This window comes from Oreochromis aureus, linkage group 4, assembly GCF_013358895.1.
Source record: "Oreochromis aureus strain Israel breed Guangdong linkage group 4, ZZ_aureus, whole genome shotgun sequence".
Taxonomy (NCBI): domain Eukaryota; kingdom Metazoa; phylum Chordata; class Actinopteri; order Cichliformes; family Cichlidae; genus Oreochromis; species Oreochromis aureus.
This window is the reverse complement of record NC_052945.1, coordinates 30,734,436-30,806,524: the sequence shown is the minus strand read 5'-3', so window position 1 is coordinate 30,806,524 and position 72,089 is coordinate 30,734,436. Positions and strand designations below refer to the sequence as shown.

The 72,089-nt window shown below is 38.9% G+C and overlaps 2 protein-coding genes, 1 long non-coding RNA gene and 1 pseudogene across 8 annotated transcripts; all 4 read left to right on the top strand.

Moving 5' to 3' along the window:
* Positions 1–13,524, top strand: part of LOC116324337 — an 18,094-nt pseudogene extending 4,570 nt beyond the window's left edge.
* A 5,500-nt stretch (positions 13,525–19,024) lies between these two features.
* Positions 19,025–40,978, top strand: LOC120439938 (integumentary mucin A.1-like). Of its 6 annotated transcripts, XR_005612858.1 has the most exons (13): positions 19,032–19,117; positions 34,189–34,254; positions 34,565–34,624; positions 34,942–35,001; positions 35,105–35,188; positions 35,309–35,402; positions 35,659–35,688; positions 35,923–35,955; positions 37,876–38,322; positions 39,733–39,911; positions 40,158–40,175; positions 40,441–40,458; positions 40,807–40,904. XR_005612858.1 is itself a non-coding variant. In XM_039611346.1 (12 exons), the coding sequence occupies exons 2-12, from the start codon at positions 34,213–34,215 to the stop codon at positions 40,935–40,937; spliced, it is 1,017 nt and encodes a 338-aa protein (XP_039467280.1). In that variant the 5' UTR covers positions 19,032–19,117; positions 34,189–34,212; the 3' UTR covers positions 40,938–40,952. The 6 variants fall into 6 exon arrangements, 5 of the variants coding, with proteins under 5 accessions (XP_039467284.1, XP_039467280.1, XP_039467283.1 ...); XM_039611346.1 differs by lacking the exon at positions 39,733–39,911 and having other exon boundaries at positions 40,807–40,952; XM_039611347.1 differs by lacking the exons at positions 19,032–19,117; positions 39,733–39,911 and adding an exon at positions 21,810–21,887 and having other exon boundaries at positions 40,807–40,952.
* Positions 40,979–42,461: 1,483 nt separating this feature from the next.
* LOC120440095 lies at positions 42,462–46,513 on the top strand. The gene is made up of 3 exons (XR_005612963.1): positions 42,462–42,548; positions 42,775–42,822; positions 44,484–46,513. It is a non-coding gene; the product is annotated as an uncharacterized LOC120440095 (long non-coding RNA).
* A 1,314-nt stretch (positions 46,514–47,827) lies between these two features.
* Positions 47,828–58,068, top strand: LOC116324339 (integumentary mucin C.1-like). The gene is made up of 8 exons (XM_039611591.1): positions 47,828–47,885; positions 50,876–51,268; positions 53,099–53,116; positions 53,382–53,399; positions 53,748–53,845; positions 55,451–55,492; positions 55,719–55,766; positions 57,415–58,068. Exons 1-8 carry the CDS (start codon positions 47,828–47,830, stop codon positions 57,436–57,438), a joined length of 699 nt encoding a protein of 232 aa, XP_039467525.1. The 3' UTR covers positions 57,439–58,068.
* The last annotated feature ends 14,021 nt before the right edge of the window (positions 58,069–72,089 follow it).

Below are 72,089 nucleotides of genomic sequence, written 5' to 3'. Positions count from 1 at the left end.
TTTCATAACTGCCACAGTTTCAGTGCAGATCAAACAGACACACGTCCCCTTTAATTCTTTGAAGAAATATTCACTCTCTCACCGTGTCTGAAATTTTCGGCACTCACTTTCTACCTTTCGCTTCTTTGGTTCTGCCATGTTTGGTAACTTGGGGTAAATTTCTTCTGTGATTGTCATTTTTGGTGGAGCAACTGCCTTGATCAACAGTAGCTCCCCCTGGTGTTAAAACTAAGAAGTGCAATACACTCAAGCAAAAGTTGAAGTGCGGGCCATATTCTATTCTATTTATAAAATTACTTGAGGGCCAATTAAAAATGGACCGCAGGCCGCGGTTGGCCCGCGGGCCGGACTTTGGACACCCCTGCCTTAAACCTTGGTTGATTGTGACCTACACCTTGGCTCATGTGATTAGGTAGACGATCATTAGGGGGTCCATTGTCCCCCTCGGGGGTGGGGGGACTCTCCACCATTTGACCCTAGAACTGAAGAAGCTTCTCGGATGAGGTGAAACATCTTAAAGCAAGTTAAAGAAGTCCAGACCCTGTTCTTTCCAAGCTGGATGACTGAGGACCTTCACAGACATAAGCCTTTGGTCGTTTCCTGAGGATGGCTACATTTAGGCTACGTTCACACTGCAGGTCTTAATGCTCAATTCCGATTTTTTTGTCTGCTTGTTCACACTACAAATAAAATGCGACAGCAAATGCGCTCCAGTGTGAACGCTCAAAGCGGCCCGCATGCGCAAAAGATGATGTCACACACAACGCGCTCTGTTTAGACCCAGAGCAAACAGTATTGTTTGACTGATGGCCCTTAATATAAAGACTTCGGACTTTACGTTTCACAGTTTTTGCTTTAAGTTATTTTGTTATTTACATAATAATGTAGATAACCTAATAATTATCCTTATTGCTGTTTTAGAGGAGCGGTGCTTCAAAGGAGAGTTGCAGATTTCTGTCAGAATCTGCAAATTATACAGTACAAATAAAATGTTCACGTTTCTCCAACGTTGTCTTCCCAACAGTTTCACTAACATCTACACTGGATGGCCAGGAAGCGTTCGCGATGTCTTCTCCCGCGCTGATAATTGGCATCTGTCTTGTGTCAGTGACGTAAAAGACTGATTTAATGCGACATGACCGTTCAAACAGCAGTCGCTTTCTAAAACATCGGATATGTATCGGATTCAGTACCACATACGAAAGTGACCCAGATCGGATTTGAAAATATCGGATTTGTGCCGTTCACACTGTCCTACCATGATCGGATATGGGTCGCATAGGGTCAAAAAAATCGGATTTGATGCGCTTTCGCCTGCAGTGTGAACGTAGCCTTAGATGTAGCCATCCTCAGATGTCCCTATTCAGACTGATATTCAGTCTGCTTGGTTTAATTGTCCAAACATATTAAACAGGACGAAAGTGAACGAGTTTCAACTGTTTCAAAAATCATGAATACCTTTTTATATGTAAACAGATTGCATTGATTTGAATGGACGTGCACTTCTTTAGCAGAATTCTTGTTGGACAAAACAAATTTGAAGTGAGACATAAACAGCAAAGACTCTGATGTCAGGTGGACAGAAGAAAGAGAAAGCGAGTGATCAATCCCGTATACATCCAAGTATCATCCAAGTAGATCTGAAAAGTGAAGCCAATGTTGGAAGTGCCGTAAACCTGGCTTTTTTTCTAACCACCAGCGTTGTGCTGCTCACCTTCTAATGAAAATGATCCTCAACCTCCTCATACAGGATCCAAGTAACACTATCCTGTCAATACCGATATAAATACGATATAGCCTATTTTATAATCAGTACAATTTTTTTTGTTTATTCTGTTATACCTGTATTCAAAAAATACACTGCACCCAAACTATTTCATAGTTCAGCAAAACTGATCATTGTAATAAACTTAAACCTGCACCATCCTCCCTATTCTGGTATTTTAAAGAGTACTTAGCGGAAATATTAGGCAAACTTAAGTAATAGGGTTGCCAACTCCCAGCAACTCCCCCCACCCTCCACCTGATAATGCTTAATCGACTTCAATTTAAACATGCATTAAATTAAAGTCGATTATTGATTTCTATTGATTTTTTTTATACATTTTTTTTCTCTCCTTTTTCTTCGTGCTTACAAGTTCACAAAATGCCAACTGTAGTAATTGTTCACAATTGAATCTGTATAAGCATGTTGTGTTTAATTTTAAAAGCAAAAATAAAATATAAAGTAAATTTTAAAAAAAAATGCACATCAATAATTTTTCTACAATAATTAAATAGATTCAACATCTTTCTTTCTTCAACAGAATTGACTGCACAGATGGTACCTTCCCAAAGGAAAAAGTACTATAGCTCACTAGGTCATAAATTTGACTTAATATTTACTATATACAATGATGGATTTCTATACATTTTACATCAGATGAAAACTTTGGTTGTAAGATTCAGATAATTATTTATTAAAATTAGATTAGAAAGAAAAGTATGTCTTTGTGCCTCCTTTTCCCTGTTAATGCCCTATCGGCCCCCCTGGCATAACTTTGCTAGATCCGCCCCTTCACAGTTACCAGCCGTCACCTACGTAGAAAAGGATCCTGGTGTAGAAAGTAATATTAAATAAATTCTAACAAAAGCTTATCAAGCTTAAACGTGCTGCTGTTGTTCAGCCGCTGGTTTCCTCTTTCTGGTGCAAAGTGGGCCAAAAACAAACAAGAGAGACGGACTTGTGACAGAAAAGCCGATCAGCTGATCATTGATCAGTTTCATGATTAAAGTAGCAACAGGAGAGGGAGGGAGAGGCAGTCGCTCCATATATCGGTTGTTAAGCTTAACGTGGGAATGCTTTACAAACATTCAGATATGAACTTGTACACTTTCTTTACTTCTCTGGGATACCTTTCTCCAAGATGAAATGCTGGTTTGGTAGCGAGGCTCCAAATGCTCAACCAGACCGCCGACAGTTCTCGCACGCCACAGCCGCTCTATCACGTGACGCATACCAGAGGTGGGACCAAGTCAACTTTTTGCAAGTCTCAAGTAAGTCCCAAGTCTTTATCCTCAAGTCACAAGTCAAGTCTCAAGTAAAGTCAAGCAAGTCAGAGTCAAGTCGCAAGTCAAGACAGACAACTTTCAAGTCAAGTCCCAAGTCCGAAACTTTGAATTTCAAGTCCTTTCAAGTCTTTTTTTTAACCCTCTGGGGTCCCGGGTATAATTGGCCGTTCTTGACTACTTTTGATTTTACTTCTATATTTCACTTTTAAAATATGTTTTTCTTGCCTTGTTTGGTATCATTATTTACAGCACAACCTCAAATATCTGAAATTTTGTCATGAAACGCTGTGTAGCAGGCAGGAGATGAGGACTCAAAGTGCAGACTCACAGACTCAGGGGATGAACTCAAAATCACAGCTTTATTGGCTGGACGCAGAGAAACGAGCATACAAAGTAAACTAAGCTAAACTGGGAAACAATGAACTAAAACTCACAGGGAGACACCGGGAGATCCACACAGCAAGAGGGTTGAAGAGACATTAACGACGCGACAGTGAGCACAGGAAAACACAGGGCTTAAATACGCTGAGGGATGAGAGACAGGAGGGAAACACACCTGGGGAAAATCACAACTGATGAGGCAGGGGAAACGTAAACTGAACATACTCACGTAAGACAAGGACCTTCAGAATAAAGCAGGAAACTAACAGGCACAGGACCAGACAAGACACCATGGACAGACAGAGGGACATACGGGCAGAGAAGACTAAGCACCAGCAAAACTAAACATGAGGGCAAGATAACAAAGCCTAACCAGAAACAATAACCACCATCATCACCATCATCATCGTGCTACAGAATCAGAACATAATTATAATCAAAACCGTATCACAAAGAAACAGCATATAACTAATAATCCCGAGAATAGCCATACACATAAGAATTAATCCCTCACCAAGAATAAGACATATTCATAATCACAATCGCAGCACCAGAGGATAAGGAACAATCCATAATGCAGAAAATAAACCAAAACATAAGAAACTCAAAATGCTGGGTCGAACCGACCCAGGACCGTGACAAATTTGAGTTATTTTTTTCATTTTGGTATACTATATTAGCACAGTTGATCTAAATTCAGACAAAAAATTCAGAATCCGAGTAGAAAAAAGTTATATTTTTTTTACATGTTTAACGAATCATTTTCATAACTTGAAATGCAAATAGAAATTGTACATTTCTGAAAATTATGCACAAGTTTTGCAAACAACAAAGTTATATGGTACTATTTACCTAAAAATGCAGCCAAGGCCTCAGGTGTTTTTTATATAACCATTTAAATCTATTTACAGAACAATCAGGTGTGCTGCATCAAATAAGAAGGCACACAAATTATTTGTGCCAGTCCAAAAATGTAGTTTGTGTTCAGTATAAGACAGAGGAGAACAGCACAGGCCTAAACCCTGCAGGTCTGACAACTGGAGGTGCAACAGTCCAGTTTTCTATGTGGAGACAGCGTTTACACTGGAATCTGCCTTTGACAGCTTTTTTTAGATCAAATATGAAATTCAGCAGTCTAACCTACACACAATACAAAACAATAACTACACAACAAACTAACTACAGCCTCCAAACACGCTAAACGTCACTAATGTCTCACATATGAAAACTCTCTCTCTCTCTTTCTTTCGCTCGCCCGCTTTCCGTCGCATGGTGTCACTCCTAAAACTTCCCTTCTCCTAAACAACCAAATGTCACATGTTGCCTTATCATTTTTTGATTGGCTGACATGGTAAACTCTAACTCAATAGGGAAGGGGTGTTTTTCTTTTTCTTTTCACTACGCAAGTGGAGAGCGTATGCTAGGCTGTCTGTAGAAAACGCCGTTTTTGTCTAGCATCCCTGTTGAGAATAACCTTTGCAAATAAACAACAGCTAATAATATAAGATCAAAGTATTTTATTTGATGTATTGACATAAATGACAGAAGAAAAAGGCCATGTATAGCAGGACTACTCAATTACACACTAAGGTGGGCCAGATTTTCTAACCAAAAAAATTTTTTTCCTGGCTCAGACATGCAAAAGTTAAACACGACCATACACTAATTGCAAATTAAACACAGTGATTTTGAATTGTGATGTGATGGTAAAATAAATATTTGTCAGTCTAAACTGGGTTAAATCTCCGGGGTTAATGATGGGGAGGAGACGGAGAGAGACTGAGTACAGCTACAGAACCCACTTTCGAAACGGACCCTGCTCACCATTCACCGACAATTCTGAGCTAACAAGTTGCATGTTATTCTTGGATGCGCTTGCAGGACCGGATTTAAAATAGCATGACAAACATAGCATACCTGTTAAAGCCAAACAGTATCATCAACGTAGCCGAAGAACATTTGCTAATAAGATGAAGTTAGCTAAGTCAGCTGTCTCATCGTAGCAAAAAAAAAAAAAAAAAAAAAAAAAAAGCACCACCTACCGTTCTTTATGCAACTTCAAATGTCGGACAAAGTTGGAAGTTGTTCCATCTCCGTCTGTGATTCTCTTCTTGCATGTTTTGCATATTGCATTTCGTTTTTTTGACTACTTCGTAGTTTATGTACCCGAAAGAAATTACTCTTGGAAGCATTTTTGGCTCGAGCGTTTTTGTTCTTGTTTTTTTCAAATCTGGTTAATTTGATTGGCTGTGCTACAGCCCACGCTCACATACATACGGAGTGTGTAAGAATGAATGAATGAATAAAGTGAATTAATGGTCCGCACTTTTTATATAATATGTATGTTAAATTTTAGATTTGGGTAAAATATCAAGTCTTTTCAAGTAAACAGGTTCAAGTCCAATTCAAGTCCCAAGTCACTGGTGTAAAAGTCCAAGTCAAGTCACAAGTCTTACAACCTTTTTTCAAGTCAAGTCTAAAGTCATAAAATTAATGACTCGAGTCTGACTCGAGTCCAAGTCATGTGACTCGAGTCCACACCTCTGACGCATACTCCTCCAACGTGCTAAGGTTATGAGCTGAGTTACGCCATGTCACAAGTTTTGTCGGATCAGATTACATTTTTTATTTCTCTCTGATATCCAATCCAGTAATTTAGGTCAGTATCAGACCGATATGATTCTTAATATCGGATCAGTCCATCTCTAGTTATGTCCTCAGGCTCTCGTTTCCAGTTGTATTGCACACAACATGTTTAGTGAGATCCATTCCTTTGCAGATGGCGGCAGCAGCAGAAACATTTAAGAGTTCATATGTTAACGGTTCAAGTGGAACTTTCACAGTGACTATCACAATTGTTTTGTATAGTATGTGAGCAGGCTGTCTCAGCTTTTAGAAATGCAACCATAAAAGACTTAAGAGCAGAACAACAAAATGGAACGTGTCATTGATCAGCTGCTTTAAAGATGCATATCTAACACACAATGAGACTAAGGCTCCCTTTGTTCAGTCAAGAATGCACTGCTGTGAACTGCTTCTTTACCAAAATCAAGAAGAGAAGTCAAAGCATTAAACATTCTTAGCGAGTTTTGTGTGATTTGCTCTCTGTTAGCTGTTCACATCTGCCGCTGCATGTTCACTCCACCTTTTTCTCACTCAATCCCTCATTTAAGGTTCTGTCTGAGCCTTGGCACCTCTCCACCAGCCAGACTCCAGTTCAGCAGATGAATATATTCGACCTGAAGAACCACCCAGATTTCATCTCGCGTGGTGGGGGCTTTGGACCTGTGAGTGGACACATTTACATCTTTTTATGGAACTAAGACAGGGAGACTAGATAATGTACTTCTGGAGGCGTTAACACGAAACCTTGTGTCTTCACTGTCATTGTCACGGTTTGGCAGGGCAAACCGTGGGGGTGTAGGGAAGGAGGACCCAGGCGCGGTGCTCTGTGTATAAACAGTCATGTCAGGTCGCTGACGATGGTTATGGAGTTTCATACATCATCGTGGGTGAAGATATGGTCAACTTCCACGTGTCTTCCAAATACTCCTGCAGTCAGACTGTAAGTAACGTCTCCGTGTCGTGAAGTTCAGAGTCCCAGTGTTATATAACATGCTGTTGTAGGAAAGCTCATTTACACCAGACAATCCTCTGGAGCCTTTTACAACTGGCACACTCTGGCCTATTAGGCACAACATTGGAAGCATTTCCTCCCTTGGTAGGAACAACATAATATTGTTTGCTTTTTGTGATTCGGTTTTCTTCACTTGGTCAGCTTTGCCCTAAATGATGCAACTAAATGATGCAACTAAATGATGCAATGATGAAAGTAGAACTAAGGATCCTTCAGTGTGAACGCAGTGAAACCAAATACAGACCTAGTAAAGTCAGGATGTTTATTCTGGCTCTGTCAATCTTAAAATGTTGGTCGTATACTAACGAGTCTTTAAGAGTGTGTCTAGGCTCAGATGGCTCTTTGGATGAGTCACTACAGTACAATCGAGAAGTTTATTTGTGTAGTAAGACAGGTTACTCTGTAAATACTACCAAAACTGGATCTAACCTATAAAGGCAGGGCCTGCTTCAGACTTTCATTTTAAGTCCTTTAAATTCCTGAAATTTCCTGGTTGAAGCCACCTTGACTTTTGTGCACCTCTCATTTTAACATCACAAATCAGCAAGACCACAAACGGTGAAGGATTTTAAGTGTTTAGGGTGGATTTGTGGTTTTAAATGACACATAAATGTTGTTGAATTTTCCCTGAATTATTTATTAATACAGGCTATAATGTCATGTGGACAAGATATGTGACATAGCCCTTGTTCCACGAAAGGACAGAATGTACTGTTTCACACATTTTCACTTCCATTTTAATCATCTACTCTTCTTAGTAAACACACATTCATCTAAAATAAAAAAATAAAACTTCTGAAAAAATGCCAAAATCAGCCCTTTGATTTATCAGATGATCCTCTTAATTCTAAACCTCAATAGCTAATATTTTTTACATACAAACAGCTAACCTTTGGAGTTGTTTCCAAGTTTGCAGAAAGTTTCGCTTTGTCAGCAGCAAGAAAATAGCTAGAAATCAAAGTAAAGATGAATTGCTTTTTCAGAGAAAAACAACATTGGATTTCCAGTAAAGTATTCGTGTGAGCATCAGAAAGGGGAACAGTCTGCAAATTGATGACATCAGTTTAGCTACAGCATTACTAAGTTGCTGCATGGTTTATTTATCATCACTATAGACAATTTTATACATTTGGAAAAAAACACAGGCAGGACTCAGATCACAGTAGGCCTAAATGTTCCTCCTGGCTCTAAATGGGCCTTAAGGGCTGAGCACATGTGCAAGCACAGCTAATATTAAGTACAGACAATTTGTGTTACCTGAAATTAAGAAAAATGCTAGTTTTGCCTTTTATTCATCAAATTGCAAAAAACAAAAATGTATTTTAGGTTTGCAGCTAAGCTCAAATTAAACACAACTCACAAAAGAATAAAAATACCAGAGTTGCAATTTTTTATTGGCAAGTTTCCTTTGAAAAGTCAAAACTTTTTGACATTTAAATTTTAATTATTTTAGCTCTATAGTTCCTCAAATGAGGCAAATACATCATGACACTGTAATGATGAACTGAACTACATATTATTCAATGGCCCGCAGCAGAGCAGTGCAGGGTATTTACACCTGATAGTCATGCTGATAGACTAATTTGTGCTTTAATTGGTGCTGCCTTCATTGTAACACTTGAGTGTGTTTTTGGAGCTCTATGTGTTTTTAGCCAAAAATTACTCTTTTAAAAAGAGATCGCAGGCCGCTGGTCTAGAGAAATTTGAGTCTGATGGACCATCAGATGATTCTCGCAACGATAACTTATCCAGCCTGCCGACAGGGAAATGAGAAGTGAGAAAAGTTGGGGACAACTATGTAAATAAGCTGACTGTGTATTTACTATGTACATAAGTTTTTGCATTCAAAAGCTAAACACAATTACAGCATGGTGTTTGAAAATACATGATGGTAGATAAAAACTCATTTTGTCCAGAGTGATTGTACTTTTATGTTCAGCAACAGCTCAGGAAGTCCTCAATCCACATGACTTCATGGTTCATTACGGGGGAAATGTCAACTCAGGGAGGACACACACACACACACACACACACACACACACACACACACACACACACACACACACACACAGGAAGAGAGAGTGAGATCATTAATACAAAGGATTGCCGCAGCTTTTGGATTTTAACTCTTTTTTGGGGATTTTATATGAACAGTCATAAATTTCACTCCAAATTTTAACTTTTGCTTCTATTGAGATGTGTTTTTAATTCTACAATACCTTTCCTGTTCAAATCATTTATTCACATAGTAAAGAAGTAGCTAAGGAGCTCGGTAAGTATGAACAAAATTAGTTAAAGCACATTTTCTCTAATAAAGAGGATTTTCATCATCTGCAGTTCATGAAAAAAGGTGCCACATAAAAAAAAAAAACAAATCAGTAGATCCACAAATGATGGATAAAGGCTCTTCTCAGTTATTGAGGTACAGGTACACTTCCTGTACTTATTAACATACAGTTCAAAGGCCTGCATTAGTGTGCATTGGTTAGGACTGTACCAAATGACTCACGTTTTAAACACTGTTTGAATAATCAGCACTAACAGACAGACATTTATGCAGCGCAGGCTATAATAGAATAATAGACATGCTTACCATGTGAAAGGACCGCTCTGTGCAGGTAACGTAGTCTGTGCTTTGTAAGCCCTAGTTTGGGTTTTCATGGCTCCAAGAGAATTAACAATTGAAGAAAGGGATAAAACATGAAACTCAAATTAATCTCCACACCCACGCTCAGTTTCACAAATAAACAAAAAACTTGCACCATCCAAACTCTTCATAGCCACAGGAGAGAAAATTGAAAACTTCCCAGAAATTGAAATAGTAATAATCACGCTAAAGCCGGCTTTTTATGCCATTTTGGAAAAGTCCAGAGCCTTTATACATAGCATATGCCAAGCAGACTCAGTGGGAGATGAATAACATGTAGCCTAGAATTAAACATCTACAATTTAAAGAGACAGACAGGTCAATACCTAACCCCTACCTCACTATTGTCTCTAAACATTTAGACCCCTAAAATACTCAGTTTACATGAACAAGCAAACATGACAGCTGGGTGGGGGCAGTTGAGGATACACAAACACCTCCATAGGTGTCTGGCTTCTCTGGAAATGTCTTTGAGGAAAGGACATTAAAATGTTTGGACTGCGTCTTCCCAGACAGAAAGACTACACATGATTTGAAAACATAGCATCAGACAGGAAAGGGCAGGATCATGTGTTGCTCAAACTGACAATTTGGCTTACAGACGGTAATATAATGGGGGCTAAAACAAATCCGATAAGGTTCTTTCTAACATGGAAAAACCAAATAGGTCTTCCACTCCACAATTAGAAATAATGATCCTCTTATAAGGCTTTATTCTCCATTCACCAAGTTACAAAACAAATCCAACAATTTTACCTTTCAGATCACTGACAGAAAACAAGTAGGCCATCCTATAAGGCTTCTCCATAGTGTTAGGATAAGGCAACATGAAATAATTGGATCTTCCATCTATAAAAGTCATTCCTGTTTGCATGAATTCACACTGAAATACACATTTTATAAAACAGATAAAACATTAAAACCTAAATAAAACATTTTTTTTCTTTCATTCAGTAAATGCAGGTCTGCAGTGGAAGATATGAAAGTAGTTTGAGTTTCAAAACAGAACAAAAAATGACTTGTATTCAAGAAAATGACACAACACTTGTTCCTGTTTTTTCTGTGATTGTTTAGATTTGACTGACTTTATGCAAAGATAAATGTAATAACAGACATTTCAGCGTTTTCTGATAGTTTTTGGAAAGAGAGTTTGGTCCTATTTTAAAGCAGTCTGTTATCTCCTTGAGTTCATGGAGTTGAGCATATTTCAGCCCTACCCCAGATAGCAAGACGACATTGAATTGATGTTGAGTTTTCATCCGATCTGTCGTATATGGTCGGGGTTGAAATGCCAATGTTGTAACAACATTGAAATACTGTGGTAAACCGACGGTCTTACTTGACAATGGCTTAACTGTTTACTAAATGTTTGAGGTGTGAAATGAACCGCAATGGAGTTTGTAAACAAAATATGGGTGTGTGTGTTTGGAGGATGTGTTTGTGCGGGGGTGTTTAGGTGGTGGGGGGTGCGCAAACATTTTTCTTTAAAACAAAGGGGGGCTTGGCAAAAAAAGTTTGGGAACCACTGCGTTAATGGGTCTTTTGGTGGCAAGAGTGTATAGATGGGTCTAATGGTTTTTAAGAAGGGCCCACGTGAATGCCGGAACCCAAGGGTTACATCGAATTTAATGTTTTTTAATGAGATGAATGTCTATAAATATTTTGTTCTTTTCATTTTGAAACTCGCTAAAAATCCCTTGTTCATTCTAAAGAGGGTTTGACTTCTCACTTCTCTGTCCATGTTCTCTTTCTTCCTTCTTCTGTCTCTGTGGTTTTATTTATGTACCCAGTAACACGTTTGTCTGCTTTTTACACTTCCCTTTCACTTCTCAATACTTACGTTTTCTTTCTTTTTTCCTTACCAGGACTCTCACAGGTTTGGAATTCAGATAAGTAAGGCTATGCAGGACATCATGGCTCTTCTCTCAGCTGATCCCAAAACCTCTTCGTCATCCAAAGGCAGAGGCCATCCGCAGACCAAGAAGCTCGAGTAAAATCAAATGTCAGCCGACTATTTCCTTAATGATTCCGAACCCACAATGTTGAAATCACAGTTCAACAAGTGATTAATTGACAAAGTTAAAGTCAGAGGCAAACAACAGAGAGCTTGTTTCATAGATACAGATCTTTCGTCTTCAGACACAACAAAAATGGACAGCAGCCTTTTACAGGCCAACAGATAAACATACCTACTATTGTTCTGTTTTTAAAACCTCCCACTCAGTGACAAAAGACAAGCCTCAACGCTACCGTACCTCAATCATTTGGAAGGCTGCATCAGCACTCTGAAAATCTGTGATCTTCAAGATATATACTTAGAGTGAAAGTGAGACAAATGTCCCTGATAACTGGTGTAAAGCATTAAGACGCCCTTAATCTCACTAAAAGTGAAGAGCGCACTGACACCATTCATTACAATTTGATGTTGGAGGTTAGAGTGCATGTTGAAGGGCTTTGCTAACGTCAGTGGGCAGGAAAAAGGAAGTTCTGGCCAAACTGCACTCATTTATTTCTTTATGTGCCATTTGTTTTGACGGATGGAAATGGTCTAGTCTCCATAAACCCGGTGTAATCGTTTGATCACCTGAACTCCAGACAAGAGCAGTACATCAGCCTGACTTAATAATTAACATTTTAATTTACTTTTTAAAGCTGGAGAGAGAACTTTGGCCACTGTTGTCAGGAATGACTTATGCATCCATAGGAAAGCAGGATGGCATCATCATCACAGCCAGACTGTGGAATCTCCACTAGTGACCAACTGTTCAGCCATACATCGCTTTATATGCAAAGCTGCATTTAAAAATGATTATCATCACATTTTGTTTAAAAAAATGCTATGTTTTTAGTTTATTTGCTATCTTTTGAGCTTTTTCTTCACTCTCTTTGCTGATGCTTAGCCACACTCTGCTAAGGCTTGCTAATACTTGTAGTAAGAGTACTGCATTCAAAGAGTTGCTCAAGTTAAAGTATTATCAGTAAATGTACCTAAACTGTCAAAGCAAGCCTTTATGTTGTGCAGTTGAGTAATTGCTTCTGGTGTTTAATATATGATTAATTGTAAACTGTGGCTCAGACCTCCAGACAACAAGCTTCAAAAGTCTCTTGTCATTTGAAGCTTGTTTGAATTGTTAAATTGAGGTTTGGCTCTCCTCACATTCACAGGCCATCCACTCCAAGAAGCTCGAGTAAAACAGCAAAAACAAGTTGGACAAACATTGCTTATTATCCAAAAACGCAACTTGGGCAATGTAATGTAATTAGAACAAACATTACTGTGATGTATTTGGCCCAGCGGAAAGGTTGTCCTTTCAGTTCTTCTTTCTTTACTGGAAAACTGCTGAGAGCGCCAGAAACGAACTGCAAAACAAGACGCAATAATCGATGAGATAATGCTGTGGATGGCCTAATGGGCATTTCCCCGTGGCTCACAATATCAAGCTGCAGCTTTTAGGTGTGTTCGGTCTGGGATCCAGGGATAACTATCAAGAATGCAGCATATTAAGATGGGAACAGAACAGTGACGTTCTTTTGTGTTGTGTGCTTAGTGCGGTGATTAAAAAGGGGAATCTTGTTTTTGATAAGTTTGTGTAGCAACTGTGCCTGCATTTTAGGCACAGTTGCTACAGGGGTTATGGAAAGGGGGGAATTGGAAGTGTGATGTCCAGATGTTGGCAGCTGGGGATACAGCTGTGTTTTTTTGAATCACTGCATTTGTTTGTATTTTTTTTAAATTATTTACTGTAATCTGTTTCATTCCTCAAGCAGAAGAGGAGGGCCTTCAAATCCAGAGACAAAGAGGAGTTGAAAAGGGTGCAGAGAGAGCTGAGGGGACTGATAAGGAATGGGAAGGACAGCTACAGGCAGAAGATGGAGAACCAGCTTCAGCAAAACAATGTTGGTGAAGTCTGGAGAGGCCTCAGAACCATCTCAGGCCACAAACATCAGAACTCTCTGCCTGGGAGGGATGTGAGGTGGGCGAATGAACTGAATCATTTCTTCAACAGATTTGATTCAGCCATGAGGCAGTCTCCAACATCGGCTGCAGACTCACCCACCCCACTGCTGCTGTTCCACCTCTGACACCTCAGACACTTCACACCTCCTCTATTCACCCTGCTCACTCCTCCCCACCCCAACAACAGCATCCAATACACACTCAACACAAGGCTCCAGCCTGTCTCTCTCAACCACCCAGGTTCGGAGGGAACTGAGGAGGATTAAAGCCAAGAAGGCAGCGGGTCCAGATGGCATCAGCTCGAGGGTCGTCAGGTCCTGCGCGGACCAACTGTGTGGTGTGATGGAGCACCTCTTCAACCTGAGCCTGAGGCTGGGAAGAGTCCCACAGCTCTGGAAAACTTCCTGTGTTGTTCCAGTGCCAAAGACTTCACGCCAAGGACCTCAACAGCTACAGGCCGGTGGCTCTGACATCCCACCTGATGAAGACCCTGGAGCGGCTGGTCCTGGCTCAGCTTCGGCGCCTTGTGAGCTCATCACTGGACCCACTTCAGTTTGCCTACCAGCCTGGCATTGGAGCGGATGATGCCATCATTCACCTCCTACATCGCTCCCTCGCTCACCTGGAGACCGCTGGGAGCACTGTGAGAATCATGTTCTTTGATTTCTCCAGTGCCTTCAACACTATTCTTCCCTCGGTTCTGAAGGACAAGCTGGAGAACTCTGGAGTGGACCATCACCTCACTACCTGGATTTTGGACTACCTCACCGACCGACCACAGTATGTGAGGACTCAGGGCTGTGTGTCGGACAGGGTCGTCTGCAGTACAGGGGCCCCACAGGGAACGGTTCTGGCTCCGTTCCTCTTCACCATCTACACTGCAGACTTCTCCCACAACTCCACCCAGTGCTTCCTGCAGAAGTTCTCTGATGACTCTGCAATAGTCGGCCTCATCACTGATGGGGACGACTAGGAGCACAGAGGACTGACTCAAGACTTTGTGGACTGGTGCCAGCTGAACTACCTCCAGATCAATGCCAGTAAAACCAAGGAGCTGGTGGTAGACTTCCGCAGGCACAAGCAACCTCCACTGCAACCACTGAACATCCAAGGTATGGACATCGAGGCTGTGGACAGCTACAGGTACCTTGGTGTTCATCTGAACAACAAACTGGACTGGACTCATAACTCAGACGCCCTCTACAGGAAAGGGCAGAGCAGGCTGTACCTGCTGCAGAGACTCAGGTCGTTTGGAGTGGAGGGCCCACTCCTGAAGACCTTCTATGACTCTGTGGTGGCCTCAGCCATCTTTTATGGTGTGGTCTGCTGGGGGCAACATCTCTGCTGGGGACAGGAAGAGACTGAACAGGCTGATCCGAAGGGCCAGCTCTGTTCTAGGATGCCCTCTGGACCCAGTGGAGGTGGTGAGTGACAGGAGAATGGTGGCTAAGCTGTCATCCCTGTTGGACAACATCTCCCACCCCATGCATGAGACTGTGACAGCACTGAGCAGCTCCTTCAGTGGGAGACTGCGGCACCCACGGTGTGGGACGGAGAGATTTCGCAGGTCTTTCCTCCCCACTGCTGTCAGACTCTACAATAAAGACTTTTGCAGCTGATCAAACACACAAACCCACACATGTGCAATAAGACTGCTATACATGCAATTCTTCTTCTGACGAAGTTGTGTTTTTGTATTTTCCTACTCAGTTGTATATAGTATTTGTATTTCTATTTTATTCTATTGTATATAGTATTTTATTTTATTTTATTGTATTTTATTGCATTCCAGTGTTTTCTAATTTCTGCTGCATAACTTTGCACTTTTGCTGTAACAAAACAAATTTCCCACCTGTGGGACTAATAAAGGCCATCTTATCTTATCTTATCTTATCTTATCTTATCTTATTTAATTTTGTCACTTGCTCTGGGTAATGACTCGTTTGGGTACTTGGGTTCATATCACTTCCAAAGTTATATCTGTTGTCTGTACATGCCAGACATGAACTGCTTACCAGTTATGGGCAGAGTGAAGGAAGTACGAAGAGCCCACTTGTTGACATGCTTTTATTTTCCAGGGGCAATGAAGTGGTTCCTTCCCACAGAGCCACGTGTGCCTGACACAAGTGTTCACCAAGAAAAAACGGTTCAACACTATTTTTTATTTTATTTTTTTTAATTGGTGCACTTCCTACAGCAAACCTTGCATGTGTGGCATGCCTACTGACTTTTACAAAGTGTAAGACTGTAGTGCAGCTGACATCTGTTAAATGTGCCAGGATGTGTTTACATGTCCAAAGCAAAAGTACGTCTCTTATTATTGACAAAATATTCAGACAGACGTTTGCCGTGTTTCCACTGACTGTATTTCTAACTTCAAAGGCTGTAAAGGTTGTGACTTTAATATTGTAATAAGTTCAAACCACAGTGGCCTCTGCTTCTGTTTAACCAGCTCATATTTCAGACTGCCGTCTGTCAGAGCAGCCTAGATTTCCTCCTCTTTTCATGAAGCTGCATGTCCCTTTTACAGTTTAGTAGAATGCTTGCAATTTAAAGCTACACTGTCTCTACCTCTCTATACTTATGGCAGTCATTCTAATAACTTCATAAATTATTTTCCAAACCAACAGTAGAAAATGAAACCTTAAGGAGACAGCTTGGTGTCATCACTGGTTTCAGTTTCCTTTCTTGTTTTTAAATGCTTTGTGGTTGATTCAATGAATTTACAAAAGGAAAAACAGTTTGTTTTTGCTTTCTAGAAACACTGAAACAAAAATATTTTTAATTTTATAACAGGAAAATAAATAGTTTCCATAAATGTATTTGGGGAAATGGGTAATGTTGGTATTTAGAGATTGCTTTGCTGCTGCAGCTTCTGTTAAATAAAACCAAACCTAAACTTTGACGCCACAACCTGCCTGAAAATCCATCATCCTTGTGCCTCAGATGACTTCGCTGTGCAGCATAGACAGACTTGGTCTTGTTTTAAGAAGTAATGCGTCGCTAGGAAAGAAATGTTTTTGTTGTGGCCAGGCTTCTCACAGTTTGGATGGTGAGCCTGTAAAACAGAAAGCAAAGTCGTAACATTTGGCTTCCTGTTAGGATCAGAATATTTTTGTTTTCTTGTCTTGACTAGTTGGTTTGTGTGTGTGTGTGTGTGTGTGTGTGTGTGTGTGTGTGTGTGTGTGTGTGTGTGTGTGTGTGTGTAAACTGGTAAATGGTCCTGTCTCTACTCGTGTTGTTTCCTCAGTTTCTTGTGTTGCTGGAGTTTGGTTTTTTTTTTTTTTAACGGGCTAAAAAAGCCATTGTCATCTGTTTGCCTTTTCTGCATCTCACACACACACACACACACACACACACACACACACACACACACACACACACACACACACACACACACACACACACACACACACACACACACACACACAGGGGGTGGAACCAAACTTATCAAAGATACATATTTGTTTTCAGTAAGTACCTACAATGTAGAAAGTAGTAAAAATAAAGAAAAGGCATTAAAAGAGAAGGTGTGTCCAAACTTTTGACTGGTGTTGTGTGTGTGTGTGTGTGCATATGTGTGAATTGTGAAGATAAAGGACCGACGCACACAGCGATACCCTTACGTAAATCAAACGTTTTTATTCTGTGCGCTTTTTGCTGTCCAGTTTTCCAGCTGCATTCCCAGCTCAGACCCACACAACACTCTCCTCTCTGGCCTCGGAAACAACCTCAAACGGGGGAGACGCTGGATGGAGGCCAGGCGTGTGGGTCAACCTGCCCTGACACCAAACCTCAAACCCACTCCTCCGTCCCTCACTTGCAACTGAGCAAAAAACCAAATGAGCCGTATCTGGAGTGAATGTAAATGAGTGTGGGCCAGCCTACATAAATTACTTCAAGAAGACATCAAAAAACTTACCAAGGAGGTCACAAAAGGAGGCCAGGGCAAATAATGGGAAGAAACCAACCATCTTTGTACTGATTATCCTGCAGGGAGGTCTCATGGGAGTCACATCACCAAACGATCACAGGGCAACAGCAGGGACACTTTTAAAAAATATTTATTTTTAGCTTTCATTGTTCTCATCATCACATGGGCATTGTACAGTAAATTTGGAGCAGAGTCTACGTTTCAGCTATCAACTATAGATTTATTGTGATTTTTTTGTTTGTTTGTTTGTTTCTTACTGGCACAAATGTTTTCCATACATAAGGCAGGGCAACGCTGCTCCTCCATGGAGGGAAGAGTGCACATTGCTATGAGATAAAGAAAAACTATAAAGGAGTCTTGGGGCCACATTAAGACAAAATATGAATAATTTTTAGAATAAAGTCGAAACTTTGAGATTAAAGTCGTAATTTTATTTCAAAAAGAAATTTGAAACCGTGAAATTTGGCAGCACGGTGGTTAGCACTGTTGCTGCACAGCAAGAAGGTCCTGAGTTTAATTCCACCATCCGGTCGGGGTCTTTCTGTGTGGAGTTTGCATGTTCTCCCCGTGTTTGCGTGGGTTCCCTCCGGGTACTCCGGCTTCCTCCCACCGTCCAAAGACATGCAGCTTGTGGGGATAGGTTACTTGATTAATCCAAATTGCCCATAGGTGTGAGTGAATGTGAGTGCGAATGGTTGTCTGGCTCTGTGTGTTAGCCCTGCGACAGGCTGGTGACCTGTCCTGGGTGTACCCTGCCTCTTGCTGGATAGTGTAGTGGTAAGACTACACACCTTCAGAGCGGCAATCACAAGTTCAATTCCCACCTGGTATCCAGTAAGGTAAGGGTCCTGGCTAGACCCCTCATGCTAAAAACAAAAAGCCCTGGAATGGCGTGGCTATGTCTGCAGCCTGTCCGCAGCTCGGACACAAGAGTTTCACTACATGTTGTGCTCTGTATAATTGTGTATGTGACAAATAAAGTTTGTTTGTTGCCCTATGACAGCTGGAATAGGCTCCAGCAACCCTGAAAAAGGATAAGTGGAAGCGAATGGATGGATAGAAATTTAAAACGTGTGAATAGTTGTTGTTTCAAGACTAACTGCCACAGCTGCTCTGACTTGGTGAAATCATTCTTCAGAGTCTGTTTTAGTGACAAGGACACATGAACACAGTGATAAACACAGATACGTTAAAAAGATAGTGCAGAGAGCTGCATCTGGTCAGAAGGAAAAACACAAACTTGGAAGAGTTGATTTGTATAAAATGTCTAGTCGTGTTTGGGTCGTGATCTTATAGAGATGATGGAGCCAAGTAAGTATTTGGAAGTTCCATAACTTTCCAAAACCGCATCCCAATTAATTGTTAAAAATAAATACATATATGGGTAGTCTATTTAAATAGGTCCCGGGTAGTAGTGTGGAAACTCCGGAGGATGACGACATCTAAGACTATATAAGCTGAAAGTGAAAGTAAAGATGCCAGAATGGATCAGCACCTCCCCAAGGCAAGGTAGGCTGCAGAGAGCATTCTGCATTCTAACTGTGTGTTCAGTGTGTGTCGCTGAAATGTCCGTCTTTAGCTTTTGTGCGAAATCGCTTTTGCATGTCTTAGTTGGACTGTGGTGACAGACGACAGAAATGTGCTTGAGCTGTGGTACAGAGGTGTTGTGAAGCCTGTCAAGTTATCTTGTGCACAGCGTGACGGACCAAAGTAATGTGGACTCAGACATACAATGTGTGCGCTGTGAGCAGAACAGGTTTTTAGTCAGCAGACCATGCCTGTGTTCAAGGTCAGCTGTTTCTCATGTATGTTAACCCGTGGTAACTATCTGTCGATACACACACACACGCACACACACACACACGGGAGCGCGAGGAGCAGGGGAGCAGGAGGGGAAGGGGTAAATCCCGTTGCCGTTCACCGTTAACGATCGAAAACACGTACAAAGGATATCGGTGGGTATCATAACTACCAGCATGATTATCGCTTCCCACGTGACGCACATACGTGGTGAACTTGGTCACCAGCATTCATGCTTCTGCTGCATGTTTCCCGTGTTCGAACAATCAGTTTGGGGTCAGGTCCAAGCGGTTAAATCATTAAAATCCTGGCACCTCAGCCACGTTTGTCCCGCGAGTTTCCCACATACTTTACATTCTAGTTGTTTCAGTGGTCTCCCTGGAGGAATTTGCTGACCGCTTTGAGTCCTCATGTCAAGGCAATGATTAACAATCACTGAGTGATACATTAAATACGAGCAGGGAAAAGTACTTTTCTCTTGTTGCCGAAACTTGGTCATCAGCCAAATTGGTGGCATTGGTGGGAAAACTGGGTGTGATGGAATTTGTCAAACACACGGTATCAACTCATTTTGAGCCAGAAAGAACATTTCTATCACAGTTTAGGTGCAGTCCCTTTGGCAATGAGAGTTGCGGCCGGGAGCTCATAGGAACAGTAATAAAAACATATTCTTAGTGACCAAACAGGATTGGGTTGATTACAGTGTAGCACATAGAACAGGTATAATAACACAGAACAAACAATTGCGTCATTATTTATAATAATATTTAGTTAAAAGCTGATTTTTTTCTCTTTGTGAATGGAAATTTTCTTTAGACAGATATCTCGCATGTCCAGGGTAACGTCCCCTCGACTTTCGTTATGGTGCGGTCTGTGTCACTCACAAACAGCACACTTACAGTTTTTCTTCCTGTTGCAGCCTTGTGGGAACTGACTACTGCTGTTTACAGAGTGCTCTGCTGTAATTAACGTGCTAAGCAGTAGCCGTTTCGTGGTGGGGGCGGCATCGGCAAAAAACAACAAAAAAACAACAACAAAATTGCTCGTACTCATGCTGGCCCGACATCAGCCAGCGCATATTGGGAATGGCAAAGGCACCGATCGGTTTTCTATCGCCCATTTGCTGAGAGTAAGGGCGCCTGCTGCTTGCGGCACAGGGAGGAATGGTAAATGGTAAATGGACTGATTCTTATATAGCGCTTTTTTACTCTCCCGGAGTACTCAACATGCCTCATTCACCCATTCACACGCACTCATACAAGCGCTTCTAAACTCAAGTGCAAAAACTACATTTACACACATTCATACTCCGATGAACGAATCGGAGGGCAACTTGGGGTTAGTATCTTCCCCAAGGATATTTGGCATGTAGACTAGGGAAGCCAAGGATCGAACCCCAACCTTCCGATCAGTAGCTGATCTGCTCTACCACCTGAGAGGGCGGGGTGGCGGGGGATTCACTGGCTGGCTGGAGCAGCATCTAATAACCAACTCGCAAAATAAAACAAAATAAAAGAGCGCGAGAGCCCTCGGTGCGCCTGCTGGCTGCTGAAGTCAAAGTAAACTTTATTGTCATCTCCGCTACATACAGTCCAGACGAGAGAGACGAGACGACGAGGCACCAGTTACAGCAGTGCAAGTAAACAAACAACAAATATGAGAGGAGTAAGAAAATAAATATACACTTTAGGACTCGGGATAAAGGGATCAATAACAATTTAAAAAATTTATAATTTACAGTTTTATGATTTAAAGTCTCACACACAACCCATCAAAAGGGGAGGAAGACCTGCTGCTTCCAAATAGAGCACATTTCATTCATAATGTTGTAAATCCAAGCCCATTATCTATTCATGATTTGAATCCTGGGTTGTGTGAAATCCCAGAAATAAACCCTAGACAAAGCGAGTCTGTGAACTAAGGACACAGAACAGAAACATACACAATTTTTTCTTACAAAAGGGGATTTTTAGATTTCAGTCATTGCTTCTGAAATGTTTGTAAATGCAGTAACCAAGTAAGAAATTTCAAAATAAATTCCAAGTAAATTTTATGTAGGTGTAAATGAGGATTCTTCAGCTGATCTTTGCTTGTTTAAGAACAAAAGTTTATGTGATGATCGAACCCCTCAAACCAAAGTTGGGACTGATCTTTGCCAGTTACTGATCTGATTTACACAACAGAACAAGGAAAAAAAATGTTTAAACTGAGACATTTCACTCATTTTATTTATATAGAAAAAAGAGCTCATTTGAAAATCGATAACAACAGCATGTCTCAAAATCGTCTGGACAGTGTCACGTTTACCACAGTATAACATCTGCTCCTCTTGTAACAACAGGCTGGGAACAGAGGAAGCAGATGCTGGAGATGAATGTTGTCTTGTAGGACACAAGAGTCCTGGAGGATTCCAGCTGCTCAGGAGTCCTGGGTCTGCTTTTATGCATGTTTGGTTTTATGACACTTCAAATGTTTTGAGGTATATATATCTTTCAGCATTTGTTTATGTATAAGGAACCCCATGAGCTTCCACAACAGTGGTTGCTAGTCTTCCGGGGGCCCAAGCCATGAAATACAATCAAATAAAATATATAAATAAAATAAAGTGGATGCCAAATATCCACATAATTTGGCTCTTACATCCACAGTGAGGTTTTACAATTTGGAAAATATGAGCATATAAATATTAATACCTCTGAGACAAAATACACAAATTTCTATTACAAATCACATTTCCCTCTTACAATATTTACAACAATTAAAAGCTGCCTAAATAGGCTTTTAAGTGATTTTTGAAATTATGAATAGAAGCCAATTCTCTAATTGCATTAAACACAACAGAGTTTTTCAAAAAGTTGCTTTTAACTCGAGGAATTACTAAATTGCAGTTTGTTAATAATCAGTATGATTATGTATTTCATCTGGATGCTGCAACTGAGCAGAAAAAAATGTGGTGTGTTTAACAGTATTGCTTTCTTTAAAAATAAAACTAAGCCATAGTATAATTTAGCTTGTACAGGAAGCCAGGAAAATTCATCATGCATTTTATTGATATTTGTATAGTATGAACACCTTAACACTCATCTGGCCGCCTTGTTCTCGACCAACTGAAGTCTGTTCAGATCTGTCTTATTAGCTGCTGACCAAATGATGGAACAGCTATGGAAAGATTTAGCTGTAGGCTGTTGAATAAGCGTAATCTACTTCCAATTAACATAGATTTGGATTTAGATACGTTTAAAATCATGTTGTTTTTACTTATACAGCCAAACACGTTCAGCAAATCTTGCTGTGATACGTCTATGGTGCCATTCAACCCCCACACCCCATCAGAGTGCATCTCTAGGTGATGTGTGGAGTGCAGAAACAACAAAAACAGCCTTTAGTCAAAACCCTGACAGTGAAGACATTTGTAGCACAAAAACACATCGATGCTAAGTAAAACAAACACATTAACATTTAGTGGCGTGTGGTGCTGTGGATCCCAATAATGAATGCCTTGATTTACTCTGTCGTTAATTTGTAAGCAGTGATTTACCAGCACAGAGACAGATGTTAGAGCTGTTCATGAACTAATTAACACTGATGAAGGGGGACATGGATCACTTTATTATACTGAGCACAGGGGTGGTCCTAGCCTTCAGTGAGAGACTGAGATTACCAAAAAGCACCACTGAACAACACAGGAAGTCATTCCTGTGGCCATCTCCCTGTACAGCTCCTCCATCTAACACACTGTAAACACTGCAATAGTTACATCCTCTTTTCTACTCTGTAATGTCATGTAGAATCATGTAGAGACAATTAACTCACTGACGTTGTCTGCAGCTATATCTCCTTTTGCAGAGACATGATTATCCCTTCAAAGGTTGTGCATTTTTTCCCTAATAACAAACCATGGTCTTCCAAAGCTCTTATGAGGCTAATTCATGAAAGGAAAAAAGCTTTTATTGAAGGGAATATCTTGAAAGTTAGAGAAATTAGGAAGGAGATCAGATCACAAATTAAAAAAGCCAAAATAAAATACAAGGATAAGGTAGAGGCGGAGATGGGTAGCAATAACTTAAGGGTTGCCTGGGCAGGCATGAAACACTTGACTGGTCACTGTTACAGTGACTGTAATAAGATAAGTCTCCCTGGTTTTAGTTCAGACTCTCAGTTAGCCAATGAGCTGAATAGATTTTATTTGAGATTTAATGCTAATTATAATTCAAAGAATACACTTGATTTCTTAATAGAGAGCACCAGAGCCCCCCCAGCTTTGTTCTTTGATGAAAGAAGGGTGGGAAATCTTGGGAAATGAATAAGATTAATAAAAGTCCAGGTCCTGATAATATATGTGGCCAGGTGCTTAGAACATCCGCTGAGCAATTATGCAATATTTTTTATTACATCTTTCTTTTATCTCTTCAGCAACAGAAGGTTCCAGAGGTATGGAAAAAATCAATTATTTCTCCAGTTGCTAAGACCACAAAACCTACATCACTAAATGATTTTAGGCCTGTCGCTTTAACATCCTTAGTGATGAAGTCTTTTGAAAAACTTGTCAGGAAGGAGATCCTGCAGCAAGTAGAGAAGCTTATAGACCCACTACAATTTGCATACAGGCCTCGTAGAGGTGTTGATGATGCAGTGGTCACTCTGTTGACCTTCCTTTATCGCCATCTTGATGACGCCAAAGCTCATGCTCGGCTCTTATTTATTGATTTTTCTTCAGCTTTTAATACTATCCAGCCACATCTTTTAGTCGATAAGCTTCTTAACCAGTTTAAACTTGATTTTAATCTCGTTGGTTGGATTTTAGACTTTTTAACTGACAGATCTCAGTGTGTGAGAGTAAAGGGTTGTTTTTCCAAACAGCTGAACTCTTCTACTGGCTCACCACAAGGTTGTTGTCTCTCTCCTCTACTGTATATTTTGTACACTAATGACTGTCGCAGTACACAGGCCAACAGGCATTTCATTAAATATGCAGATGACACAGTCATTGTAAGCCTCCTTCATGGTGAAGAGGATTCCCATGGGCCTGTTGTGGATGAGTTTGTTTCATGGTGTGATCAGTCCTTCTTAATGATTAACACCTTGAAAACCAAGGACATGGTTATTGACTTCAGGAAGACATCCCCCCATCCTGCGCTAACAGTGGTAAATGGTGCAGCCATTGAACTGGTGGACAGTTATAAGTATTTGGGGGTTGTTCTTGATAAGGCTCTGTCCTTTGAGTCACATCTTGCTGCTACAGTGAAAAAGGTTCAACAAAGACTGTACTTTTTAAGGAGGTTGAGAGGTTTTAATGTTTCATCTGAAGTGATGACTCTTTTTTTATAAAAGTTTTATTGAATCTGTTTTAACTTTCTGTATCATTGCTTGGTACGGTAATATGTCCCTGAATAATAAGACCAGACTTAGCAACCTGGTTAAAGTGGCTGGTCAGATTTCAGGGAGGTCTCAGGTCCAGCTTGTGGACTTTTATAACATGCAGGTGCTGAGGAAGGCAACCTCTGTCCTGTTGTGTTCAAATCATCCTCTCTTTAATGATTTTCAACTGCTTCCATCAGGTTGTCGTTATAAAGTGCCTGCAGTGAAGACAAAGAGACATAGACTGTCTTTTGTACCTAGTGCTATTATCATAGTTAATAACACTAAACCATAAGTGCTGTTGCCATTGCACATTGCACTTTTTTGATGAAAAATCTAGGTTGTTTTCTCAGGCTTATATTATATTATATTATTTTAGTGTGTGTATGTGATGTGTTGGTTGTCTGTTTGTTTGTTTGTACGGACATACTGCAAATCAATTTCCCGTTAGGGACAATAAAGTTACCATTGACCATATTCTCGTCAATTTTCTTGATATTTATTTATAATCACCTCTGTTAATCCTTCATATTTATAATTGAGTGATCTGCATATATTAGCGCTATTTCTTAAATGTGTAAAATCTGTAACATGGTGTATTGTTTGGAGTTTAGTCTGTTACTGTTATTATTTTTAGAATTTCTTCTTGGAGCAACTGTAACCCACATCATTTCCTTAGGGATTAATAAAGTATTCTGATTCTGATTCTGATTGTTTCAGGATACATGACCTGCCATTATCCAATGACACATCTGCTTACCTGTAACTTTTGCTTGTTTCTCCTCCTTTTCTTTTCTCTTTTTTCTAAACTGAGCACCTGATGGCTTTGAACGTTTCTTGTCCATCTTTCATTGGTTTTAATTTTGCACTCCAGTATGAACACCCATCCCTCATCCTGAGGATCACCACAACATAACCTAATAGACCTACACCTAGTTCACAGATTCACTTTGTCTTTATTTCTGGGATTTTGCACAACCCAGGATTCAAATCATGAATAGATAATGGGCTTGGAATTACAACATTATAAATGAAGTGGGCTCTGTTTGGAAGCAGCAGGTCTCCCTCCCCTTTCGACGGGTTGTGTGTGAGACTTTTAATCATCAAATTTTTTTTAATATATTTTAATTAGAATTTAATTAATAATTAATATTTTATTAATAATAATTTTATTTAATTATAAATTTTAAATTGTTATTGATCCCTTTACCCCTAGTCCTAAAGTGTATATTTATTTTCTTACTCTTCTGATATTTGTTTGTTTACTTGCACTGCTGTAACTGGAGCCTCGTCGTCTCGTCTCTGTATACTGGACTGTATGTAGCGGAGATGACAATAAAGTTTACTTTGACTTCAGCAGCAAGCAGGTGCACCGAGGGGTGCCGATACCTGTGATGCCACCCTGGGCAACCGCCCATGTCGCCCATATCAAAAAGCGCTACTGATTGAGCAAACTACAAGTAACCACCAGTATGTTTCACATATCTGCTTTTTTTATGTGTATAAAAACAAAGATAAACTATCATTAGAAAGTGTTGTGAAAGCAAGACTCCTGCCGGAGTGCGTCGGCCGCTTGGCAAAGTACTTAGAAGCCAGTCCTGTCATGTGACATAAAACAATGATAATAATAATGTACAGTCATGGCCAAAAGTTTTGAGAACGACACAAATATTAGTTTTCATAAAGTTTGCTGCTAAACTGCTTTTAGATCTTTGTCTCCGTTGTTTCTGTGATGTACTGAAATATAATAACAAGCACTTCATACGTTTCAAAGGCTTTTATCGACAATTACATGACATTTATGCAAAGAGTCAGTATTTGCATTGTTGGCCCTTTTTTTCAGGACCTCTGCAATTCGACTGGGCATGCTCTCAATCAACTTCTGGGCCAAATCCTGACTGACAGCAACCCATTCCTTCATAATCACTTCTTGGAGTTTGTCAGAATTAGTGGGGTTTTTGTTTGTCCACCCGCCTCTTGAAGATTGACCACAAGTTCTCAATGGAATGAAGATATGGGGAGTTTCCAGGCCATGGAGCCAGAATTTCAACGTTTTGTTCCCCGAGCCACTTAGTTATCACTTTCGCCTTATGGAACAGTGCTCCATTGTGCTGGAAAATGCATTGTTCTTCACCAAACTGTTGTTGGTTTGTTGGAAGAAGTTGCTGTTGGAGGGTGTTTTGGTACCATTCTTTATTCATGGCTGTGTTTTTGGGCAAAATTGTGAGTGAGCCCACTCCCTTGGATGAGAAGCAACCCCACACATGAATGGTCTCAGGATGCTTCACTGTTGGCATGACACAGGACTGATGGTAGTGCTCACCTTTTCTTCTCCGGACGAGCCTTTTTCCAGATGCCCCAAACAATCAGAAAGAGGCTTCATCGGAGAATATCACTTTGCCCCAGTCCTCAGTCCATTCACCATACTTTCTGCAGAAGATCAATCAGCCAGTTTACTGATAGCGATGCTGTCCCTGACCTGTATGATTTATTGATGAATTAAAGTCTCGGATGTAGATAACAAGGACAACTATGCTGGAAAGATTCATTTTGTGTGTTTCATTAGCATAAAAATCTTGGATATGAGGTTTGGAAAACCTTTCAGGCAGGTGCGTGGGACTGAGTATAGTCCAAAAGGCTGAGAGTTTAACGCTGTCGCGTGTGTCAGTTGCTTGCTTACAAAGTGGTGTGTGTCTGCCCTAACCCCACAAAAACCAATCAAACAAATTGAAAACCCAGAATAATAAATAATAGAAAGCTTAAAAACAGGCATAAGTCCCATTTTCACTCTAAAGCTATCTTATTTAAAGGAGGACTTGCATGTTTTATGTGGATTTCTACTCTGTTTTGTATCCAAAATGCATCATATGAGAAACTTGACAGTATTCAATCTAATCATCACTGAAAAAGGTTTGTGAGAGTTCTGGATTTTTTTTAAGCTCCTTTAGTATGATCTTTGTAAACCTATAAAACAAAGGCCAGAATCATCTTTTAATGTTTGTTAATGGCCTTGTTGACGAAAATTTTTTACTTAATTTACTTAAGGCTTTGGCTGGTTTCTTTGGCTCTGAATTCAAATTTAAAACCAGCAAGAATTCTGAGCTCAAAAGCTCAAACGAGATCATGACACCACAAGGTTCAATCTTTTAATGACATTTTCTCATCATTTTTATGCAGACGACACTTAGTTACACGTCTTTTAAGCCTTGCCGGCTGGATTGGCTGTCTATCCTTGTCCACTGTTGCCATGTTTTAAACTCCAACAAGGCCGTGATTGTTGATCTTCCTGAATTACATACTAAAATCAATTTAGCACTTGCTTCTGCTTAGTCTACTGTTTGAAATCTTTAATAATATTTGAGTCCTCTTAGGCTCTGACTTGCATTTAAATTCTAAATGTCTTTCATATAAGGAAGGAGTGTAGACTTATTGGATAGTCTGTCCTCGGTCACTGTTCATCGCAAATGACTTTTGATTATCCTTTCAGCAGAAAAGGGCCTTTCATAAGATGCACTGCTGACAGGCGATGCCACAGTTAGAGAGCTTGAACTGTTCGAACAACATGATCTGAAAAACTCCCACACTGTAGGTCAGTGGTAGGAACCATCACTCTTTGCAAGTCTGAGACTTGTCTACTCTGAGGTATTTCAGATGTCAAGTTAGGAATAAGAGTAGAAGTAAGGAGGCAATCTTTAAGTTTTGTTGCTTCCTGAATGGACTGTTTAGAGATGGCATGATACCACTTTTTAATGTCCGAAACGGATATCATAAATTTGGATATCTGCCGATACCGATATAAATCCAATATAGCCTATTTTATAATCAATAAAATGTTGTTGTTTTTTTAATATCTTGCGGCACTTTGTATAAGTTCATACTGAAGTTTAAAAAAAACAAAACAAAACTAAAGCTATTCTGTTATACCTGTATGCAAAAAATACACTGCACCCAAAATATTTCATAGTTCTGCAAAACTGATCACTCTCATAAAGTTAAACCTGCACCATCCTCCCTATTCTGGTATAGGGAGCCACCCCCCACCCTCCACCTCATAATGCTTAATTGACGTAATCAACTTTAATTTAACGCACGTGTAAAAAAAAAAAAAAAAAAAAAAAAAAAGCACAGAAATCAATAATTTTTCTACAATAATTAAATAGATTCAACATCTTTCTTCAACAGAATTGACTGCACAGACGGTATCTTCCCAAAGGAAAAATTACTTTAGCTTACTAGGTCATAAATTTGACTTAATATTTACTATATACAATAATGGACTTTTATACATTTCACATCAGATGAAAACTTTGGTTGTAAGATTCAGATAATTATTTATTAAAAGCTAGACATTTTAAATGAGAATAAGAAAGAAAAGTATGTCTTTGTGCCCCCTTTTCCCTGTTAATGCCCTATCGGCCCCCCTGGCATAACTTTGCTAGACCCGCCCCTGCACAGTTACCAGTCGTCAGCTATGTAGAAAAGGATCCTGGTGTAGAAAGTAATATTAAATAAATTCTTTTTTTTTCTTCTCTCTTTTTCTTTCTCTTTCACTTCTCTTTTCCTCTTTTTTCTCCTCTAGTCGCAGAGCACAAAGGAAAAAAATCTGCACTGTTGGGCTGTCTTAAATTTGTCTTGTCCATACTTTACCGATTATAGATTAAAGTGGAGGAAAAAACAACAAAAATGACTGTGAACATTACATATAGCGCCACATATTTGATTGCTGCATTCACTGTGTAATACCTCAACAATAATTCACAAAAATATAGCATCTACATAATGTGCTGATGAATAAGATAATGTATCCAGTAGCTTGTTCTTCACACACTTTTTTCACTCACTATGTTTATGCACAACTCTGTATTTAAATCATTAGTTATTATTAATTTCTGGCTTTTCCTGTTAAAATGATGTTTTTCCTTCCCACCTTCCCTCAAAGCATTTGCTCATAGAGGGTCATCAGATTGTCAGGATTTTTCTCTGATTTCTCTGTATAATTGTAGGGTCTTTACCTTACAATATAAATCACCCTGAGGGAACTGTTGTTGCAATTTGGCACTATATAAATAAAACTGAACTGAATTTTCACAAAACAATGTAGTTAGGATCTTTAACGTGGTGGTAACTTTTTATATGATCACCAATAAATCATCTATAACTCCAGTCTACTTTTTATATCGTTTTATTTCATCTTGCCACGCTCTGTCTATTTTATTTACAAAAAGCGACATTTCATTATTTTATCTAACAGATAAAGTAAGTAAATAAGTCAAAGGAGTTTGCAAAGAAAGGCGTCTGGACTTCTTTAAGTTGCTTGAAGACGTTTCACCTCTCATCCGAGAAGCTTCTTCAGTTGAAGAAGCTTCTCGGATGACCTGGATGACTGAGAACCTTCACAGACATAAGTAAATAAGTATATTAAATTAAATATTAAATTTATTAAATAAATTCTAACAACAGCTTATCAAGCTTAAATGTGCTGCTGTTGTTCAGCCGCTGGTTTCCTCTTTCTGGTGCAAAGTGGGCCAAAAACAAACAAGAGAAATGGACTCGCAACAGAAAAGCCGATCAGCTGATCATTGATCATGTCACGGCTGGGGCAGCAGTCATGTGGTGTATTGAGAAAAAGGATCCAAAGTGCAGATACTGGCTGGGGTGCGAGTGAGTGTTTATTTACAGAAGTGACAAAGTGGCAAAAACAGGAAGAGCAGAGCAGGGAGTAAACAAACCTAAACTGGGGAAAACTAAAGAACTAACCTGAAACCAAAGACACACGGGAGAAGGAGCAAAGTGCACGGAGAGTGTTGGCAGAGAGACGTGGAATGAATACCAGTTAACACAGAGGAAAGACACAGGTAGGGATGATAAAACACTAAACACCAAAACCAACCCTAAAAACACATACAAAATCAAAATTAACACAAAACACAAGGTGATACAAAAGGAAACACAAAACACTGGGTCAAAATGACCCAGGACCATGACAGATCAGTTTCATGGTTGAAGTAGCAACAGGAGAGGGAGGGAGAGAGAACAGGCAGTCGCTCCATATATCGGTTGTTAAGCTTAATGTGGGAATGCTTTGCAAACATTCAGAGATGAACTTACACACTTGCTTTACTTCTCTGGGATAGCTTTCTCAGAGATGAAATGCCGGTTTGGAAGCACGTAGCGATGCTCCAGATGCTTTCAGTGTGAACTCCAGACCGCCGACAGGTCTCGCACGCCACAGCCGCTCTATCACATGAGGCATCCTGCTCCGACGTGCTAAGGTCATGAGCTGGGTTACGCCATGTCGCAAGTTTTGTGAGGTGCTTTTGTGATATTTAATGGATCAGATTACATTTTTTATTTCTCTCTGATATCCGATCCAGTAATTTAGGTCAGTATCGGACCGATATGTAATATCGGATCGGTCCATCTCTAGTCAGGATGAGATGCCACTGTTTTCACTTCTGCACAATATCTGTCGGCAGATCATCAAAACAATGATAATTGCACTAATGAACTGTTGAATCCTTAGGTGATTCAGCCTTAGACAGATCAACAGTTTTGGACTGAAGCATATCTGATTACATATTAGATCCGCCCAACACTTTTCAAAAGAGTGCAAAGCATGCAACAGACTCCAGGTCCATTTGAACCAGTATTGCCCTACAGCTCTCTGAGCATTGCTATCTGATGAGATATCTCTCAGCACACACCAAATAGCAGCCAACCTATCTGTGATATATGTCCAGAAGACCAATGTGGCACTGCAGTTCACTCGGTCCCCCATTAAACATTTGTAAAGAGAAGAAATTTGGATTTGAAATTTGAATCCGACAGACTTTGGACTGAATCTACTAAGAAAGGGCACTACAGTGAACACAGAAAGCATACTTCCTCACTTCCTTTATCCTTGCTTATACACCAGAATGTGACTCACTCATCACAGATGCTTCAGCCTACTCAGCAGCAGCATCCAGTTTGTCTGTGTCTTGACACCCCCAGGAAACTCATGTATGGCACCATTGTAGAAGTCTATGCTCAGATTTACTGACCTTTAAACTGACTGATTCTTTATATGACTGAGTGAAAACTATATTTTCTGAAGCAGTCAAGACTAAAATTTCTGAGATTGTCTTAATATTTATATATTGTGTTTGTTCGTCTATATTTTCTGTAAATTTTAGCCTGTGTGTACAGATATACTTCAACTATAAGTTAATAACATATAATGAAAAACTTAAAAACACATATTACCAAAAGGTGCTTCTTCAGTAGTCATGGTAAGCAGTGGGACTGATGAGGACGCTGAGTGAATATTAAGTAGGTCAGACTTTTAGAAGTACCCTCATGTCTCTTTGAAAACAAAGAGGTCACTTATCAGTTTGTGTAGTTAGTTTTAAATCATGGGCCTGCTGGAAAATTGCAAAAGAAATGTGGAATGTGCTTTGAGGACACTGCATACTCACAGCCTACTGTCCAATTGTGTGGGGAGTTCACTGATCCACTTCTGGAGTTGGAGATAATGTCTCTCATGTTTATTTCCTGCTTCGCCTCTGTAGTCTCAGATATTTTTGCACATGCGGCTAGATTTTCCTGAGCGTGTATTATATTTATGTGTTATTGTAATTAGTCTGTGGCACTAACTGCAGTTTTAAGATTCTGAGCTCTGACATTAAAAACAGAACTCATTGTCTTTTAACTGGGATTTCTTCCAATTGTAATATCCTCCTGAAAACTGAGGAAAAAGAATCCTCCCACATCAAATCCTCCTTTAACTTTTTGTGATTTCCTCCATTTTCAGAGCAGAAAGAAGCTACCCAAACACCAAAGATATCAACTGAAAGCCCAGGATGTCCTCTGTTTATTACATCAGGATTTAGTAGGCTAGCACAGATAAGTCAAAAGATGTAGACCAAAAACAATCACCCATTACAGAGGACATAAATGAATTGGCTGGTTTTCAGGAGGCTATCCCACAAATCAAATCAAAATAACTTTGAAGGCATCAAAGAAGAAAACACAAAAAAGTCTTTATTCTGGTAATATTCATTCTGTGTGAACGCCGCTCATGCAGCTGTGCTGAATTTGTCTAAATGCGCATACAAAAAAAATTGCATGAACTTCAACAGTGCTGGAAAAAATCCTTTTTGCTAAATTAAATCTGATAAGCACAAGTTTGTTCATTGCATTTTCAAAGCGACATTGCTCAATACTCATTACACATAATTCAAAATATTATTATCATTTTTACATGACACAGCATTTTCTTTTCCAACTTTTATTGAACTTCTGACATTTTAATATGGGGACCACTGGGAATAATCTCAGGGAAGTGTGTCTCCTCCCCTCTCTCGTCTTGGCTGTATCGTCTCTTTGGCTCAGGATTTTACGCCTGTTTCTTCTTCTACCGCTTGCCTCGGTTCAACTTGGACTCCTTCTTTTCCCTCTCACCTCTTCCTGTTACATCATCCATACTCACATCTGTTCAGCCTTCCTGATCCCTCGTCTTTGGATTAATTCAGATTGAACATGTGTTTTATGTCTTGTATGATTAAATGATTATATGATTTAGTTTTGGATGTTAACCACAGGTTTCAGCCTATACTACAGCACAATACAATGTGAAATGATACACATGAACTGATTGTTTCTCTCCCCTTCTTGTAGATAAATGTAAATGCTATTTTTCATGATTTGTGGAGCTGACTACACTTACCTTTAAGCCATTCTCAGAGTGTGACAGTGAGCTCACTGCGCTAAAACAAGAAATGCCTGCAGTGCATAGCTATCCCAGTGTATACTTAAAAGATGTTCTTGCAGAGAACTCAGAGTCACTTGCTGTTCACAAAAAGAGAGAGCAGTTTGGAGAAAAGCTGTGGTGATAACATCATGGGACATATTTAGAGATCATATTCAGTGTTATTGTAGCTACTTGGTCAAAGTGCTAAACTTTAGCTTCTTTTAATAAACAATATTTATCATGTGCAAGACCAGCAGAGATCTGCCCTGCGATGGGATGGTGGGAGAGGGAGAAGGTCTCAGATATTGTTGACCTGCCTGTTGATTGTGTCATCTGAGCTTTTGTCTATTAACTGCTGACATTTTAGTTTCATGAAATCAGCATCCTCAAAGACAACTGGTTTTTATAATGGCCTTCGTATGGCACATCAAATCCTACTTCTTCTCTCAACGACTTTCTAAATGGAAGTCGTTACAACACTGATCTAACCCTAAAGCCTTAACATGTCATCAAGATGTTTAAAATGTGAACATGTGTGCATTTGCAAACCACTGGCCAGGGAAACAAGTTTTATGGGTTTTGTTTTATTATTATTTATTATTTATTATTATTTAAATCTTTTTAAATCTTCTGTGTGTCTATGTGTCCATAATATACCTTTCTCCTGCTTTTTTTTTAAATTTCACTGTAGTTTGCAAAGACCACAGAGGGCATCATGACGTCACACGGCTGTTATCTCTGCCTGTTGCTTTTAAGTGTGAGTGTTCTCTTTGCAGTTTTACTCAAATTGCTTTTATATAAGTGCTGTAAAATGTGCTCTTGGTGATCCGCACATAATAGTTTCAAGAGGAGCTCGAATGTTTTAGATGTAATGTTTTGTTGATTACTGTAACTTCTGATTTTATTAAAAAACTATGATACCTAATTTACTTATTTTTAATTTTTTGTTAGACTGTCCTTCTTAAATTTGGGTCTGCATTAGTGTAGTTTATATAGTATTATACATGTTATGTTCATCATATGGTGGTAATTCTGTCCGTCTAATTAAACAACCTTTTGTCTACCAGGTAATCCTGATCGAGCCATCAGACGCAAACTGTATGGAGCACTTTGAAAAAGGAGGATTGGTAAGAAAAAAAAAGTTCTTTTCCCTAATTATTTAATTTCTTAATAGGCTGATCTCTAATGCTGGGTGACAAGGGTGCTAAGATAAAAGGTAATATGAGGATGATATAAATCAGATTTGGGTGTTGGGATCAGGCTTTTGACAACCTGCAGCCCTCTGACAGCCTCTAACCCCAGCAGATTTGTGTTCTAGAAGCCAGCATATTTGACTCTCTTTGGACATGTTGCTGTTTTAGTTGTGATGATCACTCACTAATAATAAACAAATATATAACTAATGATGTCTTTTGCTTCTTTACCATCTCTCTGTACTTGGAAGACAAAAGCATTAAGTACGCTCCCAGAGAATATTCCTGTCAAAATAATGAACAAGTCCGAGGTAACTTTGTGAAACATTGTTTAAAAACTAGAAAATGTATTTAAATTTATGTTGCAGTGACTTATATTTGGTTAATGGTAAATGTGCCCTTGTTTCATTGCAGGACATCGTTGTATGTAGTTTAATGAAAGACGAAGACTGTAACAACAAAAAAGAAGAAACCTGTTTTCTACGGGAGTGTTTTAAGGTAGAGAATGACATGGCAAGGAAAAAAAATCTCATCTTCTTCAAGTTCTGTTTGTTGTTTTCTACTCCTGGTCAGGTAAAACAAGGATTATATCTGATAAACATGTTGTTTGTCCTGCAGGACTATAAACCGCCATGTAACGAGAAGGCTAAGGACATCAATGTCTCTTTCTACCACTTCATGTGCTTGACAGATATAGCCAAGCGTCTACGAGGTATCACCTCATTTTGATACTTTCAGCTGTGGTTAGTTTAAAGACTTGCTGCCTGAATGTCTTTGTGAGAAGCAACACTGTGACACCGACTGTTGTAACGAGCTTAGAGGTTTTAGAAATTCAGACAAAGTAAAGGAGCAGGTCTTTTTCAAACTGTAAAACATTCTGATGATGTTCTCAAATGTGGATCTCCTACAATAAACCTAAAATTAACTTCTGGTTCTTACTGCTAATGTTTTTCTTCTTTTCACCAAAGATAAACCGCCTGAAGTCTGTGAAGTGTACAGTAAGTACACACACACACACACACACACACCATGAACAGAGACATTCCAAACAGCCAGAATTTGTGTGTGGGTGTGTGTGATGTGTATCCATGCTGCCATTGTGTCTGTCAGTGTGGATGTGTGTACAGGTACTGAAACCTACATCCACATTTTCTCTTGTTTTCTTTTGTTTCGGTGTGCTGATTTTAAAATTCACAACTTTGCTTGTATTTTTCTTTCTTTTTTTTGTTTAGAAAAATTATGTGGGGAAGATTCTGCCACCACAGGTAGGAAACACATTTTATTTATGGTTTTGTCATAGTTTTACTTTTCTCATTGTTTTTAATGGAAAGCACTTTGGTCAAAGTTGATTTTAAAGTGCTCTATAAATAAAGTTGGATTGGATTGAATATTAATGCTGAAAGAGTGCATGTTTGTGTTTTGCTTCTAGCTGATGTTAAATTTTATAAATCACGCTGACTGCTGCACTACTGCTGTTCTCCATCTTAAAATATACTCCAGCTCTTTTTGTGTAATTACTTTTGCATCTTATTTATTTCCCCACTTTCTTGAATCAGGCTTTCACTAAACATTTTTTTGCATTCTCTCTGAACAGACTGCTGTTCTTAGTGCAGCTTTTCAAGTAAATATCACTTTAAAGGTACAGGATAGAAGATTTAGAACCGATATACAGAGAGACGTTTTCTCAAAGGAGCCAGGACAATTTACTTTACAAAAACAAAAAAACGCCCAAATGACCCTCATATGGCCATAAACATTATATTTGACCAAGATTAGTCATTAAAAGCAGAAAAACTAAAACACATCTAAAAGAGGACGTACAGTGCTACTGACTGTTAGGTTGAAATTGCTAAATGTTGTTATTGTGTTACATAAATTTGTAAGTCTTAGTTCAAACTATATGACCAAAGACATTCCTTTGTTTCTGACTCCCTCCACAGCCTGTTGAATGGTGGGGGAGGCTGTAGTGTTTTATTATAGGCACATCCTATGTGAAGGTTCTGTTTTCTTGTTTAGTAAACTTCCTGCCTGTATGACCCTTTTGGTGAGCAGGAGGTCACACAAACGCACCCCCAAACACACACACACACACACACACACACACACACACACACACACACACACACACACACACACACACACACACACACACACGCTCACACACACACACACACACATGCTCGCTCACACACACAGTGTTTTAACCTTTTGTGACCACAGGGGGCTTTACAATGGGTGTTTGTGTAAACTGTGTGTAACAGAATAAAAGGCTGCTGTGGGGTGATGGTTCTTCGAAGTGGTCTGAGACCGAGGGCAGAAGGGCTGCTCTGAGATCCTTCCCTTGCTAGCATGTGAAAAACCGGTTGAACTGTTCGTCTTGCTTCCTTGCTTCGTTAACGGGAATAAGTTTCAAAACCAGCTGGGCCCGTGGAAGCGCAGACCCAACACTGACATTTTACATTTTATTGCAAAAGATGAATATTTCACCTTTTTTTCAGTGCTTGACAGCTGCTGTTGTCTTTGCCCAAAAATTAGATTAAAAGCAGTCAGACTCCATCCAAGGACACACTTGAAGGTATATTCAAGAAAAATGTTTAAAGAAACCTCCAAGGGGTTTTTTTTCGTAGAAAAATTCTGACTTTAAAGAAGCTTTGAGTTTCACACATGGACAAAATACATATTTGATCATATTTACTAAGTATTATCTGTTCAGATTAACATTTCAATGACAATTCAAGTTTTGTAAGTAAGCTTTACTTTGTTTTGCGTATGAGAACACCAAACTGTTGTAAAATAGCTAAATAAACATTTTGTAACAGAAAGTTCTAGTTTTTTAAGGATCTGGTCTCTTCGAGTGGACAACAGTCATTTGTAAAACAGTGTCATGTTTTAAATGTACTGGTCAGTGTGCAGCCCTTCACAGAAGCGTCCTCTCTGTGATCCCTACAGACGAGTATAGAGGCAAATCCCAGGAGATCAGCAGTTTCTGTAGTACTTACACCAGCCTTTTAAATTACCCTTCTATTCAAACTAAATATAAGTAGTGATATTGAATTTTAAATAATTAATTTGGAAACAGTCTGGAATTTTCCCAAAAATGTAATTTTTATGACCGCTAACATAATTAAGACATGAAAAAAATTGCTACAAACTCTTGTGTTTACTCAATCCACCACCATCAACAGCACCGACCATCGAAGCAACACCATCAACAGCACCGACCATCGAAGCAACCCCATCAACACCACTGCCAACAACACCGAACATCGAAGCAACACCATCAACACCACTGCCAACAACACCGAACATCGAAGCAACACCATCAACACCACTGCCAACAACACCGAACATCGAAGCAACACCATCAACACCACTGCCAACAACACCGAACATCGAAGCAACACCATCAACACCACTGCCAACAACACCGAACATCGAAGCAACACCATCAACACCACTGCCAACAGCACCGACCATCGAAGCAACACCATCAACAGCACCAGCCATCGAAGCAACACCGACCATTGAAGCAACAACAAAAAACCCAAGCACAGCATCAACAACAAAAACAACATCGTCAACAACAAGTACAACCGCAGCATCATCCCTGGTGAATTCACAGCAGAAGAGTTGTAAGTTACATTAATAGAACTTTATTTGATATGTCATGGAAAATATATTGTAATAGGTTATTTATTTGAACTAAAATTAAGTTTAACGATGATTCTGAAAAACTTTCCACATGGACGAGTAGAGGGTCTAATCTGATAGGCCAGCCACCTTTGGAGTAAGCTTATTACCACTGCTTGTATTCAGTGTCTCTATCTTTGCGTCACAATCCAAAGCTCATGACTGTAGGTGAGGGTAGGGACTTAGATTCGCTTTTGTGTTCAAGTCCCGGTCCAGGTTCTGGGTGCAAACTACACAGTGTTCGTTAAGGCTATTTTCTTTTTATCAGGCCATGAAAAATAGTCAGTAATCACTGTTGGCCTCTGAGGTTTTATTATAACTATTCATCTGCAGCATGTTTTAAAGCTCCATTTTTGAACGCTCAATATTTTTTGAAACCTTAACGACAGCCCATCAGCTGCCAGTTTGCCAGACGGCAAATATTTGAACGTGTCATAAAAGAATCACTCTGAGGCTAATAATCATTTGAATAGGTATGAAACTGAGGATCAGGAACTTTGCATTATATATTAGCAGTATATTAATGACTAACCTCGTATTGTTGATAGATTATATCAGGTATTCTCCTGACTGAAGTTTGGTCCGTTTTTCTGTTGCGTTCGGGGACTGAAATTTTGTTTTGTTTTTTTCACTTTTATTGTGGGGGAAAAATTGTTCATCCTCCAGCATTACTGTGGTAATGTGTTTATATTATGCTATCTATAGGCTTGCTGGCATATAATGGTGGCTGGCTACAAAGCTAACTTCTGTAACCCTACAAACTTTGCTGCTGTTTATTTTACTGTCTTTGTGTATGTCTGAAGTGATAGCAGAGCTGTACATTTTAATTTTTCAGAAATCCCTCAGTAAGAACATGGTATATCATCTATAGATGGAAACTAGCAGGCTAACTCCCTGCTAACTTCTAACTCTGCTAAACGTCATAAATCCTGTTTTTAATGGATGCCTGGATGTTAAACTTTATTGTTACATCTAGTAGAGCAGCCACACTGATCACTTTATTGAAGATAAAATAAGTTAGACAGATTTAACTCATTTTTAACCCCACAGTATTTGTTTGAGTTTGGGAGCTGAAGAGAGGTTTGGACCTGGAAACATCTAATGATGTGAGATGTTATAGGCGGAAATGATAATTAGTCTCTGGAGTGTTGGCCAGTGAGCACAGCGCCCACTAGAGAACTTCAAGCCACCCTCATGAAGTCTGTTCCTGATTCTGTGGTCAGAGACATTCACACCAGTGACCTGCTGGAGGTCATTTTGTAGCTCTGGCAGTGCTCATCTTGTTCTTCCTGGCACAAAGAAGCAGATACCTGCCCTGCTGATGATTAAGGATCTTCTCTGTCCCTGTCCAGCTCTTCTAGAGTAACAACCTATCTCCTGGATTCTCCTCCATGCTCTTGAGATTGTGCTGGGACACAGCAAACCTGCTGACAATAACACGTATCCTGGATGAGATGGACTGCCTGTGCAACCTCTGTATCCGTATCGCCTCATGCTACCAGCAGCCAAATGCAAAACTAGTGAACAAACAGTAAGAAAAGATGAGAATGGAAAAGTGTCCCCCACATGTAAAACCATTATCTCTCATTGCTGCCCTTGTAGTGCACCTGTCATCAATTTCATTAACACTAAAGCAGATGAAACTGATCAACATCCCCCCTCTGGTACTTACAACTGAGCAGATCAGTGACCTACAAGTTTAACTAACTTGATGCTGTACTCTGATTTAAAAACTGTTCCTTGCAGTTGTACTCATAGTCTTTCCTTTCTCCCATAGGTTCAGAGAAAGGAATATGTAAGTTTTTTGAATATACTTTGGATACTGAAATTAAGAGTTACTTTAATTTGCAGTTGTACTTCTATGGTTTTAGTTAATTTTTATTGTTTATTAATATTTTAGTGTTTATTTGGGTTGATACAATTATATATGTTAACAAGATTGCATTGTCATTATATTTAACATTCTATAACAAGCTATGTACTGAAAGAAACAAACCACAATACTCTTGACACACATTTAGTTTGCAGATTTTCTTATACAGTCTTTCCTTTTTTCATAGCTTCAGAAAAAGAAACGGGTAAGCTTGTGTTATTTGTTTATTTATTTATGCTTTGCATCAGTAAAATGTATATTGACAAGTTTGTTGTAGTACCGACATTCCAAAAGAGCCCAAGTCCTCATTTTCTTTTTCAGGTTCCAAAAACTGATAAAACAAATACAGAATTTAACATAATTGTTTTAAAACAACCATATAGCATGTACGATATTTATTAAATGTGTGAATCTTACAGATTGGCCACACTATAGAAAACAAGACAAAAATTTATAGTTCATGCACTTTAAAAACTTTATTCATGCATAAATATGTGTTATCAAGGGAGTGTTACTTTGAAAATTAATACATGTTCAACCTCTTCTTAAACAGGAAGTGACATCCAAACGATTTCAATAGGAGTTCTTATCACGACGAACATCATTGTCCCCATAGCTGTTTATCTGTACATGCGTTACCAGATTCAACAGGTGAGTGGGAGCTCAGATGTGAATGTTGCTTAATGCAGGGATGTAAGGATGTTCAACTACACATTTAATTTAATTTAATACAATAAAGCAGGACAGCAAATGCTGATAAAAATAAATAAATGTGTAAAATTCCAGATAAAAGAGGATAATTCCATAAATTTACCAACATTTCCTGTTTAAAAAAACCAAAACCAAAAACCCCACTGAAAAACAAAATGATTGAAGACTCTGGTTAGAGTCTTTGCCAGACTGATTCTGGGCCCTGGGCCGTGTGTGTGATACATGTGGCTTAAAGAATACAAGGGTGTAGCAGCATGTACCCAGACATATATGGGCTCACATTGTGGTCATAAATATTTTGTACTTTTAAATCACAATGTGTAGTTGTGGACTGAGTACTTTGTAAACCAAAATATCTGAAAATTTTTATGTTTGTGATAGATGAGAATTTATGAGTTTGTAAAAAATATTTACACAAGTTACAAATATTTTTGTTGAGGTCTGGCTACAGATACAAAGCAAAAAAAAACTATGTGTAAAATTCTGCTCTCAAGGCTGTGCGTGACTTTCAACTTGCAGTTATGAAGTTTGACCCGGTTCCTTTCAGCTAATTGGTCAATGTCATGTCACAAATTTAACAATCCAATCAGATAACAGATGGGTGGGCTTTACTTAGCCTCAGGCCCTTGAAGGGTAAATGCCCTTTCATGTGCCAGTGTTTTCCTTCATCACCACGAAGGAAAACATTTTGTGCCTGTCTGAGTTCAGTAAATTTTTTGTGTCACAGGTTTATGTGTTTATGCAGACTCAGAGCCTTTTCAACTGCTCTGCGGACTTCAGGGGGAAAACAGTGCTGTGGAAACAACAGATTCCTCACTAGTCAGGACAGTTACAAAGCTTTCTTCATTATGAATGAGCGATACATGTTTTATTGAACATTTCAACATAATACAACACAAATTCTTGTAGAGGATATAAAGTCAGAGAGGTACATGTTTTGAAATGACAGCAGCCAGCGCAACAAATGTTGGATCCTTCGCTCTTAGTTAGTGATGAGCGCAGCGCATGCCGCATCCGTTGTGAAAGGGCCTTTATGCTGCACCGTGTGACTCACAGCAAAGGTCCCGGGTCAGCCCTGACTTTGTGTTAACGTAATACTAAAGTAATAATGGTATTTCTGACTGGTATAGCACAACTTTATCTTTCCAACAGCTACCGGAAGTTAAGGGACCTAGCTTGTATGAGCCTCATGGGATATTCATATAGAGATCCTCCAGCTTCAAACTGTATCACCCTTCCAGGACCTGAAGCTCAGTAAAGCTGAGTAAGCCAAACCCATCTGATTTCTGATTGGATTGTTAAATTTGTGGTTGTCATGACAAAGACCAATCGCTGCAAGGAATTCGTACTTGCAAGTTGAAAGTCACACGCAAGCGAGGGAACATGAGAGTTTTACACGATTTTTCTTTTTTTTTTGTATCAGTTTCTGTGAGAACATTAGTATGACAGAGTATGTGTTAAACCTTTTATGTAATAGCACAAATTTGTCACATTGATGAGGAAATGAACGTTGACCCTGACTTCTGTTTCATTTCTGCTTCAGATTCAAACTTGAGGGAAGAAGAAGGAATGACAGAGATACAGGTATTTTTGTAGAATGTGGATGCTAACTCACTGTAACTGAAGCACAGAGGATTAGGATACAACTAAACTTGCAGTTATTTGATAGTCTTACTTAGATATTACATTTCATTAATAAGAACAACAGAAGTGATTTATCTGTTTCTTAACATTTGTGGAGAGTCAACTTTGTGTTAAACCCTGTTCAGGGTGTTTTTGCTTTAACAGTATTGTTTTCTTCTCTTTTTAGCAAAACCCATTTCCCACAGATGTTGAAGAGGGTTCCAATTTATTAATGGTAATTTTTACTGTACTACTACTTTCATAAACGGTGCCTTTAAAAGACTTAATATTTCACACATGTGGTTTCCTTGACTGATGAGACCAGACAAGACCTGAATGGAAACACAGCCTTGACTGATTTGATATTTGTTCCCACTAAGTGTTCTTTTTTTTTTTTTTTTTTTTGTCAGCAGAGGTCCAGCTGTAACTACAAAAATCTATTTTTCCACCAACTGTAGGTTAAAAAACAAAACAAAACTGGGCCTGCTTATGTGCTCGATACTGGACTTCTCTCTGCTGGGAAGAAACGCACAGATCACTGGGTTAATTTTCCTTTGTGAGGAGCTGATTAAAAAAACGATGAAAGTTAGACAAAAGTAGCATTTTCTTTTTTTGTGTGACTAACAATTTCATGTTGAAAAATAATCTACCTGTTTTATTTTGCATTATTGTGAAATTCAGTAATACACCATTCAGAAATGATCACCAGCTGACTTTTGCAAGTTTTTTTTTACTGTGTCTGTTCAAATATGGGTCTCTGCAGGAGTCCCCAAATTTCCACAACATCTTTGTCTACGATGTGAAAAAAGATTTAGGCCACATGACACAACACAGATATTTTGTGTGATGCATGTCTCTTGGACTTTGCATTCATTTTGACTGGCTTTTTTTTTGTGTGTGTAACTTGACTCTCACCTCTGTTTCTATTGTATCTGGTCTTTAAGTGATGACATGTTGAATCCTGCTTCTGGGCCCAAACTACTCTGCATTTAATAAGGCTGTTGATCAGAGATGATCACTAGCTGACTTTTACAAGTTTTTTTTACTAGTGTCTGTTTAAATATCAGACACTTTTTTTTTCCATATTTTCAACTAGCAAGCACGCAGACATTTTTTTTAATGTACCTGTCCCAAATTATAGATCCAGGTTTATTTTGATGGTAAGAAAGGCCACTGAAAATGTCAGTATGTAGTATGTAAAGTATGTGTGATATTTAAAGCTAAAATTCTACAGAATTTGAGACGAATGACTCTCTACCAGTTCAGCCAAGAAGAGGGTTCAAATATCCAGCCATAAGACGGTTCTTGGCTATGGAAAGCACCTGGTTTATGTGGCTAAAGGACATTTACATTAATATTAATAGGGGTGGTTGATCTATATATTGGAGCATGCATGTATAATTCTGACACGGTGTGGATTAGAGAAAGTCCAAAATGAATTCAAACTTGTGCACCAAATACTTGTTTTCATAAAGTTATAAAAGATGTATGCTTTTATAACAGTCCAAAGAAATCACGATGCGAAAAATGACTTTCAACACAGTCATTTTGTTTGACGCATGTCTTTTGGACTTTTTATTTTAAATGTACTTTCACTTACTGACTACCTCTATTTCTATTGTATTGTCTGATACATGGAGGTCTAAGCAAGAAAACTACTCAGGTTTTGGGAAAAGATCACAGTTCAAATACACAGCCCAGGATGCTCCATTTGAAAGCTTACCCAAAGATATGGACTACTCAGTCAGATCTTTGGGACTGATAAGAGCTGACTACAGTCACTCTGCCACAGAAACCTCCATTAAAAATGATCAGCCAGGCGTTTCGCCAGTCAAGCACACAATTGACTTGGTAATGCACAGACTAAATGCTTTTCTCTTTCTCTTTGTCATACAGACACCCGAGAGTTCCATCATCATAAATTCACCTGAAAACACCATAATTTAAAGCCCTTGCCCAAATAGAACACACCATTTGAAGTTCTGAGCTGCTGAGAATCTGGATAAATCTGGATACGAGGATCTGCCTTACAGAGCTTCGTAACAGTCCAGGTGAAGTAAAGGTGGTCTGTGAAGGCCTCTGCGCCCAAAGGTGGATAAGCTTCCAATGTGAAGAAGAGTGAGACCAAACAAGCCGCAGCATGCCTGTTCATGTAACTGCTCTGCAGTCGCACATCAAGATGGTTTTCTGTCCGCCTCATGCAAAAAGTTTTACTGCTGTGCTGGTTATAAGTGACCAAGGTCTTGCCAGAAGAAGTGCGCTGCAGAAAGTCCATTTAACACGAGCAATAACGAGTTGGTTTTGGTCATATTTAGAATAATTTTAAACACAAAGACACACATTATGCATGTAGTCAGTGAACATATATATATGTGTGTGTGTGTTAAAGTGTTCAACTGTGCAAAAAAGAAAAAAAGTTACGTTTTTATGGCTAATGGACTAATTGCCTATGTTCATGTGTGCATATTTGGGAAAAGGTTTGGTGGCTTTTTTTCTTTTCCTTGTATGTATTAAGTATGTGATAAAGCTTCAGCTGAAAAGCTAAAGGTGCCTAAAAAAATTTGAATATTATGTTTTTTTTATTGCACAATGCACATTAAGCTAAGCCACCATAAGAAAATTGAACTTTTACCTTTTTCCAAATTAAAGCAAGCTGTGCGAGCTTTACCTCTAAAATGTGATCTTGTCAGTTGTTCTAGATACAGTCTTCACACATGCATTTGTGTTTGTGTTTCATGGAAGTAGAAATAGAAAATTCCCTACCACAATGCTTTTATTATTTTCATAAATCACTGCAAAAACAAACAGATGTGAAAAAAGCTGTCTTCTCTGCACTTTCTCATTATCATACTGTCACATTATTTCAATCTTATATATGTCTAATTATCCCAAAATAACATCTTGTCTGTCCGTCACATATGAAAGACTGTAGACATGGTTCTGTGTTTTCAGTGTTTGGCTTTTGATGCATTTGTGGAATATATTTTAGTTTTTTTTATGTAAAAAAATATATTTTTATATATTTTTTAAGCCAGCGAGTTTATTTATTGTGTTTGTAATAGAGTCTGAGTAGGAGTATTTTTTTTTTTTTTTTTTTTTGGAATGTGTAGATGTGAGTTTAGACAAGCATCTATGATTCCCATACATACTCCTTGGTGTGGAACAAAAATGTCCAGACTGAAAAGAGAAAAATGTACGCAGATAATGGAGTCATTGGTTGGCACAACTGTTAGAAAAGACCCGGTGAACATATCTGAACACAGGAGCCAGACTTGTAAAGTGTATAAAAAGCTGTATTTTAAACCAACAAATAAATAAGAAATGAATAAAAAACAAAAATCAAATAAAAACATTTATTTAAAACAGTCACATTAAGCAATCATCTACACAGTTTTACCATCTGCATGTCACATTTTCATTTGACTGTACTGGACTCTTTGACAAACTGGTTTTGTCTGTTTGCCACCAGTTCATTTGAAGGTGATGTGTATAGATGTATATATGTCTGACATACAAAATATATATAACTTTGCTCCATTATAATCCCAGTGTTGGATACTGGGAGTACCTGCTTGTGGAAGGAAGATATTGTGGCAGCATTTCATGTTAACAGGAACCTGAGCAACTGAGCTAATGCTGACCTCTGCTTGTCAGTCCTTTTTTTTTGGTATTGTCTGTATTTTGTATAATATGAAACAAATATATACATTTGCCAGATAAAAACATTGTGTTGAATTGCTGAGATAAATATACAGTTTGTTTTCATGGTATTTGTGGAAGAACACTCCAGCAAAATGTTAATGTAAATTAACCTACAATGTATCCCTATCCCAGTGTTCGCAGGTCATCTGGATTTTTCTTTCCAGATGTTTATTTCACAGATGTCTTTTCTGGTGCCTGGTTTTTGTAAATAAATGACCTTTTCTGCTTTAAAAACTTTCCTTTTGTGTTGTACTGGAGGAGAATGGTGAAGCGGTGCAGCGATGCAGCTTTTCAGGAATGGAGACATCGTTACAGTTATTTTTATGGTACAAAACGGCGAGAGCACAATGGCACAGTGGAAACTGTCCGGTACAGAAACAACCACATTATAACTGCTAACAAAACTCCTTGCAAAGGATCTGCATTGACCGCAGGTTAACACAAAGTTAGATAAGAACCCAGAGTAATGATAACACTGAATAACCCCAGCCCCACAGCCAGACCCTGTTGTTTACTGGTGATTTAATGAGCTCGACTCCCATCACATTCTAGAACACAAATAAGGCTTTCATCAAATCAGGGAAGATGCACAGAAAGAAGATCAGGCATCAACTAGGAAGAAGCAGAATAAAAGCAACATCGGCTTTCCTTATGTAGTAGGTTTGTCTGACAATCTCCTGAGTATGTTTTACAAGCATGGCATTCCAGTGCACTTCAAACCCAACGACAGCTGCAGGACAAGGTTCACCCCAAGGACAAGGAGTGGTGAAACTGAACTCAGCTTTCCAGCTTTCCAAAAATGTTATTAATCACAATTCATATTAATTTGGGATTTAAGAAGATGGAAACTTATTTTTCACATAGTGCTAAATACATTAGGACCATTTCCTCAGTTGGGTTTCATTCTTTAGTTATCTGCACTCCGAGCGGATAGAAAGGAAGAAAAAAGAGAAATGTTTTTTGTTTTTATGTGCAGGGAGGAAGAAATGGTTCAGCTTCAGAAGGACGAAACAAGAAAACATGAAGAATCTAAACTTTAAATGAACCAGGAACTAAGACCAGACCAAACACAGCAAAGAAAATGCACATAAACACTAAGCAAGCCAAGAATCATCAGAAGATATAAAAAAAAATTACTTGATAGGATAGGCTATGACACAAAAACACGGGGTAAAAGATCCAAGAGCATGAGAGAATGATACATTATGTTGGTGTGTGGAAGTGTATCCTATAGGTTTATGTTGTTAACTATAATGAGGAGACAGTGCATTCAAGTCAGTTTAGCATTACAGTAATGCACCAAATTACTTTCTTAGTGCAATAATTAACAGAGTAACACGCCTAGACAATATTAAAATTTGCTCAATGATTCAAAATATTTGATGATCTGAAACATGTCACACACACACAACTCTGCAGGTCTACTAGAAGCTACAAGCTACAAGCAGAGGTACCCTCCATGAAGTATCAATATCAAGGCAGCGCGGAGTTTAGTTAGCCAACTATTGGAGCTTCAGAAAGGTGTGATGAATAAAGATATGCCTAAGAAGTACAGCAAGCTGGCCATACTTGAGGCCTTGGAAACTGCCAAGCAGTGTTGGGGAGTAACGGAGAGCATTTACCGGCATTAGACATTTAAAATACAAAATATGTGCCGTTACCATTACCGTTTAAAAAGGTGGTATTCATAATTGCTATGGCGAGTATCCTTCAGTAAAATTAATAAATCACACAGCAATAGTACATTCATGTAGTTGTAAAAAGCTTGATAATATATTAAGTAATCCAAAGTATTTAGAATACGTTACTCTCATTGAGTAATGTAATGGAATACGTTACAAAATACATTTTGGAGCATGTAATCTGTAGTGGAATACATTTTAAAAGTAACCTTCCCAACACTGGTTACGTTGTTATACGAGTTAAATTGGTTTAAAAGTTTTATGTTATGAATAAATTGATTAAAACAAACAGTAACAGTAATTGTCACTGGACTTTTATTTACCTTTACATTATCTTTATCATGTATGAACATAACGCTAACTTTGACCAATTTTAAATGGATATTTATTTAATGAGAATAAAGTAAATAACAATAACAATACGTCAAGAATATTTATAATACATCAACAAAAATCAGCCCTGGGATCCTGCTGGTTTATAAAAAGTGGTCAAGGACTGGGACACTCGGGTTAATCCTGCAGCACAAGGGTCTGGTGTGTTTAGGGGAAAGGTGGAGAACAACATAAACAGTTTTAATAATAATAATAATAATAATAATAATAATAATGATGGATTGCATTTATATAGCGCTTTTCGGGACCCCTCAAAGCGCTTTACAATGCCACTATTCATTCACTCTCACATTCATACCCCGGTGAAGGCAAGCTACAGTTGTAGCCACAGCTGCCCTGGGGCAGACTGACAGTTTTAATAGAGAGGAATTCTTTCATTTATTTTAAGAGATCAAAGCATTATTATGATTATTAAGCTTAAGTAAAATATGCTAATACGCTGTGAAAAGACTTACATTCAGTGTTGGGTAAGTTACTTTAAATTAGTAACTTAGATTACTAGTTATTTCTATCAAAAGTAACTCAGTTACTTCAAGTTACTCGTTACTTTCAAAGTAACTAGTTACTAAGGAAAGTAACTTTGGTTTTACTCAGAATTCTCTTGTTAATGTGTTGCTTCCGTAACTGGATACCCAGCCAGATTGCCAGTCTTCTAGCTTGCTTACTTGCCACAAGTGCACTGTGCCACCTACCAATAGAAAGGAAAAGGTAATGTGCACATTTCCACGAGAGAAATCCCACGCCTGGACTGTCGTTGACCGCTGCCATGATTCTAGCCTACGTCACAGCGTCATGTGCGCTTCTTACATTCAACACGAAAATTGCAGTCGTGGTGTTTTTGATTGTACTCAGAACTCAGAAATTCTGCCTTCCGAGTAGGAAGATGTAGGCAACACCAGACTGCAGATGAGCTGCATACAGAGCTGGACTGGGACAAAAAAATCAGCCCGGGCATTTTGACTAGAGACCGGCCCACCATTATAGGAAAAATCATAAAGCCTTTGAATGAAAACAAATGTTGTGACAGTGATGTACACTGTTTTGATGGTATATATGTATCCATCTATCGATCGTTTGTTGTATGATTGAGATAATTATTTAATAAAAGCTAGATATTTTAAATGAGAATAAGAAAGAAAAGTATTTCTTTGTGCCCCCCTTTCCCTGTTAATGCCCTACCTGGCCCCCTGGCAACACTTTGCTAGACCCGCCCCTGCACAGTTACCAGCTGTCAGCTACTTAGAAAAGGATCCTGGTGTTATTTGTCTCTCAGAAACAGTTCATAACTTCCCTTCAACTCATTCATGTCACCTAAAAGGTAAACCTGTTTCTCCATCACCTGTTCAGCTCTGATGATTCAGTAAGGACATCTCCTGGTTTCAGCTTCATGTTTCCCTCTCACCACATATCCAAACCAATATTATGACCAGCAGCTTTTACAGCTGTGGCTCCAGAAAACATCAGCTGATACTAGAAAGTAATATTAAATAAATTCTAACAACAGCGGATCAAGCTTAAACGTGCTGCTGTTGTTTAACGCGACATCCGCTGGTTTCCTCTTTCTGGCGCAGAGAGAAAAGCTGATCAGCTGATCATTGATCAGTTTCATGATTTAATTAGCGAATTTCTAGCAGACGTAGAACGGGACAAATCGCGTTCCTTTTCACCTCAACTTTAAAGTTCGACCTCCTCGGCTGTAATTGGTCCAGCCCAGAGTCGATCATGACCAACTGGCCAATCCACCACCATTCATTTATACCGTTAAAAAAAGAAAAGAAATAAAGCCCCATTGGCCCATAAAAACCAAAAGCCTAAGGTACAAAACATGCCGGCAAATTCTAGCTGAAGTACGGGACAAACTGTGTTCCTTTTCACCTCAATACGAAATATTTTCTCTGAATACGGGACGATTCTGTCGGGACGATCCCCTCCAAGGGGTTTTTTTTCGTAGAAAAATTCTGACTTTAAAGAAGCTTTGAGTTTCACACATGGACAAAATACATATTTGATCATATTTACTAAGTATTATCTGTTCAAATTAACATTTCAATGACAATTCAAATTTTGTAAGTAAGCTTTTCTTTGTTTTGCGTATGAGAACACCAAACTGTTGTAAAATAGCTAAATAAACATTTTGTAACAGAAAGTTCTAGTTTTTTAAGGATCTGGTCTCTTCGAGTGGACAACAGTCATTTGTAAAACAGTGTCATGTTTTAAATGTACTGGTCAGTGTGCAGCCCTTCACAGAAGGGTCCTTTCTGTGATCCCTACAGACGGGTATAGAGGCAAATCCCAGGAGATCAGCAGTTTCTGTAGTACTTACACCAGCCTTTTAAATTACCCTTCTATTCAAACTAAATATAAGTAGTGATATTGAATTTTAAATAATTAATTTGGAAACAGTCTGGAATTTTCCCAAAAATGTAATTTTTATGACCGCTAACATAATTAAGACATGAAAAAAAAATGGCTACAAACTCTTGTGTTTACTCAATCCACCACCACCAACAGCACCACCAAAAACTTCACCAACAACACCAACCATTGAAGCAACAGCATCAACAGCACCGACCATTGAAGCAACACCATCAACAGCACCGACCATCGAAGCAACACCATCAACAGCACCGACCATCGAAGCAACACCATCAACACCACTGACCATCGAAGCAACACCATCAACACCACTGCCAACAGCACCGACCATCGAAGCAACACCATCAACACCACTGTCAACAGCACCGACCATCGAAGCAACACCATCAACAGCACCAGCCATCGAAGCAACACCGACCATTGAAGCAACAACAAAAAACCCAAGCACAGTATCAACAACAAAAACAACATCGTCAACAACAAGTACAACCGCAGCATCATCCCTGGTGAATTCACAGCAGAAGAGTTGTAAGTTACATTAATAGAACTTTATTTGATATGTCATGGAAAATATATTGTAATAGGTTATTTATTTGAACTAAAACTAAGTTTAACGATGATTCTGAAAAACTTTCCACATGGATGAGTAGAGGGTCTAATCTGATAGGCCAGCCACCTTTGGAGTAAGCTTATTACCACTGCTTGTATTCAGTGTCTCTATCTTTGCGTCACAATCCAAAGCTCATGACTGTAGGTGAGGGTAGGGACTTAGATTCGCTTTTGTGTTCAAGTCCTGGTCCAGGTTCTGGGTGCAAACTACACAGTGTTCGTTAAGGCTATTTTCTTTTTATCAGGCCATGAAAAATAGTCAGTAATCACTGTTGGCCTCTGAGGTTTTATTATAACTATTCATCTGCAGCATGTTTTAAAGCTCCATTTTTGAACGCTCAATATTTTTTGAAACCTTAACGACAGCCCATCAGCTGCCAGTTTGCCAGACGGCAAATATTTGAACGTGTCATAAAAGAATCACTCTGAGGCTAATAATCATTTGAATAGGTATGAAACTGAGGATCAGGAACTTTGCATTATATATTAGCAGTATATTAATGACTAACCTCGTATTGTTGATAGATTATATCAGGTATTCTCCTGACTGAAGTTTGGTCCGTTTTTCTGTTGCGTTCGGGGACTGAAATTTTGTTTTGTTTTTTCACTTTTATTGTGGGGGAAAAATTGTTCATCCTCCAGCATTACTGTGGTAATGTGTTTATATTATGCTATCTATAGGCTTGCTGGCATATAATGGTGGCTGGCTACAGAGCTAACTTCTGTAACCCTACAAACTTTGCTGCTGTTTATTTTACTGTCTTTGTGTATGTCTGAAGTGATAGCAGAGCTGCATATTTTAATTTTTCAGAAATCCCTCAGTAAGAACATGGTATATCATCTTTAGATGGAAACTAGCAGGCTAACTCCCTGCTAACTTCTAACTCTGCTAAACGTCATAAATCCTGTTTTTAATGGATGCCTGGATGTTAAACTTTATTGTTACATCTAGTAGAGCAGCCACACTGATCATTTTATTGAAGATAAAATAAGTTAGACAGATTTAACTCATTTTTAACCCCACAGTATTTGTTTGAGTTTGGGAGCTGAAGAGAAGTTTGGACCTGGAAACATCTAATGATGTGAGATGTTATAGGTGGAAATGATAATTAGTCTCCGGAGTGTCGGCCAGTGAGCACAGCGCCCACTAGAGAACTTCAAGCCACCCTCATGAAGTCTGTTCCTGATTCTGTGGTCAGAGACATTCACACCAGTGACCTGCTGGAGGTCATTTTGTAGCTCTGGCAGTGCTCATCTTGTTCTTCCTGGCACAAAGAAGTGGATACCTGCTGATGAGTTAAGGATCTTCTCTGTCCCTGTCCAGCTCTTCTAGAGTAACAACCTATCTCCTGGATTTTCCTCCATGCTCTTGAGATTGTGCTGGGACACAGCAAACCTGCTGACAATAACACGTATCCTGGATGAGATGGACTGCCTGTGCAACCTCTGTATCCGTATCGTCTCATGCTACCAGCAGCCAAATGCAAAACTAGTGAACAAACAATAAGAAAAGATGAGAAGGGAAAAGTGTCCCCCACATGTAAAATCATTATCTCTCATTGCTGCCCTTGTAGTGCACCTGTCGTCAATTTCATTAACACTAAAGCAGATGAAACTGATCAACATCCCCCCTCTGGTACTTACAACTGAGCAGATCAGTGACCTACAAGTTTAACTAACTTGATGCTGTACTCTGATTTAAAAACGGTTCCTTGCAGTTGTACTCATAGTCTTTCCTTTCTCCCATAGGTTCAGAGAAAGGAATATGTAAGTTTTTTGAATATACTTTGGATACTGAAATTAAGAGTTACTTTAATTTGCAGTTGTACTTCTATGGTTTTAGTTAATTTTTATTGTTTATTAATATTTTAGTGTTTATTTGGGTTGATACAATTATATATATTAACAAGATTGCATTGTCATTATATTTAACATTCTATAACAAGCTATGTACTGAAAGAAACAAACCACAATACTCTTGACACACATTTAGTTTGCAGATGTTCTCATGCAGTCTTTCCTTTTTTCATAGCTTCAGAAAAAGAAACGGGTAAGCTTGTGTTATTTGTTTATTTATTTATTCTTTGCTTCAGTAAAATGTATATTGACAAGTTTGTTGTAGTACCGACATTCCAAAAGAGCCCAAGTCCTCATTTTCTTTTTCAGGTTCCAAAAACTGATAAAACAAATACAGAATTTAACATAATTGTTTTAAAACAACCATATAGCATGTATGATATTTATTAAATGTGTGAATCTTACAGATTGGCCACACTATAGAAAACAAGACAAAAATTTATAGTTCATGCACTTTAAAAACTTTATTCATGCATAAATATGTGTTATCAAGAGAGTGTTACTTTGAAAATTAATACATGTTCAACCTCTTCTTAAACAGGAAGTGACATCCAAACGATTTCAATAGGAGTTCTTATCACGACGAACATCATTGTCCCCATAGCTGTTTATCTGTACATGCGTTACCAGATTCAACAGGTGAGTGGGAGCTCAGATGTGAATGTTGCTTAATGCAGGGATGTAAGGATGTTCAACTACACATTTAATTTAATTTAATACAATAAAGCAGGACAGCAAATGCTGATAAAAATAAATAAATGTGTAAAATTCCAGATAAAAGAGGATAATTCCCATAAATTTACCAACATTTCCTGTTTAAAAAAACCAAAACCAAAAAACCCCCACTGAAAAACAAAATGATTGAAGACTCTGGTTAGAGTCTTTGCCAGACTGATTCTGGGCCCTGGGCCGTGTGTGTGATACATGTGGCTTAAAGAATACAAGGGTGTAGCAGCATGTACCCAGACATATATGGGCTCACATTGTGGTCATAAATATTTTGTACTTTTAAATCACAATGTGTAGTTGTGGACTGAGTACTTTGTAAACCAAAATATCTGAAAATTTTTATGTTTGTGATAGATGAGAATTTATGAGTTTGTAAAAAAATATTTACACAAGTTACAAATATTTTTGTTGAGGTCTGGCTACAGATACAAAGCAAAAAAAAACTATGTGTAAAATTCTGCTCTCAAGGCTGTGCGTGACTTTCAACTTGCAGTTATGAAGTTTGACCCGGTTCCTTTCAGCTAATTGGTCAATGTCATGTCACAAATTTAACAATCCAATCAGATAACAGATGGGTGGGCTTTACTTAGCCTCAGGCCCTTGAAGGGTAAATGCCCTTTCATGTGCCAGTGTTTTCCTTCATCACCACGAAGGAAAACATTTTGTGCCTGTCTGAGTTCAGTAAATTTTTGTGTCACAGGTTTATGGGTTTATGCAGACTCAGAGCCTTTTCAACTGCTCTGCGGACTTCAGGGGAAAACAGTGCTGTGGAAACAACAGATTCCTCACTAGTCAGGACAGTTACAAAGCTTTCTTCATTATGAATGAAGCGATACATGTTTTATTGAACATTTCAACATAATACAACACAAATTCTTGTAGAGGATATAAAGTCAGAGAGGTACATGTTTTGAAATGACAGCAGCCAGCGCAACAAATGTTGGATCCTTCGCTCTTAGTTAGTGATGAGCGCAGCGCATGCCGCATCCGTTGTGAAAGGGCCTTTATGCTGCACTGTGTGACTCACAGCAAAGGTCCCGGGTCAGCCCTGACTTTGTGTTAACGTAATACTAAAGTAATAATGGTATTTCTGACTGGTATAGCACAACTTTATCTTTCCAACAGCTACCGAAAGTTAAGGGACCTAGCTTGTATGAGCCTCATGGGATATTCATATAGAGATCCTCCAGCTTCAAACTGTATCACCCTTCCAGGACCTGAAGCTCAGTAAAGCTGAGTAAGCCAAACCCATCTGATTTCTGATTGGATTGTTAAATTTGTGGTTGTCATGACAAAGACCAATCGCTGCAAGGAATTCGTACTTGCAAGTTGAAAGTCACACGCAAGCGAGGGAACATGAGAGTTTTACACGATTTTTCTTTTTTTTTGTATCAGTTTCTGTGAGAACATTAGTATGACAGAGTATGTGTTAAACCTTTTATGTAATAGCACAAATTTGTCACATTGATGAGGAAATGAACGTTGACCCTGACTTCTGTTTCATTTCTGCTTCAGATTCGAAACTTGAGGGAAGAAGAAGGAATGACAGAGATACAGGTATTTTTGTAGAATGTGGATGCTAACTCACTGTAACTGAAGCACAGAGGATTAGGATACAACTAAACTTGCAGTTATTTGATAGTCTTACTTAGATATTACATTTCATTAATAAGAACAACAGAAGTGATTTATCTGTTTCTTAACATTTGTGGAGAGTCAACTTTGTGTTAAACCCTGTTCAGGGTGTTTTTGCTTTAACAGTATTATTTTCTTCTCTTTTTAGCAAAACCCATTTCCCACAGATGTTGAAGAGGGTTCCAATTTATTAATGGTAATTTTTACTGTACTACTACTTTCATAAACGGTGCCTTTAAAAGACTTAATATTTCACACATGTGGTTTCCTTGACTGATGAGACCAGACAAGACCTGAATGGAAACACAGCCTTGACTGATTTGATATTTGTTCCCACTAAGTGTTCTTTTTTTTTTTTTTTGTCAGCAGAGGTCCAGCTGTAACTACAAAAATCTATTTTTCCACCAACTGTAGGTTAAAAAAAAAACAAAACTGGGCCTGCTTATGTGCTCAATACTGGACTTCTCTCTGCTGGGAAGAAACGCACAGATCACTGGGTTAATTTTCCTTTGTGAGGAGCTGATTAAAAAAACGATGAAAGTTAGGCAAAAGTAGCATTTTCTTTTTTTTTGTGACTAACAATTTCATGTTGAAAAATAATCTACCTGTTTTATTTTGCATTATTGTGAAATTCAGTAATACACCATTCAGAAATGATCACCAGCTGACTTTTGCAAGTTTTTTTTTTACTGTGTCTGTTCAAATATGGGTCTCTGCAGGAGTCCCCAAATTTCCACAACATCTTTGTCTCGATGTGAAAAAGATTTAGGCCACATGACACAACACAGATATTTTGTGTGATGCATGTCTTTTGGACTTTGCATTCATTTTGACTGGCTTTTTTTTTGTGTGTGTAACTTGACTCTCACCTCTGTTTCTATTGTATCTGGTGTTTAAGTGATGACATGTTGAATCCTGCTTCTGGGCCCAAACTACTCTGCATTTAATAAGGCTGTTGATCAGAGATGATCACTAGCTGACTTTTACAAGTTTTTTTTACTAGTGTCTGTTTAAATATCAGACTTTTTTTTCATATTTTCAACTAGCAAACACACGAGACATTTTTTTTAATGTACCTGTCCCAAATTATAGATCCAGGTTTATTTTGATGGTAAGAAAGGCCACTGAAAATGTCAGTATGTAGTATGTAAAGTATGTGTGATATTTAAAGCTAAAATTCTACAGAATTTGAGACGAATGACTCTCTACCAGTTCAGCCAAGAAGAGGGTTCAAATATCCAGCCATAAGACGGTTCTTGGCTATGGAAAGCACCTGGTTTATGTGGCTAAAGGACATTTACATTAATATTGATAGGGGTGGTTGATCTATATATTGGAGCACGCATGTATAATTCTGACACGGTGTGGATTAGAGAAAGTCCAAAATAAATTCAAACTTGTGCACCAAATACTTGTTTTCATAAAGTTATAAAAGATGTATGCTTTTATAACAGTCCAAAGAAATCACGATGTGAAAAATGACTTTCAACACAGTCATTTTGTTTGACGCATGTCTTTTGGACTTTTTATTTTAAATGTACTTTCACTTACTGACTACCTCTATTTCTATTGTATTGTCTGATACATGGAGGTCTAAGCAAGAAAACTACTCAGGTTTTGGGAAAAGATCACAGTTCAAATACACAGCCCAGGATGCTCCATTTGAAAGCTTACCCAAAGATATGGACTACTCAGTCAGATCTTTGGGACTGATAAACTGACTACAGTCACTCTGCCACAGAAACCTCCATTAAAATTATCAGCCAGGCGTTTAGCCAGTCAAGCACACAATTGACTTGGTAATGCACAGACTAAATGCTTTTCTCTTTCTCTTTGTCATACAGACACCGAGAGTTCCATCATCATAAATTCACCTGAAAACACCATAATTTAAAGCCCTTGCCCAAATAGAACACACCATTAGAAGTTCTGAGCTGCTGAGAATCTGGATAAATCTGGATACGAGGATCTGCCTTACAGAGCTTCGTAACAGTCCAGGTGAAGTAAAGGTGGTCTGTGAAGGCCTCTGCGCCCAAAGGTGGATAAGCTTCCAATGTGAAGAAGAGTGAGACCAAACAAGCCGCAGCATGCCTGTTCATGTAACTGCTCTGCAGTCGCACATCAAGATGGTTTTCTGTCCGCCTCATGCAAAAGTTTTACTGCTGTGCTGGTTATAAGTGACCAAGGTCTTGCCAGAAGAAGTGCGCTGCAGAAAGTCCATTTAACACGAGCAATAACGAGTTGGTTTTGGTCATATTTAGAATAATTTTAAACACAAAGACACACATTATGCATGTAGTCAGTGAACATATATATATGTGTGTGTGTGTTAAGTGTTCAACTGTGCAAAAAAAAAAAAAAAAAGTTACGTTTTTATGGCTAATGGACTAATTGCCTATGTTCATGTGTGCATATTTGGGAAAAGGTTTGGTGGCTTTTTTTTTTTCCTTGTATGTATTAAGTATGTGATAAAGCTTCAGCTGAAAAGCTAAAGGTGCCTAAAAAATTTGAATATTATGTTTTTTTATTGCACAATGCACATTAAGCTAAGCCACCATAAGAAAATTGAACTTTACCTTTTTCCAAATTAAAGCAAGCTGTGCGAGCTTTACCTCTAAAATGTGATCTTGTCAGTTGTTCTAGATACAGTCTTCACACATGCATTTGTGTTTGTGTTTCATGGAAGTAGAAATAGAAAATTCCCTACCACAATGCTTTTATTATTTTCATAAATCACTGCAAAAACAAACAGATGTGAAAAAGCTGTCTTCTCTGCACTTTCTCATTATCATACTGTCACATTATTTCAATCTTATATATGTCTAATTATCCCAAAATAACATCTTGTCTGTCCGTCACATATGAAAGACTGTAGACATGGTTCTGTGTTTTCAGTGTTTGGCTTTTGATGCATTTGTGGAATATATTTTAGTTTTTTTATGTAAAAAAATATATTTTATATATTTTTAAGCCAGCGAGTTTATTTATTGTGTTTGTAATAGAGTCTGAGTAGGAGTATTTTTTTTTTTTTTTTTTTTTTTGAATGTGTAGATGTGAGTTTAGACAAGCATCTATGATTCCCATACATACTCCTTGGTGTGGAACAAAAATGTCCAGACTGAAAAGAGAAAAATGTACGCAGATAATGGAGTCATTGGTTGGCACAACTGTTAGAAAAGACCCGGTGAACATATCTGAGCACAGGAGCCAGACTTGTAAAGTGTATAAAAGCTGTATTTTAAACCAACAAATAAATAAGAAATGAATAAAAACAAAAATCAAATAAAAACATTTATTTAAAACAGTCACATTAAGCAATCATCTACACAGTTTTACCATCTGCATGTCACATTTTCATTTGACTGTACTGGACTCTTTGACAAACTGGTTTTGTCTGTTTGCCACCAGTTCATTTGAAGGTGATGTGTATAGATGTATATATGTCTGACATACAAAATATATATAACTTTGCTCCATTATAATACCAGTGTTGGATACTGGGAGTACCTGCTTGTGGAAGGAAGATGTTGTGGCAGCATTTCATGTTAACAGGAACCTGAGCAACTGAGCTAATGCTGACCTCTGCTTGTCAGTCCTTTTTTTTCTTGGTATTGTGTGTATTTTGTATAATATGAAACAAATATATACATTTGCCAGATAAAAACACTGTGTTGAATTGCTGAGATAAATATACAGTTTGTTTTCATGGTATTTGTGGAAGAACACTCCAGCAAAATGTTAATGTAAATTAACCTACAATGTATCCCTATCCCAGTGTTTGCAGGTCATCTGGATTTTTCTTTCCAGATGTTTATTTCACAGATGTCTTTTCTGGTGCCTGGTTTTTGTAAATAAATGACCTTTTCTGCTTTAAAAACTTTCTTTTTGTGTTGTACTGGAGGAGAATGGTGGAGCGGTGCAGCGATGCAGCTTTTCAGGAATGGAGACATCGTTACAGTTATTTTTATGGTACAAAACGGCGAGAGCACAATGGCACAGTGGAAACTGTCCGGTACAGAAACAACCACATTATAACTGCTAACAAAACTCCTTGCAAAGGATCTGCATTGACCGCAGGTTAACACAAAGTTAGATAAGAACCCAGAGTAATGATAACACTGAATAACCCCAGCCCCACAGCCAGACCCTGTTGTTTACTGGTGATTTAATGAGTTCGACTCCCATCACATTCTAGAACACACAAATAAGGCTTTCATCAAATCAGGGAAGATGCACAGAAAGAAGATCAGGCATCAACTAGGAAGAAGCAGAATAAAAGCAACATCGGCTTTCCTTATGTAGTAGGTTTGTCTGACAATCTCCTGAGTATGTTTTACAAGCATGGCATTCCAGTGCACTTCAAACCCAACGACAGCTGCAGGACAAGGTTCACCCCAAGGACAAGGAGTGGTGAAACTGAACTCAGCTTTCCAGCTTTCAAAAATGTTATTAATCACAATTCATATTAATTTGGGATTTAAGAAGATGGAAACTTATTTTCACATAGTGCTAAATACATTAGGACCATTTCCTCAGTTGGGTTTCATTCTTTAGTTATCTGCACTCCGAGCGGATAGAAAGGAAGAAAAAGAGAAATGTTTTTGTTTTTATGTGCAGGGAGGAAGAAATGGTTCAGCTTCAGAAGGACGAAACAAGAAAACATGAAGAATCTAAACTTTAAATGAACCAGGAACTAAGACCAGACCAAACACAGCAAAGAAAATGCACATAAACACTAAGCAAGCCAAGAATCATCAGAAGATATAAAAAAAATTACTTGATAGGATAGGCTATGACACAAAAACACGGGGTAAAAGATCCAAGACCATGAGAGAATGATATATTATGTTGGTGTGTGGAAGTGTATCCTATAGGTTTATGTTGTTAACTATAATGAGGAGACAGTGCATTCAAGTCAGTTTAGCATTACAGTAATGCACCAAATTACTTTCTTAGTGCAATAATTAACAGAGTAACACGCCTAGACAATATTAAAATTTGCTCAATGATTCAAAATATTTGATGATCTGAAACATGTCACACACACACAACTCTGCAGGTCTACTAGAAGCTACAAGCTACAAGCAGAGGTACCCTCCATGAAGTATCAATATCAAGGCAGCGCGGAGTTTAGTTAGCCAACTATTGGAGCTTCAGAAAGGTGTGATGAATAAAGATATGCCTAAGAAGTACAGCAAGCTGGCCATACTTGAGGCCTTGGAAACTGCCAAGCAGTGTTGGGGAGTAACGGAGAGCATTTACCGGCATTAGACATTTAAAATACAAAATATGTGCCGTTACCATTACCGTTTAAAAAGGTGGTATTCATAATTGCTATGGCGAGTATCCTTCAGTAAAATTAATAAATCACAGCAATAGTACATTCATGTAGTTGTAAAAAGCTTGATAATATATTAAGTAATCCAAAGTATTCAGAATACGTTACTCTCATTGAGTAATGTAAGGGAATACGTTGCAAATACATTTTGGAGCATGTAATCTGTAGTGGAATACATTTTAAAAGTAACCTTCCCAACACTGGTTACGTTGTTATATGAGTTAAATTGGTTTAAAAGTTTTATGTTATGAATAAATTGATTAAAACAAACAGTAACAGTAATTGTCACTGGACTTTTATTTACCTTTACATTATCTTTATCATGTATGAACATAACGCTAACTTTGACCAATTTTAAATGGATATTTATTTAATGAGAATAAAGTAAATAACAATAACAATACGTCAAGAATATTTATAATACATCAACAAAAATCAGCCCTGGGATCCTGCTGGTTTAAAAAAAATGGTCCAGGACTGGGACACTCGGGTTAATCCTGCAGCACAAGGGTCTGGTGTGTTTAGGGGAAAGGTGGAGAACAACATAAACAGTTTTAATAATAATAATAATAATAATAATAATAATAATGATGATGATGATGATGATGATGGATTGCATTTATATAGCGCTTTTCGGGACCCCTCAAAGCGCTTTACAATGCCACTATTCATTCACTCTCACATTCATACCCCGGTGAAGGCAAGCTACAGTTGTAGCCACAGCTGCCCTGGGGCAGACTGACAGTTTTAATAGAGAGGAATTCTTTCATTTATTTTAAGAGATCAAAGCATTATTATGATTATTAAGCTTAAGTAAAATATGCTAATACGCTGTGAAAAGACTTACATTCAGTGTTGGGTAAGTTACTTTAAATTAGTAACTTAGATTACTAGTTATTTCTATCAAAAGTAACTCAGTTACTTCAAATTACTCGTTACTTTCAAAGTAACTAGTTACTAGGGAAAGTAACTTTGGTTTTACTCAGAATTCTCTTGTTAATGTGTTGCTTCCATAACTGGATACCCAGCCAGATTGCCAGTCTTCTAGCTTGCTTACTTGCCACAAGTGCACTGTGCCACCTACCAATAGAAAGGAAAAAATAATGTGCACATTTCCACGAGAGAAATCCCACGCCTGGACCGTCGTTGACCGCCGCCATGATTCTAGCCTACATCACAGCGTCATGTGCGCTTCTTACATTCAACATGAAAACTGCAGTCGTGGTGTCTTTGATTGTACTCAGAACTCAGAAATTCTGCCTTCCGAGTAGGAAGATGTAGGCAACACCAGACTGCAGATGAGCTGCATACAGAGCTGGACTGGGACAAAAAAATCAGCCCGGGCATTTTGACTAGAGACCGACCCGCCATTATAGGAAAAATCATAAAGCCTTTGAATGAAAACAAATGTTGTGACAGTGATGTACACTGTTTTGATGGTATATATGTATCAATCTATCAATCGTTTGTTGTATGATTGAGATAATTATTTAATAAAAGCTAGATATTTTAAATGAGAATAAGAAAGAAAAGTATTTCTTTGTGCCCCCCTTTCCCTGTTAATGCCCTACCTGGCCCCCTGGCAACACTTTGCTAGACCCGCCCCTGCACAGTTACCAGCTGTCAGCTACTTAGAAAAGGATCCTGGTGTTATTTGTCTCTCAGAAACAGTTCATAACTTCCTTCAACTCATTCATGTCACCTAAAAGGTAAACCTGTTTCTCCATCACCTGTTCAGCTCTGATGATTCAGTAAGGACATCTCCTGGTTTCAGCTTCATGTTTCCCTCTCACCACATATCCAAACCAATATTATGACCAGCAGCTTTTACAGCTGTGGTTCCAGCAAACATCAGCTGATACTAGAAAGTAATATTAAATAAATTCTAACAACAGCGGATCAAGCTTAAACGTGCTGCTGTTGTTTAGCGCACATCCGCTGGATTCCTCTTTCTGGTGCAGAGAGAAAAGCTGATCAGCTGATCATTGATCAGTTTCATGATTTAATTAGCGAATTTCTAGCAGACGTAGAACGGGACAAATCGCGTTCCTTTTCACCTCAACTTTAAAGTTCGACCTCCTCGGCTGTAATTGGTCCAGCCCAGAGTCGATCATGACCAACTGGCCAATCCACCACCATTCATTTATACCGTTAAAAAAAGAAAAGAAATAAAACCCCATTGGCCCATAAAAACCAAAAGCCTAAGGTACAAAACATGCCAGCAAATTCTAGCTGAAGTACGGGACAAACTGTGTTCCTTTTCACCTCAATACGAAATATTTTCTCTGAATACGGGACGATTCTGTTTTTTACAGGACAGTTGGCAACTCTACTAACTAACCTATGAATAAAATAAAGTTCACTATCAGTAACATCATAGCACCCGCCCAGCTGTATAGAAACATGCTAGCTAGCACGCAGTACTAGTTATTGTAACTGACTGTAAAAAGTCAGCATAACAAAAATAAACTCCACCTAAACTTGGTTTATATCTGACCTAGATAGACTGCAGGTCATAAGTTCTCACCTGAAGTTCAGTTCACCTGACATTTGGACCGGCGGCCGCCTCGGGTCTCTCCTCCTGCCTCCCCTTTCCCTCATCCACCTGCTGGCCTCTGTGGAGGCTCCGCCATTGCTACCACCAAAGAACTGAGTTATTTTTACACATCGGCCAGCATCTGGCCAAACCACCACCTTTCATTGTTTATACCGTTAGAAAAAACAAACAAACAAACAAACAAACAAATAAAAAAACATCAGCCCATAAATGCCTGGTATGCATGATGGCCAGTCCAGCTAGTGTAAAGTGTGTAAAGTGTGTTGTGTTAGTCCCCGAAGGGAAATTACTCCTCTGCATTTAACCCATTCACCCCAGTGAAGCAGTGGGCAGCCACCAGTGCAGCGTCTGGGGAGCAGTGTGTAGGGACGGTACCTTGCTCAGGGGTACCTCAGGGTAGCCGTTCAGTGGGGTCGAACCCCCGACCTTCCGATCATGGGGCAGACACTCTACCTACTGAGCTATCCCTGCCCCCCTATGACAATAATGCTCAGTGGCTAGTGGAGCTAAAAGCAGATCACAGCATCTCCCTGTGTAAAAAGAATTGGACCGCACCAGGCCCTGATATGATTCATACCAACTTGATTCATACCAAAACGCGTAGTGTTTTTCATAAGGGTCTGGCAGATCAAACAAACCATCTGTTATTGGCTCAATAATTGAGTGGGGTGTAGCTACTGCTAGATAGAGCAGTCACTGGAGATTGCAATCACATGACGCCCTATGAGCAAGCATTTTGATGACAGTGGGAAGGAAAAACTCCCGTTTAACAGGAAGAAACCTCCGGCAGAACCAGGCTCAGGGAGGGGCGGGGCCATCTGCAGCGACAAGTTGGGGCAAAAGAAGAAAAACAGGATAAAGACATGCTGTGGAAGAGAGACAGAGATTAATAACAGATATGATTCGATGCAGAGAGGTCTATTAACACATGGTGAGTGAGAAAGGTGACTGGAAAGGAAAAACTCAATGCATCATGGGAATCGCCCAGCAGGCTACGTCTATTGCAGCATAACTAAGGGAGGATTCAGGGTCATCTGGTCCAGCCCTAACTATATGCTTTAGCAAAAAGGAAAGGATGATGTTTGTCATTTGGCTTAATACAGCTTTGGGAGTGGTGGTAGTGATGTAGACATAGTGACTGCTGATGATGAAACAGATAGCAAAACAAATCTGCACTCCATTATTGCTGTGAAATGTGAGCTGTGCCAATCATTTCCTGTTGGTAATGCCTCTTAAACTTAGCAAGAGATAAGGATTTCAGCCTAACACAACACACTGGAGCATATGATCCTGTAATTGGGATTTCCTGGAATCTATTTTTTGATCCTGTGCCTTAAGTGGGTTTGTTTGTTTTTAAACAAATACTGACTAAATGTGAGGTTTGGTTTATATGCTGCGACAACACTCATCACTGTTGCCTCTGAAAGTTGTCTGTCTCTCTCCAGGTGCCAACATTTGGTACATTTGCATTGGTTAAACAGCATTTTTGACTTCCTGTTGTTTCAAACTAGCCAATCAAGCAAAGGTAGAAAAGCCTGACAACCCCCAAACAGCATCACATTGGAAGGTCTTTTATGCTAGGAGCCAGACACAGCCCTCGGGATGTTTTCTGTAATACTAAGTTCCTTATCAAATCCTAATATCCTGTATAGCTGGCAAATAAAAAGTGGAGGGTCAACACCTTCAGTCGAGGGTGGTCAGAATCAGCTAGTTAAGGTTACATTTAAATACTGACTTGAACTTTGACCTTAAACAGATGAACTGGTATTTAAGCCTCAAGAAGGGGACTTTTCCATACACTTCAATTAGTGTTCTGTCAGACAGTAATGTTGCCGTCTAAGTTTGACCCATGTAATGACAGCCTTAAAAAAAAAAAAAAACAAGTGAAAAGAATTTTTTGTTAAAGCTTTTGTGTAGAATTTAAATTTCTGACTTTTGTAACACTGGCTGCAATAAAAATGTCTTTGTATCTTACACACAGTCTTTTTGTGCTGGTAAGCCTTAGGCTATGCCAGCAATCAAGTGTGTGTGTTGTATGATTGCTCTTTTGTGTCGTGGTCCTGTTCTTGCCGGTCTTTTGCAATATCTGCCTTTCTCTCCTCCTCAAGCTCATTCTCCCTCAACTATGTCGCTCTCTCTCGCTCTCTCTCTCTCTCTCTCTCTCTCTCTCTCTCTCTCTCTCTCTCTGTATGTGTGTGTGTGTGTGTGTGCATATTCTGGCGCTCTTATCTTTCGGGACCTTGATGAGTTTCCACTTTGTAATTATTTAGAGAGAAGCTGTGGAGGGAGTATTCAGTATTGGGATCAGTGTGCCAGGAGTCTGAAATACTCTGCTGTAGACGTCACTTTTTGGAACTGTTGTTTGTTTTATTACTCAGGGGATTCTATGCTTAAAATGTATCTGCATTTACATCAATTTTTTCCCTAATATACAGCAGGTATTTGGGTCAATAGTTCCTGTTGAGTCCAAGGGCAAGGACATGAACTTGGATCACAGAGGAACTCAAGATCAGTGGGGGTTTTCTTCCCAGTGTATTGCTTGATAAACTTTTTTAAACTTTTAAAGTTTTATTTTGTTTTGAGCTTGTGTCCACTTTACTCAATTTATCAAACATTCGAGAAAATGATCCAATTCTTGGGACACTATTGTCCTCATCTCCTGTGGTGCTCAGATTCCGATAGTCCATTTGAGTATGGACAAGTCATTGAGTCTCAGGATTCTGATAGTCCATATATCCTGAGACTCAATGCCTTGTCCATACTCAAATTAAAACCTTAAGAGCTGAAGTTGTTTGATCAGGGGCATATGTCCAAAGCTGAATTCAAAAGTGTCAAAAAATGACTCTGTGAGAAAATTCTTATGTTAGAGAAGGAAGCAAGGCTGAAGCATGAGCTGGATATCAAAATGTAAGTAAATAGGAGACCCTCCCTAAAAATATCTTACTTGACCAGCTATCTATCCATAGGTATCAAACGGAGGCAACTTTGGTTTTGGAAGCATGATATTGGTGCTAAAATGTGGCTTGACAAAAAAAAAAAACTGAGCTGAACAAAAACTGGATTTTAGTTTTAGATTGTGACTGTTGATGAATTTGGAGGCAGTTTTTAAACAGAACCTCAAGGTGTTTTTCAACTATAAAAATGTAATGCGGCTGTGCTGATGATAATGTGTATTCAGGAAATTCTTGATAAAGTGATGCCAGTTTTTTAAAAAAAGACACTTTTATAAACTTCAGCAGTCTCTAAAAAAAATACTTAGTTTTTCACCTTCAACAAATATATCACAGTTACTGCTGTTACCCATAACCTGAGCAGAGAGCATAGCCCTGAACACTTTAGAATTCATTCTGGTACTTCAATTAGCAGCCACATGATCCCCAGTGCCTGGTGTGAGGCATTGGCATGTGGGCCAAAGGCATCAGATTATCTTAGATAAGCAACTGTTGTCGGCCATCAGTTTGGATAAACATCTTCAGGCCATTTTCAAATACTATGAACTCTACACTGAGAAAAAGTCTACATGTTGAAAGAATTAAAAACAGCTACAAGTTTCCCAGAGAATGGACGCCCCAGCAAATTCTCCCCAGGGTCAGACTGAGCAATGCTCAAACTGGACCAAAGGTTTGTAGATTTGTGGTCATAAACATGTCCTATATGTACAGCAATCGAACTTTGTCATAAGCTGAAGCCCACCTGGAAATGCAGACATCCAGAGTAAATGTACAGCACATTTATTTGTTTACCCTAATGTTTTAGAGTCACTAAAGTCTGGGTTAATTTTTATTTATTGTATTATTTTTTGCTGTGAAAAGCAGCCTTTATTTGTAAAGACGGTTTTCTATCCACAGACCTGTGTTGAGAAGCAGAGACCCAAAAAGGAAAGTGTATGAGGAAGTAATGATCAAGAAAGACGAGAGGAAAGGAAAGTCTGAAATACAATACAATACAATACGATTTTATATAGCACATTTAAAAACAAGGTGTATGCCAAAGTGCTACATAGAAACCAAATAAGAGCAATAATAAATACAAGAAAATAAAATAATAATATAAGTACAAATAGAATATACTAACAGGTGGGAGCCATAACTAACCAATGATACCAGGCATAGTAGGCACAAGCCGAAAGGCTAAGGTTAAAACATAAAAACATTAATAAAAGCAAAAAAAGATAAGTTACAGTACAGTTAAAAATGCAGGGTCTAGGAGGCAGGGAAGGCAAGGCTAAATAAATACGTTTTTAATCGAGATTTAAAAGATTGAATTGAATGAGACGCGCGGATAGCTTGGGGAAGATTATTCCAGAGGTAGGGTACAACAGAGGCAAATGTGCGGTCACCTCTGGTCTTAAGGCGGGATCTAGGTCGCACCAGGAGCACTTGGCCTGCTGATCTAAGCGCTCTCCTAGGGGTATAAAAGCTGAGGAGATCCTTAAGATAGCTGGGCGCGGTGTTATTTATGATTTTAAAAGTGAGCAATAAGATTTTAAAATCAATGCAATGTTTAATGGGGAGCCAGTGCAGGTTGGAGAGAACTGGAGTAATAGACTCAAACTTACCAGTTTTGGTTAAGAGACGTGCAGCAGCATTTTGAATGAGCTGCAGTTTGTGAATAAGGGCAGAATGGAGACCAGTATAAAGGGAATTACAGTAATCTAATCTTGATGTAACAAAGGCATGGATAATTTTTTTCAGGTCCTTACATGGTATGTAGGGCTTGGCCTTAGAGATTAGACATAATTGATAGAAATCAGATTTAACTACAGAGGACACATTTTTGTCCAGCTTGAAGGAACTGTCCAAGACAACACCAAAGTTCCTGGCAGTATCAGATAGGGAGTTAGCAAAGGGCCCAAATATACCAGTTAGTTCAGCCCGAGGGATTGGAGTATCAAAGATTACAATTTCTGTCTTCTTATCATTTAAAATGAGGGAATTGTTCAGTAGCCAGTTTTTAACTTCACTCATACAATCAAAAAAGTGTTGCAACGACGACGTGACATCCTCAGCCAGTTCAAAATAGATTTGAATGTCATCCGCGTAAAAATGAAAGGAAATATTGTATTTATCAAAGATTCGGCCCAAGGGTAACAAGTATAAAGAGAACAGCAAAGGACCCAGCACAGACCCCTGGGGGACACCAGAGGTGACAGGGGCAGTGGAGGAGGAGGAGTAGGTACCTATCACGACAGAAAAGGACCTTTCTGATAGATAGGACTTAAACCAGCTAAGGGCACTGCCCGTGATGCCCACCAGATGCTCAAGCCTCATTAAAAGGACATTATGGTCCACCAAATCAAAAGCAAAGAACATATCAAGCAAAACTAAGACCAGAGGGTGCCCTGAGTCAGCAACTGAGAGAAGGTCATTATAGACTCTCAGTAATGCAGTTTCCGTGCTATGGCATGGCTTAAACCCCGACTGAAATTTTTCCCCGATATTATTTGCATCCAAATAAGTTTGGAGTTGGGAGTGAACAATCTTCTCTAGGACTTTAGACAGAAATGGGAGTTTGGAAATAGGTCTAAAGTTAGCGAGATTGTTCTGATCGAGGCAGCTCTTTTTGAGTATAGGTTGCACTACAGCGTGTTTAAAGGCAGCCGGAACATAGCCCGATAACAATGACAGGTTCATTAGAGATAAAATACAGGGCCCGATAATGTTAAACCCATCTTTAATAATGCGAGATGGAAAAATGTTATGAACAGCGTTTGAGTTTTTCAGGTGATCAATTATACCCCTGAGAGTGGGGAGTGAAACTGGATCAAACTGATTGAGGTTAGTGGAGCATCGTAAAGCTGGGGCCTGACTCATCACAGGGGTGTGGGAGACTCTTAGAGATAAGATTCTGCCTGTAAAATGATTTTAAAATTCTTTATTTAAATCATAATTTAAATAAAGAGATGCTAAAAGGTCAGCAAAATCGTTAATGAAAGTCTTATTATATTTCGGGGGACGGAAAATCACAACACAGAGAGTCTGGGGGGGACCAACAAGTTCCAGCAGTTGAGCTTCGAAGCTAGAGAACATAAGACAAATTTCCTGACTGTAATAAATGACTCAACATAGAAATATGTGTGTGAAATCCTACAGTCTGTCAGAGAAAGAAGAGTTTTCATGCAGTTTTGCTGAGAATGGTTGACTTCCTAAAGCTGGGTTGTGACAGCTGGGTTTAAACAGTCCCTGACAGAAAGCACAGTGTTCAGTGCCAGCTCTTCGTCGCTGACTCAAACATGTTGCTTGCTCATTCTTTCCTGCGCGTGCCTGTGTGGTTGTTTGCGTTTATATTTCTGCTTGCATCAGTCAGAGATCATTCAGCGTTCTCTGATGCAAGATTTATCTTTCCAGCATGCCTCTAGGCAGTTTAGAAATTACTTGTGTTTGTTTTTTATTTTGTTTTATTTGTGTTTATTCTATTTTATTTGTTTTGCTATGAAATGCAGCCTTTATTTGTAAAGACAGGTTTTTATCCACAGACCTGTGTGGAGAGGCAGAGACCCAAAAAGGAAAGTTATTTGAAGTAGACCTGTGTTTCATTCATCTGTCTGCCATGCTGCTCTCTGCCAAGAAAGAAGCTATCAAAACAACCATCTTGTTACAATCCTTTAAATATCACGGTAGTTGCAGGCAAATCACAGCCTGCCTGCAGCTACTGTGATTGGCCTGTTCGGTACTTTTGGTTCCTTTCATGCTTTTCTCCTACTTCTTTGCTGCATATTTGTAATTTATCAGGGAGAGAATAACAATCATCACCTCAACACAAGGAATATACTGGCCACTTACATCACAGGCCCTCTTTGTAGAACTCTAAATCAGCTGTAAGATTTATTACAGTCAGGAAATTTGTTTTATTTCAGACTTCCCTTCTTCTTGTCTTGATCATCACTTATACAGTGAATGCATGCAGCCTCAGCCTGACAGCCCCACTGCTGTGATGATTCATCACAAGGGAAGTCAATTCAGTAAATCAATTTTCTTTTGATGTGTGAGAAAGTTTCAAAAGATTACGTTTCCACAAATCAGTCTCTTTTTCTTTCAGACAATCTAAATCAGATTTTTACATATTCTTTAAAGGAAGTTAATGACTTTTCTTGCTCATCTCTGTGTGTGTTTTTTTTTACTTACTTATGTAAGAATATGAAACTGAGTATGTGCCATGATCACAATTTCACACTGCTGAATACTGAAACTTCCTTTGTTCACAAATTGAAACCCGGGAATGTGCAGAAAGCTTGGTTGCTATAATCACGTGCCACAGACTAGTAGTGTCAACCACAAAGACACATGTATGCTGTCCTGTGAAGTCTACTCCAAGCAGAATTCAGTCATTCGGGGGACTTCAGTATCAGTGCCAAGGAATTAGTTGATCTTTAAAAAGAGACAGAAAGTGGCACAGAAGTCCTCTTTTGACTGATTAAAATGTGCAATTGGAGCATTATATAGGGTGATATCAGAGTTGGCCACTGAGTCAAGTGCCTCAAGCAAGCCGAGGTCAGACAAGTAATGAGGCTGTCATATGCAGAAAGTAAATGCTAGAGGTGCTGGGACATTAGTAGGGTACTCTTGTCGTGAGAATAAATGACAAAAACACAAATCTGGCTGCAGTTGCTTCACTGAATCTTTCTGTTCATGTTTAGAGAGGGCCTTGGGCAAAACATGAAACCATGACCCTCATCAAGTTAATGTAAGGGCTTTCGGACAAAATGAATTAAAGTGGCAGGCTGCTAGTGTGGCTGGTTAAAAAAATGTATCCTGCTTTTCTTCCTGACTGTGAGACCACACACACACACAATAATGGAAATACTGCAGTCATGCAAAACTCATGGGGAAGTATAAAAGAGTTGCTCAGCAGTTTAAACAGAGGTCAACACTTCCAAATTGTAATGTAACATGTTCAATTTGTCAATGTCTATGTCTTCACTTTAAGTGAAAGGATAAGACAGGTCCATTTCACTATAGAAGCCCTCCAGATCAAGATCAGCCAGACTCTGCAGGAACTGGAAACCCTTCTACCCTCTCCAATCCTAGAAGAGGTTTACAAGTTTGTGGACAAGGCTCAGCGGGCCCAACACTCTCAAGGAAAAGAAAGACAATGCAGGAAATTTCACACCTTGCTTTCAAAAACCCACACTCCTCAGTCTGAACCCACACAACTCAGAGAAGAAAACACACCTGAAGACAGTCGGGAGAAATGGGTAAAGAACTTTTCAGACCAGAATCTCACTGAACCTGAAAAGAGGGTTTTAGCCAAAGGACTTAATTTCACCATTTCTCTGCAACAGTTGCCCATAGTGGACCTCATCACAGCCACAGAAACCGCCATACGGATTAATAAATTATCACAGACAGAAGCAGAGCAAATCAGGATGAAAGTCTCAGCCACCCTCTCCAGTGTTAAAGTCCCTCCATCTAACCTTGCATTACAAGAAAAGAAGGCCGTCGCTTCCCTGAGCAAAGACCACAACATCACTATATTACCAGTGGATAAGGGAAGGTGCACCGTGGTCCTAAACACCACAGATTACCACACAAAGATCACTACTCTCCTCAGTGACAACAACACCTACGAAGCTTTAAAACGAGACCCCACAAGCAGCTACAAAAAGAAAGTTATAGCTTGCCTTC

Bases quoted from the DNA above. Each gene is read 5' to 3' on its own strand.
- LOC120439938 (XM_039611346.1), top strand. From the start codon at position 34,213: ATGACGTCACACGGCTGTTATCTCTGCCTGTTGCTTTTAAGT. The intron at 34,255-34,564 runs GTGAGTGTTCTC...TTTGTCTACCAG, and splicing joins TCTGCCTGTTGCTTTTAAGT to GTAATCCTGATCGAGCCATC. The intron at 35,689-35,922 runs GTAAGTACACAC...TTTTTTGTTTAG, and splicing joins TGAAGTCTGTGAAGTGTACA to AAAAATTATGTGGGGAAGAT.
- LOC116324339 (XM_039611591.1), top strand. From the start codon at position 47,828: ATGCCTAAGAAGTACAGCAAGCTGGCCATACTTGAGGCCTTGGAAACT. The intron at 47,886-50,875 runs GTTGGGGAGTAA...CACCACCAACAG, and splicing joins CTTGGAAACTGCCAAGCAGT to CACCACCAAAAACTTCACCA. The intron at 55,493-55,718 runs GTATTTTTGTAG...TTCTCTTTTTAG, and splicing joins AAGGAATGACAGAGATACAG to CAAAACCCATTTCCCACAGA.